The sequence below is a fragment of the Canis lupus genome, chromosome 21 (genome assembly GCF_003254725.2).
Source record: "Canis lupus dingo isolate Sandy chromosome 21, ASM325472v2, whole genome shotgun sequence".
NCBI classification, from domain to species: Eukaryota; Metazoa; Chordata; class Mammalia; order Carnivora; family Canidae; genus Canis; species Canis lupus.
In genome coordinates this window covers 28,768,158-28,838,548 of record NC_064263.1, presented here as the reverse complement: position 1 = coordinate 28,838,548, position 70,391 = coordinate 28,768,158, and the positions used below count along the sequence as shown (strand labels likewise).

The window sequence follows — 70,391 nt, the reverse complement described above, 5'->3', positions numbered from 1 at the left end:
AAATGCTCATATGTCTTCCTGTAACTTTTCTTATTATGGCATTGTCATTCTTAGTCCTGGCTTAAAATCTTCCACTGCTCTTTGATTATTTACTCACATTTCCATGTCCATTTAATTTTCAAGTTTCATAGCCTCTCTTTCTACAAACATTTCTGCCACTTCATATATATCATGTCTGCCTGAGTTTAGACTTTCACCATCTGAATTACCAAAGCAACTTCCTGATTTTTCCTGCACCAGCTCTGCCAGAATACATAAATTTCTTCCCTTGGCTGACAGGCTTATCATTCTAAAATCCAAATATTCTTGCATAAGTTCTTCAAAACATACACATTACCCTTTGTTTAAAAATTGGGAAATGACTCAGGCATGTATCATCCTTAGGAATTAGTCTTAATTCATCTCTACTACTTTTAACCATTGATTTTTGGCTGGAATACTCAATCTTCTTCCATTTCTTGGGCAGTACAAGTAGAAGAATGTGTGATACAGCCTTGAGTGAGTCACTATACCATGAGTTGCTCAAGGACATGCTTATTTGCCATATGATTCCTTTATGTCTTCTTTCTTCTTACTCATTCACTAATTGACAATGTTTTAGTAGTATCATACCATAAAACTGTGCTTCTACTGTCACCACTGACTTCAATATTACTAAATATGCTGGATTCTTACTTGAAATATTGGTATAGCAGGCTGTTCCTTATTTCTTGACTGTTTCTCTTTTCTTGAATTACTAAATCCCACACTTCCCTGGTCCTCTGCTTATCTCCACATTCATCTTTCTTCAGTTGCCTTTACAAATGTTTCTCCTGTTTTCTCTCCTAAATACTAGTATTCTCCTCAGCTCTTTCTAAAGTTTGATTCAATTTTAACTATATATTCTTACTGGATGATCTTGGAAAAAATCAGATTTAAAATCTACATGTTTAGTTATAATTACTTTACAAATAACAGTTAGATATCTATCATTGGCTGCTGCATAGAATTTGGAAGACAGCATATCCCAAATACTAATGTAAACTTGTTCTTGGTAGTTCCTATTTCTCAATAAATGACACAAGTTTTTTAAATGGTCAGTATTACTTAGGCTTCTCTGGAGAAACAGAATCAATAAGATAGATAGGTAATAGATGATAGATAGATAGATAGATAGATAGATAGATAGATAGATAGATGTTGAATTTATTATAAGGAAGTGACACATGTTCATGTAATTATGGAGATTGAAAAGTCCCATGATTTGTCATTTCCAAAATGGAAACCTAGGGAATTTGGTGGTGTAATGCTGTCTAAATCTTAAGGCCTGCAAACCAGAGCAGCTAATGGTATAGGTTCTAGTATAGATCTGAAGACTTGAGAATCAGGAGCACCAAGGACTGGAAAAGATGATGTCTCAATTGAAGCAATCAGACAGGAAGAGCCTAGGTCTTTCTTCCTCCAAATTTTTGCTTTTCAAGCCTTCATGGATTGGATGATGGTCACAGATGTTGGGATAGCAAATTGCTTTACTGAGTCCACCAAGCTATTTATATCCAGGAATACTCTTACAAACACAACAAAGATACTGTTTAGTCAACTATTCAGGCATCCTGGGAACCAGTCAAATAGACACATAAAATTAACTCTCATACTGACTAAACAAAACAAAACAAAACAAAACAAAAAAAACAGATGCCATTGCGCACATATTTTTCTCCTTAATTCCCTGCATTCATTTAAGTAGTCACTGAATCCTAAATATTCTGTATCCTGAATATTCTACATCCTGAACAAACTCCAAAGGTACAATGGATGTTTGAGACAATATCTAGTGAGGAAAATAGAGGAAATTAACACCAGATCAAGCAGAATGATTGCTGGATAAAGCTAAGGTTTGAGGCCAGGAATTTATATTGTGTTAATCTGTGGATATTTATTATTATTATTATTATTTTTTATTTATTTATGATAGTCACAGAGAGAGAGAGAGAGAGGCAGAGACACAGGCAGAGGGAGAAGCAGGCTCCATGCACCGGGAGCCTGACGTGGGATTCGATCCCGGGTCTCCAGGATCGCGCCCTGGGCCAAAGGCAGGCGCCAAACCGCTGCGCCACCCAGGGATCCCCTTATTTTTATCCATAGTATTTGCTATGGATTAATTGTATCCCATCCCCCCAAATTCATGTGTTGAAGCTCTAACCCCTAATATAACTGTATTTGAAGATAGCACTTTTAGAAGGTGATTAAAGTTAAATGAGGTCATAAAAGTATGGCTCTAGTCTGATAGGATTAGTGTCCTTTTAGGAGAGGCACCAGAGAATCACTTTGTCCCTGCTCATGCTCAGAGGGAAGAAAAGATAAAGTGAAGGCAGAGTGCTTTCTGCAAGCAAGTGTCTTTTTAAATTAATTTTTTAATTTAAATTAAATTTAATTAACATATACTGTATTTTTAGTTTCAGAGGTGGAATTTAGTGATTCATCAGTTGAATACAACACCAGGGCTCATTACATTAAATGCCCTCCTTAATGCCCATCACCCAGTTACCCCATCCCTCCACCCACCTCCCCTCCAGAAACCCTCAGTTTGTTTCCTATAATTAAGAGTCTCTTATGGTGCCTCCCTCTCTGTTTTCATTTTATTTTATCTTTCCTTCTTTTCCTCTATTTTCATCTGTTTTGTTTCTTAAATTCTACATATGAGTGAAATCATATGGGACTTATCTTTCTCTGACTGATTTGTTTCACTTAGCATAATACCCTCTAGTTCCATCCATATCATAATACCCTCTAGTTCCATCAGTATCATTGCAAATGGCAAGATTTCATTCTTTTTGATGCCTGAATAATATTCCACTGTGTGTATATGTGTGTGTGTGTGTGTGTGTATACATATCACATCTTCCTTACCCATTCACCTGTTGTTGAACATCAGAGAAATTTTCTTCAATGAGTAACTAAATCACCATATACTTGATTAAGGCTTGCTTTTACTGCTTATGCATATTGATTTTAAGAGCAATGCAGGGCTTTTGAGCTGAGTAGTTTGGCAGTGTTTGTATGTTCTAAATATAAAGATATTAAAAAACAGGACAGTAGGAGTCGTTTTGTCTTTTTCATCCTTGATCTAAAGTTAAAGAAGTGGGATGCCTGGGTGGCTCAGCAGTTGAGTGTCTGCCTTTGGCCCAGGGCATGATCTTGGAGTCCCGGGATCGAGTCCCATGTCGGGCTCCCTGCATGGGGCCTGCTTCTCCCTCTGCCTGTGTCTCTGCCTCTCTCTCTATCTCTCATGAATAAATAAATAAAAACTTTTTAAAAAATAAAATAAAATAAATTTTAAAAAGTGAAACCCTTAGCAGAGAGTTACATGAAAGAAAATTAAAGAAAGATTCAAACAGTAAATATTGCTTTTTTCATATGTTTAACTTCAAGGAATTTTTGCAACTGTAATTAAATATCTATCATTAGATTATGTTGTTAACTAGAAAGAAAAATCTCCCCAAATAGGTGAATTATTGCATTTAGTAATTATAAGTATAACTGACATACTTAATGAACTATATTTTTCAAAATTCACTAGATGATTTTTTAAGGTGAAAACATTATGTCATGTGTATGTGTGGCTGTAGAGAAGATGTGTGTTAGAAAAGTTAAGTATTGTTCATTTAAAACTATTTTTATCAAATTATATAAATATTTTTGAGTTACATTCAATCTTAAAGTTATTTAATCCTATGAAATGTTTCCTGTTGTTTTAGTGATGTACGTTTTTCTTACACTTAATGTTAATTTAAAAATTATTGTAAGGTATAAAAAAATGAATGGAATTATACCTGATCTTTACATATGATTTATATTTCCTCAGTCCCCAGATATAACACAGGTTATATCACATGCATGCACACATATGAATTATAGGATACTGTGTTAATTGCTATGCTATTGCCTCTCAGCTTCAAACCTTTCTGATCTCTTGCTTGGGGATGCCTAGGATGGGACATTTGTCCTTCACCTGCTGGCTGGTCCTAAGACTCAACCAGTAGAGGGCAGTAGAGGTCAATTAGACCCTGGGACAGGGTCAGAGGATTTGTTTATCCTATGCGCATTCTGTTCTGTGTCACCCAAGCATCTGTTATTTTCATTGACAACAGCAGTTGATTCTAATAGAGACAGTAGGTTCCAAGTGGCATTTTAATATTGCCCCTTATTTTGAACCAACCTCATCATGTCCTTCAGATATGCCACTACCATTTGGCTGGAATCCCTCTTCAGAGATCTGAGTCCAGACTATGAGGCCACTGTCCTTTGCCAGAACCTCCTCTCTTAGGACCATTACTGATTAAGGCAATTACTCTCAATTACGGCTTGACTGCCACAATGCAGAAACAAAACTCCATCCACCCCCAACTGAAGTACTTATATAAACAAAGGTTCTCAGAGCTTACCTTTATAAAGCTAAAATTAAGAATAATTAAGTATGAATCACACTTCATTGAATAAATATTGACTTGTTAATATATGGGGTAGTTTGGAAGAAGATAAAAGCTCTATCAACCTCACTAAGGATAATATTTCCAAAACAAATTTGGCCTATACTTATAATTTATAAAACTTAAATATTTTCATATTGCTCTTGTGAATGTATGATTATAATTGTTTTAATAAAACATTGTAACACTTGAAGGTTATTGTTATAATTTCTTGTATTATTACTGGCATGTAAGAGTTATCATAATGAGATATACAAACAAAAAATATACATGTGAGAAAATAGACCAACTTCAAAGAGACAAAGCAATAATTTCAAATTTCTAATAGTTAAGAAAAACTCGTTCATATACTTTTAAAAGGGGAGTGGTGAGTTAGAAATTCTAGGGCACAGAGTTTCCAAAGGATATATTAAAAATTGTTATATAGGACTTTTATTTTTAAATATCAAAATTTATAATGTACTGGAAATTACATTTTTTTCTACTCTTTAAACTTCTAATGACAATTCTCAGAGTCAATGTAAAGGGGAATATAGTGTTTTGAAAATTATTTTATGAAATAGCCAGTAAGATTTTTTTTTAATTTATTTATTTATGATAGTCACAGAGAGAGAGAGAGGCAGAGACACAGGCAGAGGGAAAAGCAGGCTCCATGCACCGGGAGCCCGATGTGGGACTCGATCCCGGGTCTCCAGGATCACACCCTGGGCCAAAGGCAGGCATCAAACCACTGTGCCACCCAGGGATCCCCGCCAGTAAGATTTTTGAAGACCACTAGATTGAATTAGTTTGAGAGGAGAGAGGTATGTTAAAAGGGAAGAAAGAAGAGTACTCTAAAGTCATTGAAGAATGATCAGTTAATCCTTGAAGTGCTAGCTCAGGGACCTGGTGGATGAAGTTAAAAATCAGAGGGAATCTACCTAGAGTATGGATGTCACTTCATACCAGTCCAGCTTCATGGCAAATGAATGGACACTTGCATAGTGCTCATTCTCAGAATGGCCTTGTGCATTCCCTAGCATTCTGTTATCATCATGAAATTCTTGGTAGTTTTACCTTTGAACTTGTGTTTTGTAAGTGAAGCCTAGGTTATAATGATGTATGAATGCACATGCTCACCATCATCGTTTGCTGCCTATCACCACAGAACTCTGGTGGATTCACAGAGAGATGGAGTTCAAAAAAAACAGATAGAATAAAAATAAGGAAAGAAAATGAGGAGACAGGAAGGAAAAAAAATTAAGAGGTGAGAAGGGAGAATAAAGCATAAAATATACCAGATGTTTCATTTCCACTTTTTCTGGATAAGTCAAGGAAGATTCTCCTAATTCTTCCTCATGTTATCAATCCTCCTCATTCTCTCAAATGTGCATCACAGGCCAAATCCCTGGAGGAGGCCAATTTGATTTATACTCCTGAGCATCATAGGCAGAGTCAATAAATAAACTTGCTTATCAAGCTCATTGACCAGAGGAGGCTGGGACACAGAGCCGAGTTAAAGACATTCGCTGAGCCCAGGAAACAGAGAACAAAGAAAAGATCAGACATTTCAACCCAGATTACACATTCAGACCCCTCTGCTTCTTCCTACCACACCCACATGAACCTGCACTGAAACGCAGGTTTAACCTCCTTAAATAACACTGAGTAATCAGATACCCATCTCCTGCACAAGCTTTCTCTCCATCACCCTGTGTGCCTACACAGCCTCACACTCAGTATACCCACTCACAGAGCTCCAGCCTCAGTGGACTCCACTTGCAAGTTCATGTCTACCATACAGGTATGTTCTTCTTATCAGGCTACCCAACAACTGGGTTAAATGAAATAGCACAGAGTTAAATCATTGAAGTCTAGGTCAGAGAGGGGGACCTCAATGACAAGACCCTGAAACAATTTGGAAAGCATGCCCCCATTGTGGACCAGAGTGGCATTTCCTCAATATCCATATCCCATCGTTTCCTGAGGGGGGAAAATCCAACTCTGCTTTTACATTAGATTTTCTGCTTCTCACATCCCAGAAGGTCACAGAGTACTACTATTTTATAATTCAACTTGAAATCACCCTTAAAGGTCAAGAATAGGCTGATAAGAGAAGGGAAGGGAAGATGGTAGTGATATCAGCTCTCTGCCATCCACCATCCAAGCTTCTCTCCCCAGGTGTCAAGGCATGCATCAAGACCAAGCTTAAGACCAATTGATGTCATCAGTGAAAGTCTCTATGTAAATATGAGGGACTCCCTAATTTTCTTCACATTTAGAATTCAGATAACAAATAAAGGAACCTTATGAATTGATATTAGACAAAATGCCTTGCTTGAAAGAGATAGGAATTAGATATTGGTAATATCATGGATGTTTGGGTGTGGTAAAACTTGAAACTTGAATCAGGCCCCTTAATTTAAACTCTGCAATGAACATGCTTTGTTATCTGGATGACATCAGTTCACTTCTCTGGACACTGTCTTCCCACTGATTAGGGGTGCAAATGATTATCACACCCTATTTAAAAAAAATTTTATATATATATATATATATTAAGATGTTGTTTATTTATTCATGAGACACAGAGAGAGAGAGGCAGAGACACAGGCAGAGGGAGAAGCAAGCTCCACTATCACACCCTATCACACCCTATTTTTAAAATTTTTTTTGTATATATATATTTTTTTAAGATTTTGTTTATTTATTCATGAGAAACACAGAGAGAGAGAGAGGCAGAGACACAGGCCGAGGGAGAAGCAGGCTCCACTCAGGGAGCCCGATGTGGAACTCGATCCCAGGTCTCCAAAATCACGCCCTGAGCCAAAGGCAGGAGCTAAACCGCCGAACCACCCAGGCTGCCCTGTATATTTTTTTTATTGTAGTTCGATTTGCCAACATATAGCATAACACCCAGTGTTCATCCCGTCAAGTGCTCCCCTCAGTGCCCATCACGCAGTTACTCCATCCCCTCGCCCACCTCCCTTTCCACCCCCCCTTGTTCATTTCCCAGAGTTAGGAGTCTTTCATGTTCTGTCACCCTCTCTGGTTTTTCCCACTCATTTTCCCTCCTTTCCCCTTTACTCCCTTTCACTATTATTTATATTCCCCAAATGAATGAGACCATATAATGTTTGTCCTTCTCCGATTGACTTACTTCACTCAGCATAATACCCTCCAGGTCCATCCACGTTGAAGCAAATGGTAGGTATCACACTCTATTTTCTCTGGAAAGTTGTTGGCGATAAAGAGCTTGAAAAAAGGGAGCAATTATTTGGGATATCGGAACTTTTTTTCATGAATATTATTTTTTTCTCAACCATAAGCTTTAGAAAGTGATAAACCATGTGATGCCATTTCCAATTTGGAGATGAAAAAAAAAAAAGGCCCAAAGAGGTTATGGGATTATTCCAATGCCACATAAGGAACAGATGGAAAAGAGAGAATGAATATAGAGTCATTGATTTTTCCAAATTAAGACAGGCCAAAGAAATGGAAGATTTGTTCAAAGTCACACATCAATTTTGTTAGAGAATCAGGACTAATTTCGAGTTTCTCAGAATCCCACACAGGTTTCTTTTAAGTAGAAAATGTGTTTACTAAAGGGAAATGTTTTTAAGTACTAGCTAGCCTTCCAGAGCAAAAACAGATTCTCTTTCCAGAATATCTTTACAGTAAGCAACCCCAGGACACTCTGTTTCTTCCCTTGAGCTGTCTCGGTCAGCACCTGGCATTCTCATCTAGCCTCAATATCCAGCCATCACACTGATGGACATGCAGCACCACTAGCTGGCTTTGCCAGAGTAGAGATTGCTGTCTCTCAATAGAATGATATATCTTTTTCTTTCTTCTATTGTACCCTGATGAGAACTCAAATAACTGTGGATACTCACTCATGTGCTATGTGAGCATATTGAGATGACTTAACTACTTTCTAGGCATTCCAGTTGAGGTACAAAATGAAGTTATGTAGTGTATATATATATATGAAGATGCATTAGAAACACAGAAAATAAAGTGATTGCATTATTATATTATAAAGTCCAAAAGTGAATGTTACATTCCATTGACTAGTAAACATTGAGTCTTAAGTGAACATTGATCAAAATGTCTAGGTCCAGCCAAAGGCATGGTTGGTGTGGAAGTTGCAATTGCATAAAGGCATAGTCTCAGATAATGGGATTGTGTAAAGTAGTAGAACAATGAAAAAAATAAAAGACCATTATGGACCAGAAAAAAGGGGAAGCTTCTGGGAGAAAGGAAAACATTCACTGAAGCTTTGAAAACAGAGAAGGGGAAAATAAAGCCAGAAGACACCCTAGGCATGGAAAGAGGCAAGGAACACCCCTCCGAGTGAGTTGACTAAATGTTGGGCAGGATGTATAGCTGGTAAGTTATGAAGGATCAGATTGGAAAGATGCTTCAATGGTTAGTTTGGTGCTCAGAATATAGAACTCAAAACATGATTGATGAGTACATGAATGAGCAGAATGAAAAAAAAAAAAGGAGCAGACTATATTGAGAGAGTTTTTAAGATTCTTGAGCAAGTTAGTGACAAATGTTTTTCTTGGTTTAAAAAAAATTGTTTCACAGAAAGGTCATTTTATATTAATGAACCAAGGACCTGATGTTACAGGGCAGTCATACTATGATTCCATCACCTCTTGGATAGAACCTTTTACTTACCAAGCAGAATGTCAACCTCCAACCTCAGTGATGACAGTCTTCCAGCCATCATGTTCCTGACAGGAATCCCAGGGCTGGAGTGGGCTCATGCCTGGATTGCCATCCCCTTCTGTGCCATGTATCTGGTAGCACTGGCTGGGAATGCTGCCCTCATCCTGGTCATTGTGACAGACAGTGCTCTTCATGCACCCATGTACCTCTTCCTGTGTCTTCTCTCATTCACTGACCTGGCTCTCAGCTCAACCACCGTGCCCAAAATGCTAGCCATTTTGTGGCTCCATGCTGGAGAAATTTCCTTTGGTGGATGCCTGGCCCAGATGTTTTGTGTCCATTCTATCTATGCTCTGGAGTCCTCAGTTCTTCTGGCCATGGCCTTTGATCGCTATGTAGCTATCTGCAACCCACTGAGATACACAACCATTCTTAACCATACTGTAATAGGCAAAATTGGCCTTGTTGGCCTCCTCCGCAGCGTGGCCATTGTCTCCCCATTTATCTTCCTGCTGAGGCGACTGCCTTACTGTGATCACCATGTCATGGCACATACATACTGTGAGCACATGGGCATCGCTCGCCTGGCCTGTGGCAACATCACTGTCAATATTGTCTATGGGCTGACTGTGGCCCTGCTGGCCATGGGTCTGGATTCCATCCTCATTGCCATTTCCTATGGCTTTATCCTCCACGCTGTCTTCCGCCTTCCATCTCAAGATGCCAGGCACAAGGCTCTGAGTACCTGTGGCTCCCACCTCGGGGTCATCCTGGTCTTCTACATTCCTGCCTTCTTCTCCTTCCTCACCCATCGTTTTGGCCAGCACCGAGTTCCCAAGAATGTGCACATCTTTCTGGCGAACCTCTATGTGCTGGTGCCTCCTGTGCTCAATCCAATCATCTATGGAGCTAGGACCAAGGAGATTCAGAGTCGACTGCTGAGATTCCTTCACTTGGGGAAAATTTTAATGTGAAACTTGAGCATAGATTGATAATAAGGAAAATGAATGGGTATGGTCGCTGTCATGATGCATTGACAGGAATGGAGACCTCTGATATTACAGAAATGTGTTTACAGGCAAGGAAGCACTTGAAGGAAAGTGAAGATCAGATGAATCAGAGGTATCAAAAATCACACTGAACATACCATATTCCTGAGGCTCCTGGAGTAACTCTGAAGAGCCCAGAGAGATGATAATATTTTTACTCTTGGGAATATTTTGCCATTAGGAGTAAGCAGGTGTTGGAGAAAATCTGAGTAGGTATGATAGTGCCAGTGTAGAATGCGCTTAATGTTTTTTTCTTTCATTGCAAATATTTCTATGACTTACTAAAGATCAAGTCAATTCCACATATGAAATGAGTCTGGGCTTCATAGTGAGAATATTCTCTGCTAGTCCAAGTTAAAAAAAAATAGGTAAATTTAATCTAATTTCCAATTCTTTGGATAGTGATGAAGAACACAAAGTCTAAAGTTAGAGTACCTGGGTTTGAATGCTGGTTCCTCTGCTTGTTAGTTTTATAGCCTTGATCATGGTACTCAATCTTCCTATGTCTTGGTTTGTCTAATTATCAAATGGATAATATTAATCTCTCTCTCTCTCTCTGTGTCTCTCTGTCTCTTTCTCTCTCTTTAAATATCTAATTCTTAATACTGTGGCAATGAATAAATAAGTTAATGAATGTAGAGAACTTAAGGTAGTAGCTAACATGCAAAATGATCAACAAATATGAGAATGTCAGGTGCCTGGATGGCTCAGTTTGTTAAACGTCAACCTTCGGCTCAGGTCATGATCCCAGAGTCCTGGGATCGGGTTCCACATCAGGCTTGCTGCTCTGAGGGGAGCATGCTTCTCCCTCTCCCTCTCCTCTGTCACTCCCCCTGCTTGTACTTGTGCTCTTTTTGTCAAATAAATAAATAAAATCTTAAAAAAACAAAAATATGAAAATGAAAATGTTATATAAACTCTGAAAATTATTATCCAACTCATAACTTTTAGAACTGTTTTTCCTGGTATCATTTCACAGGGTTGTTATGAAAACTATATAATATGGCATCTCTAAAATATTTAGATAGTGCTTGGGATATGAATGGTGCTTGTTGAAACTATGTTTTCTCCTCTTTCTCCTCTGGTCTTCAATTTTGAAATCCCTTTCCTTTTAGCCATAAAATTACCCCTCATTAAGGATTCAGGGAGGCCTGTTCAAAATCCAAATGCATTTTTAAATAATCCTCCTTTCCCCTTGTAACCTCAGCTCTAAAATACACAAATAAGTCCCCAGTTGCTGCTCCCAATGATTCAAAATGTAGCTATAATCTCTATTTTAAATTAAGAGCCTGTAACTCAGATAGACTAATAGTCTTAAGGTTATGCAACTATATAGAACATATCTCATGAATTATCCAGTATGAGATATGTGTGAGGATGCCCAACCTGCACAAACAAACAGCAACAAAAGTGAAGTCCCTTTGTCTGTTGAGGTCATAAATGGTAAAGAGACTCAGTAGTGTAATGATTTCAGGAACATAGAAAAATATATAAAAAGAGCTGAGGGTGAGAATGGGTAAGGGAACTGCTGTTCTGCTCCTGAAATGCAGCAAAATTCTTTGTGGGCCTTATGCTTACTCCCCTAAGATGCTGGTTGAATTTGATCAAAAGGTCCCCCTCACAGGACAACTGCTTACCATTCACACTACTAATTACCTGCCATGAACCTCACATCTTTCCTGAAATAAAGTGTGGGTCAGTAACCTAGGAAGTAGGTATCAAGGGCAGGGCCAGGATTTAGGACTCTGGACTCCCACGGTAATATTTAAAATGCACCCAGGGGCACCTGGGTGGCTCAGTTGGTTGGGTGGCTTGTTTCTGCCCATGTCATGATTCTAGGCTCCTGAACTGAGCCCCACGTCAGGCTCCCTGCTCTGTGGGGAGTCTGCTTCTCCCTCTGCCCCTCCTCCTGTTCATGCGTGCCCACCCACTCTCTCTCTGTCTCTCTCAAGTAAATAAATAAAATCTTTAAAAAAAATAAAAAATAATGCACCCAGCTGTGGACTAGATTTGCAGGACCATACAGTGCTAAGGGATTTGATGTACTGGTAAGGAAATTCAGGTGCATGAGTGGGCAAATGATGTACCCGATATTAGGCCACAAGTCCAGTGGTTTGCAGCCTAGTGCTCCCTCATCTCAGGCACAAAGTCATCAATCATCCATCATAACTCTTGGGCTAAGGCCCCTGGGTGGCTCAGCAGTTAAGTATTTGCCGTTGGGTCAGGGCATGATCCCAGAGTCCCACATTGGGCTCCGTGCATGGAGCCTGGCTCTCCCTCTGCCTATGTCTCTGCCTCTGTGTGTGTGTCTCTCATGAATAAATAAATAAAATCTTTAAAAAATAACTCTTGGGCTATCCTTCTCTTCTAGATATATGTGTGGCCTGAGAAGAGCTCTGAGGAGAAAGGTCAAAGGGGGTAGATTGGAGACTAGAAGAGGAGGAGGGGTGCAGGATCGCACAGCTGCTAACACCTTGGTGCAGGAGTCTTGCTGCCACCTATGCTCTGGATTGATACTCTGTGGATACAGCACAGGGTGGTTCCACCCCATGGCTTCCCTTTACTGACCAAATCCAAGTTTCACATACCATAGATAACAGATGAAGGATTCTGCATCTCTGGCAGCAAGCTCCACTCCCTAAAGTTCTGGTTTTGGCTCTTTTTATCATCCTGACACTAAAATGCAATAGTTCCTAGAAGGAGAGGGTGATTTGTAGAAGTCAGTAAGGCTTCTAGAAGACTGGAGGTAGCAAGGTTCAGTCCCCAGGAAGACTATTAACATTATTGCCAAGATTTCCCACCTCACTCAGGTGTCTGGCTACTGGAGCCCACATGATAGAGGAAGCATACTTCTAGGAGCCTGGGATACTGCTCTGCCCGTCATGCCCACTTCACCCCCAGACTCTCATTCTTCCCTGGGACCCAATGTGCATCACTGATCTCAGAAATTCAGACCAAAATCCTGGTACCATGGGGAAATGAAGAGTAAACTGTGTATCAGGATCATTGTTGGGACATGTAGTCCCAAAGATATTTTATCCATAGTCCCTGACTGCCATAACCTTCATTTCTAGGTTCATGCAGTGTCACAAAACAACTGAGTCACGGTGTATAGCTCAGAGATGTTATCCTCCCCAGCCACCAGAAGCATGAGATTTATTTGTTTTTCAAGCTAGGGTCAGTTGACCCCTGGATCTGGCTCTGAATCTGCACTCCTTGATTTCCCCCAAAATAACACTTCCAATATGGTCTGTGCCTCTCTTTCATCAGGTGGTATCCTGTTGCATGGTTTCATACAGCCCCTGGTGCTCTGGGTCACACTTCATGTGCCTACACTGTGAATCACCTCTATGATAGGAGAGTTTACAGAAGAGAATGGGTGGATTAGGAAAGTATTGGGGACTTTCATGAAGACACAGGGACTCCAGAACTTAGAGTAGGAATGGGGCCCAGGAAAGATGCTGAGCCAGAATTTCCTCTGTGACACCCAAGAAAAGGCTGGTAGGCTATGGAAAGTACAAACAGACTTAGAGATGAAGGAACCATGAACACAGAAGTAAGACCCACAGCCATGGACATGATCAAACTCTCTGAAAGATGAATAAAGAATCCATGTAGCACACTCTCAGGAAATATCACTCTATAAAAAATGGATGAGAAAATAGATTCAATAAAGCAGCTTATAGAAAGACGGGTCAGTAGATCATCTGTACAAAAGAAAAAAATGGGAAGATGAGTAATGAGAGAATTTTGAGAAACTTCCATACCATCCTTGGAGTGACTGCAGAGGATGGGGAGATGTAGCCAACTTTGGAGGAATTCAGAGAAAATTCTTTTCTCTTTGGAGAAAAGAGAGAGAAGTTGGATGGCTGGTGGTACAGTAGAGTCAACCATTTTACAATGTAATGGCAAGAAGTCTACCCAGGAGGAGAGGATGGGGCTTCAGAAGTGGTCGGAGTTCACTTTACAAAGCAATATCCTGTCAGGCCGGTAGGAGAGATAGAGCCTGAGATGAGAGGGAAGTTGGACAGGCTTTCCATAATATGGAGAGACTGGACCTGAAGATGGAGACATTTGGTGAAAGAGAGAGTGGCTTCCTGGGGGAAAAAGCCAGAATTCCTTCAGAGTAATTCTGAAGTTGGAGCAGAGGTGGCTTGTGATGATAAGGGCAATGTTGGTGGGAACCTAGGTTGCTGAAAACACTCAGGACTACCCCAAACTCATGTTCAAATTTGGAAAACACTGAGATTAAGGGTATGAGAATAGGTGCAGCCTGGATCCAAGACCCTATAACATTATAAATATCTCCCCCAAACAACATTCTTTTTGCCCACATACCCCCAAATTGGACATCACACGTGAGATCCAAGCAATCTTTTTAATGAGGAACAGGCTTGGGCAGTGAGTGAGGAGGGCTGTTCAAGTGTGCACATGATCTGAGTAAGAGGAGTTCAAAATACGCTATTTCCCCTCCCCTCCCCTTCCCCTTTCCCTTCCTTTCCCTCCCTCTCCATGAGGTGGTACACTGTAGGCATCAGTTGGTGGCACCTGGGCCTCTGGTAGCCCTAGTAGCTTCTCAATGGCAACCTGAATGTCTCCTCCCGCTGCCATGAGGGTCTGTAGATTGGCATCATGGTTAGCAAAACCCATGGCCTTCAGATGCTCCAGTTCTTGCTGGAAGCAGCCTTCAGGGAGGGAGAATGAGGATAGTGAGGATTGTGTGGACTGAGAACAGGCTTTGGCTAGTGCATAGAGAAGCTGAAGAACAGCCCAGGTGGGCTGCACAGAGCCTGCTCTCTGACCCTGCCCTCCATCCCTAGTCTCAGAGGGTTCTCTAGTTTCCCTACCTGGGTCCCACAAACAACGTCCCAGCCCAGGCACCTCCTTGGACAGTATCTGCAGGCCCTTTTCTATCTGTATCAAGGCCTGCAGCGCTCGAGGGTTGGTCAGGATGGGAAGTAGTGGCAGATGGTGTTGTAGGGGGCTTCCACTTGCCAACTGGTGTAGCAGAGCTGGATTCTGCTGTAGGACATGCAAGGCTTTACACAAGGCAGAGGGCGAGGGTCTCAGCTGACTGGTTAAAGTGGCTTTCCCTATGGGCTGCTGGCTCTCCTGGGAGAGAAGATTGTGGCCTGAGTTTATATCTGGCATTCTAAGCCCACATCCTGAATGGGTCTGATTTGAGGCCACGCTCCTGGCCTGGGTAGCTTGTCCTGCCCTGACCTTCTGGGTCAATGGCCTGGCAGGTGCTGAGGCTGTGGGGATGGTGATGGTAGTGTCAGTATTGCTGTGAGCATTGGCCTCCTCTTTGCAAAGCTCTGAAGCTGGGTTTTGGCCTTTGGAGGCAACCAGGGGGGCCAGAGTGAAGAGCATGAACTGCTGGATATCAGAGCAGACTGGACGCATAGCATTGTCACCACCTGGCACTGCCGTCAATGCCTCTAGATCCTGTTTATTTGCCTGCAGGAGCTCTTGTTGCCGGGCTGGGTTCTGCAAGGTTTCCAGAGCCTTAAGAGTTGGCTCAGGTTTCTGAGGATTCTGCCTTGAGGATTCAGGAGCTTGTCTGGCCTTGGCTGGTTTCTCATTGACCAGGCCTTGAATCACAGGGTTTTCCAAGAACTGCACCACTGACTCGGGTGCAGCCGTTAGGAGTTGAGCCAGCTGGCCAAGAAAGTCAGTCAGCTCAGGTGAGCTCTGGGCCAGCCGGCCCAGCCTGGCCAGCATCCCAGCGCTCTCCGAGGTAGAGGGTTCAGAGTGATGCGTGCAGTGGTCAGTAGGGCCTGGAAGAGTTCCAGGACCAGGCAGAGTTCCTTTCAGACGGGTTCTCACCACTAAGTTGACCGTAGTGCCATCAAAGATGCCGCGCTGGCTCAGTATGTCTTGGTCTCGGAGGATCTTTCCAGTGAAGATGAGCACCAATCGGTCAGTGTCATAGTGAAGGCGTTTGGAGATCTGTTTCTTAAAGTGGTGGACACTGCTATTTTCTGCCAGCATAAATTCTTGGCAGTCCTGTGGGGTCTTGACTGACACTCTGATGATGCGTGATGTCGGCTCCCTACCAGACACCAGCTGGCTGTCCCTTGCTTCTTCCCTAGCCCGAGCCATATTATCTCAAGAGCAGGATGCAGGAGCCCCTGAAGACCTGTAGAAGCCCAGGTATGGCACTAAGCACACCTGGGTGCAGGGACCAGTAGGTGTTTAGGGATGTCCACTCACCCACGGCCTCTGGACACCTCTTCCTAATGTAGCCTTGAGGTCACCTGGCTCCCATAGGGGTGTCAGCTATCCTTCACCAGGGCCAGCCTTAGGGGTTATGTCAGTGATGTCAGTGATGAGGTCACAGTTGAGAAGGAGACTTGAATGGGGGAAGGGCAGAGGTCTCTTCTACCTGTCTGAGGTTGGCTCTCTTTACAATTTGACTTAAATAGCAATAGAAAAAAAAAATTAAATGTTTCTGTCTAGAAAGCCTGTTTTGCATCAGGCTATTTCACTGTTGAAAATCATACCACCTGAGATTGGCAAGCAAATATAGCTAAGAAAAGGTAAGAACTGGCTTAGGAAGTGCTGATTCTAGTCACCTATTTTTCACTTAATTACTGTATATGGATCATGGCCCAGTCAAGGCCACAAGTTCCCTTGTTTCTACATGAACAGAATGAAGATACATATAATTAGTCCATTCACCCTCAGCAGGGCTTGAGGGCAGCTTGCATCTCTGAGGCCCACCAGGCTGACTAACTTATTGACATGGTTCTAAGAAAAATAGCATCATGTTCCCCAAGAACTTGTGAACTCAGTTGTACTCAGACATAAACCATCATCTCAACCCTCCAGGGTTAGAGCTGAGACAAAAGAAATGATAAGAAAGTAATAAGTTTACTCTAGGTCTTTATGACTTAACAATGATTAATTTTTAAAAGATCTTATTTATTTGACAGAGAGAGGCAGAGAGAGAGCACGAACACAAGCAGGGGGAGCTGCAGAGGGAGCGCTGCAGAGAGAGAGCCCACTGAGCAGGGAGCCTGATGTGGGACTGGATCCTAGGACTCATGACCTGAACCTAAGGCAGATACTTAACTGACTAAGCCACCCAGGCGTCCCAACAATGATTAGATTTAATACAATTTGAAGAGGAAAATTGTTACTTGGGAGCTGACATATTTCAGCTGCAAAAGGAGAAAATGATGATCCTCTGAGCTATTTTTTTTAAGATTTTATTTGTTTATTTAAGAGAAAGAGAGAGAGAGAGAGAGAGACAGAGAGAGAGAAGCAGAGACACAGGCAGAGGGAGAAGCAGGCTCCATGCAGGGAGCCCGATGTGGGATTTGATCCTGGGTCTCCCGGACCGCGCCCTGGGCCAAAGGCAGGCGCTAAACTGCTGAGCCACCCAGGGATCGTTTTGATTGTTTTGATTACTCCAAGCAGGTGGGACCCCAGGTAAAGTCTGTCAAATCTGCAACAATTGTGTTTTTTACTGTGAAGATGGATACAATAGGCTGCTAGGCCTTGCTATTATATAATTGACCCTTTTTCCGATTCTGGAATTTCCAAGGACTAAAACATGAGCACTTGGCTGCCTATAATACCACCTTCAAAAGGTTCTGCTGGATTTGGTAAACATGAACATCTAGAACCGTCTACAACTACGATGTTTATGGGATATCGATAGATGTTCTTAAACTAGAACTAGTTTGAATGAGTATCTCCTGTATCCCACCAATATCAAGACTCTAACAAGTTGTAATTCCTGAGTTTAAAAGACCTTCTCAGTCTGAGGCAACCTCATAAAGCAAGCCTTGTGGCTGGCTGGCAGCAAGCAGACTGAGCAGTCTGGCATCAAGCAAGTACTTTTCTTGGGAATGCCCAGACCTCAGAACAACTCCTACCACACAAATATTATTAGCAAAATCAATTCCTTTGCAGAATTTTTTTGGATTTCACCTAGCATAACTGGATCTTCAAACTAACATTCCTGGATTTTCATTAGCTAATAATATGTAACAGGTGTTGAACATTCTGGATGACATTGTCTAGAATTGCTTTCTCATATTTCATGCTCCCAGGGATTTCCTCTTTTCTATGCATGGCCTGTGGGGTGAAGCATCCCTTCTCTCCTCTCTTTCAGGCCCTATTATCAGGACCCAGAATGTCTCCTTCCCAAGCACCCACTGATGGCCCTGACAGTCCATTTACACACTCTGTCTCAGTGAGGGAGCCTTGCCCACACTGTCCACTGAGTTCTTCAACACAGGAATCGCCCTTCATCCTTCCTGAGAAGCTGACATTATTGGGATATCTTATATTGTAACTATATTTCTTTTATAATTAGAAAATTAAAGTATCAACTTTTTATTTAATCAATTTAAAACTTAAATTGAACATAGAACTCTCTAGAGGAAAATAACCCTGGTTTAAATCCCACTCCTACCACTTAATAATCTTCAACAAGTCATTCACTCTTTTAAAGCCTGGCTTTCATAATCTATAAAATGGTATTTTTTCACAGATTTGTTTTGAAGATTTGAGGAGATAATTCACATAAAGTACAATCCAAAGTATCTGACACAGAGCAGATACTTGTCAAATACTGAGTATGAAGTCAATACTACAGTCACTATCGATCTTCAGCATATCCTGTGGTCACATCCGTTAACTAGATTCGAGACAGGGAGAACAGATCTACCTGTCAGGGCTGACCAAATGCCCAGAGATATGTTCAGCTGCAGATGGTGAAGACAGCTCCAAGCAGACTGACTGGTGAGGAAAGTGTGGTATCTTCTGTTAGACCCAGGACTCTAATCCTGGACTGAAATGCTGACTTTATGCACCTGATTTAAGGTTTATTATATTAAGATGTAATTTCCAGAAAACATATTTCATTCCCATATTCTTCACAGAGATTGGCTAAGGTTATCCTATTCTGCTAAGAGTTTTATTAGATCAAACTATATAAAAATCTCAGTATTTTTTAATATTTATTTATTTGACAGAGAGAGAGAGTGTGTGTGTACAAAAGGCAGAGCAGCAGAGATAGAATGAGAGGGAGAAGGAGACTCTCCATGGAGTATTGAGCCAGACATGGGACTCAATCTCCGGACCCTAAAATTATGACTGAAGGCAGACTCTTGACTTACTGAGCCACCTAGGTGGCCATAAAAGCTCAGTATTTTATGCAGTTTTAGTGTTCCTTGTCAGTAATTTGTTTCAGAAATATCTAATGAGAGTTTAATTCTTTTTAACCAAAACTATCACCTGGGAGAAGATGGCTCCTGGTGGCCAGGCTAACTGAACATGAAGTGCTCTAAGTAGTCCCATTAAAAGAGAAATGCCTCATTCTGTCCTACTAGTGAGCTTCCTGTAACCCACTGAGTAGGTTTGAGCCAAGTCTGGTTTATGATAATCTTATAAATTTGTTGAATTAAACCTAAAAAGATCCTCTAATGGAAGTAGCAAAGACTACCTCCATATTACTTTGGCAATAAAATCCAAACTCCTTGTCTAGCCACAAAGCCTCTCCTGCATGGACTCCTGCTCATCTCAACTACCTGATGATGATTTCCTCCTTTTCTATAAAACTTGGCCACATTTGCCTCCCTTTTATATCTGAAACAAGCCAAGTGCCTTCCCATACTTAGAGCCACTGTAATTGCTAATCCCTAAAGCTTTAATGCTTATCCACTTAATTTTTACAAGGCTTGTCCTTCTTACCTTTCAAATCATCTCTTCACCAAGCCTTTCCCAACCATTCCAAATCTTATCAGTAGATTTTAATTATTTGTATAAAATGCATTATGTCATCATTTCCTCTTTTCTATTCATTTATATTTCCATCTCCCTTCACTAGAATTAAGCTCCATGAGAACCGGGACTTTTTTTTTTTTAATGTTTTTTTTTTAATTTTTATTTATTTATGGTAGTCACACACAGAGAGAGAGAGAGGCAGAGACACAGGCAGAGGGAGAAGCAGGCTCCATGCACCGGGAGCCCGACGTGGGACTCGATCCCGGGTCTCCAGGATCGCCCCCTGGGCCAAAGGCAGGCGCCAAACCGCTGAGCCACCCAGGGATCCCGAGAACCGGGACTTTATCTTATTTGCCTCTGTAACCCCATTGCCAGCAAATACTAAATAAAATACATATAGGAAGGAAGAAAGGGGGCAGCCCGGGTGGCTCAGCGGTTTAGCGCCGCCTTCCGCTCAGGGCCTGATCCTGGAGACCTGGGATCCAGACCCATGTCGGGCTCCTTGCATGGAGCCTGCTTCTCCCTCTGCCTGTATCTCTGCCTCTCTCTCTCTCTGTCTCTCGTGAATAAATAAATAAAATCTTAAAAAAAAAGGAAGGAAGAAAGAAAGTAACGGTAGGAGGGAGGCTGGTAAGGAAGGAGAAAGGGAGATTGAATTACATGCAGATACAGACAGTGATTTACCAACATAGCAATTTGTGATGTTTTGCTCACCTAAATAAGAGGTAAAGGATCTATACTCTAAAAACTACAGAATACTTCTGAAAGAAATTGAGGAAGACACAAAGAGATGGAAAAATATTCCATGCTCATGAATTGGCAGAATTAATATTGTGAAAATGTCAATGCTACCCAGGGCAATTTACACATTTAATGCAATCCCTATCAAAATGCCATGGACTTTCTTCAGAGGGTTGGAACAAATCATCCTAAGATTTGTGTGGAATCAGAAAAGACCCTGAATAGCCAGGGGAATTTTAAAAAAAGAAAACCATAGCTGGGGGCATCACAATGCCAGATTCCAGGTTGTACCAGAAAGCTGTGGTCATCCAGACAGTGTGATACTGGCACAAAAACAGACACATAGATCAATGGAATAGAATAGAGAAAGAATCCAGAAGTGAACCCTCAACTTCATGGTCAACTAATATTTGACAAAGCAGGAAAGACCATCCACTGGAAAAAAGACAGTCTCTTCAATAAATGGTGCTGGGAAAATTGGACATCCACATGCAGAAGAATGAAACTAGACCACTCTCTTTCACCATACACAAAGATAAACTCAAAATGGATGAAAGATCTAAACGTGAGACAAGAGTCCATCAAAATCCTAGAGGAGAACACAGGCAACACCCTTTTTGAACTCAGCCACAGTAACTTCTTGCAAGATACATCCACGAAGGCAAAAGAAACAAAAGCAAAAATGAACTATTGGGACTTCATCAAGATAAGAAGCTTCTTCACAGCAAAAGAAACAGTCAACAAAACTAAAGACAACCTACAGAATGGGAGAAGATATTTGCAAATGACCTATCAGATAAAGGGCTAGTTTCCAAGATCTATAAAGAACTTATTAAACTCAACAGCAAAGAAACCAACAATCCAATCATGTAATGGGCAAAAGACATGAACAGAAATCTCAGAGGAAGACAAAGACATGGCCAACACGCACATGAGAAAATGCTTTGCATCACTTAACATCAGGGAAATACAAATCAAAACCACATGAGATACCAACTCACACCAGGGAGAATGGGGAAAATTAACAAAACAGGAAACAATAAATGTTGGAGAGGATGTGGAGAAAGGGGAACCCTCTTGCACTGTTGGTGGGAATGTGAACTGGTGCAGCCACTCTGGAAAACTGTGTGGAGGTTCCTCAAAGAGTTAAAAATAGACCTGCCCTACGACCCAGCAATTCCACTGATTTACCCCAAAGATACAGATGCAGTGAAACGCCGGGACAGCTGCACCCCAATGTTTCTAGCAGCAATGTCCACAATAGCCAAACTGTGGAGGAGCCTCGGTGTTCATCGAAAGAATTTTATTTTAAAGATTTTATTTGACAGAGAGACAGAGACAGACACAGAGACAGAGACAGAGACACAGAAAATGAGAGACAGAGCACAAGCAGGAGGAGCTGCAGAGGGAGAGAGGCAGGCTCCCCGCTCAGCAGGGAACCTGATTCAGCTCCATCCCAAGGCCCTGGGATCATGAGCTGAGCCAAAGGCAGACACTTAATCAACTGAGCCACCCGGACACCCCTAAAATAAGAATTTATAATGTATTTGGTCATAGCACAGTTTCATCACAACGATATCCATCCTGAAAATATAATGGAAAAAAAATCTCAAAAGAACCAGAAAAATGTAACATTTAAATAAACCCACATGTGTAGGACTAATATAAAGAAACTGCAGTCCTTTTGTTGTTGTTGTTGTATAATCAACATACAATACCCTGTTAGTTTCAGTTGTGCATTGTAGTGCTTTGATATTTTATACATTATGTCACCAAACGTTATTACAACATGACCAACTATATTCCCTATGCTGTATATGACATCCCCATGATTTAGCTATTCTATGACTGGAAGTTTACACCTGTTAATCCCCCTCATCTATTTCATCTACTCCCAACCCCACCTCTTCTATTCACCAGCAATTGGGAGAAGCTACGCTTCTTTATAGAGAAACAGGAAATATGAATGAAAACATTCCTTATTCTAAAAGGAAAAATTGTCATTTGTAAAGTTCTCAATTTTGGGAGAGCCTGGGTGGCTCAGTGGGCTAAGTATCTGCCTTTGGCTCTGGCCATGATCCCAGGGTCCTGGGATCCAGCCCCACGTCAAGCACCTTGCTCTGTGGAGAGCCTGCTCCTTCCTCTCCCTCTGCTTCTTCCCCCACTCATGCTCTCTCTCTCACTCACTTAATCTCAAAAAAATAAAAATCTTTAAAAAAATTAAAAAACTAAAATTCTCAATTCTCTCTAATTTATAAATGTAGTAGAAAGCCAATCAAGATGTCATTTGGCCTTTTCTGAAATTTGACATGTACATAAGTGTATGCAGAAAAATAGAAAAAATTAGACAATGGTATTTTGCAAATGAATAATGAGTCAACCATTGAACATTTTGTCACTATTTCAAAGTTAAAACAACTGAAGTGTGGCAGTAGTAAATTAAATTTAAAAAAAACACCATAAATACACATATATAAACATATGTAAGATACAGATCGGAGAATATTCCAGTTCATTGTAGGGTTTTTTTTTTATAAATTTATTTTTTATTGGTGTTCAATTTGCCAACATACAGAATAACACCCAGTGCTCATCCCGTCAAGTGCCCCCCTCAGTGCCCGTCACCCATTCACCCCCACCCCCCGCCCTCCTCCCCTTCCACCACCCCTAGTTCCTTTCCCAGAGTTAGGAGTCTTTATGTTCTGTCTCCCTTTCTGATATTTCCTACCCATTTCTTCTCCCTTCCCTTATATTCCCTTTCACTATTATTTATATTCCCCAAATGAATGAGACCATATAATGTTTGTCCTTCTCCGATTGACTCATTTCACTCAGCATAATACCCTCCAGTTCCATCCACGTCGAAGCAAATGGTGGGTATTTGTCGTTTCTAATGGCCGAGGAATATTCCATTGTATACATAGACCACAGCTTCTTTATCCATTCATCTTTCGATGGACACCGAGGCTCCTTCCACAGTTTGGCTATCGTGGCCATTGCTGCTAGAAACATCGGGGTGCAGGTGTCCCGGCGTTTCACTGCATCTATCTTTGGGGTAAATCCCCAGCAGTGGATGTGGAGAAAGGGGAACCCTCTTGCACTGTTGGTGGGAATGTGAACTGGTGTAGCCACTCTGGAAAACTGTGTGGAGGTTCCTCAAAGAGTTAAAAATAGATCTGCCCCACGACACTGTCTTGGTTGGGATGCTTTCCCTTCTCCTGTCCCATTTTTGGCTACTTCATTGTTACCACTTTTTAAGATTTCAGCTTGGAGCTGGCACTCAGGAAGCCCTCCCCGTCTCCCCAGGCAAGGTCAGGCCCATGTGCTACCCACATAGCTCCCGCTCTTTACAGCACCTATCACAGTTTGTATTCTGTATAATGAGTAGTCTTCAAATACAGTTTGAATGCTCTGTGCCCCCAGACCATCACCTTCTGAAGGTGTCTCTGACTCATTTGACTCTCTAATCGCTGACAAAATACTGAGCACAGGGTGAGTATTCCATTTCTGTGCTGGCAGTTGCCAGAAAGAGTACTTTGTAACCTTGGTGAGATTAGGGAATCTTAGAACTCAGCCTGAATTCTTGGGGCTCCCTATCTACCCAGGAATCAGCCTCAAATCCAGAAAGTGAGAGCCACCTATGGGATGGTCTTCAGGGGTGCTAGAAATGAGAAACAGTGCCCGCTTTGCAGGCAGGCTGGTGGTAGGAACGTGCCAAGGAACAGAGTACATGGAGGCAGCCCCTCCAGGACACAAGATCTGGGAGTCCTCTGGAAGGACCCCAGGGGAGCTGCAGGCCTCCCTTCCTCCTCCTTTGTTCTCCATGAATCTTTGAACCTCAAACCTCTGAGCTTATCCTCCAAGTCCTCCCATGCATGCAAACACAGCTCTTATTGCCAGCTTTTCTCCCATATGTCCCCTTCCCCACCAGCCCACAAAAAACCAGACTCAGGCAGCAGCAGACACTGGAGATTGGATGTAATTGCATCTCAAGATAGGCATAAGCAGAGCTCAGACTGGGGTCCCAAGATGGTACAGTGGCAGGGGTGGTTGGGTCACTCCCAGCACCCCCACCCTGTTTCTGGCTCTCATTCTTCCTCAATGACTCTGGAACAACATTGTCTCCACAGTAAAGGGCATCATAGTGGATTTGGTTCATAGTGCAGCTGCATTCAAGAACGGGGGAGTTAGGGTAGTGGGGTACAGGGGAAAGGCACAGAGGAAAAGATATGGTCTGACCACCTAGGGCTCCTATGCCTGCCTCAGCTTCTCCACAGCAGCATCCACATCACCCCCAGTGGCTATGAGGGCCTGGAGGTTGGCTTCGGGATTCAGAAAGCCCATTGCCCGCAGTTGCTCTAGCTGCACCCGGAAGTGAATCTCGGGCTGCAGCTGCTGCGGATTGGCACCAACAAGAGCTTGCAACATCTGGAGGAAGGGGGTAGAATGGAGACCTAGCTCCACAGAGCCCTGTGCTGGGGGAACCTCAGGAGCTGGGGCGAGAGGGGGATCCTCAGGCATAAGGGCACCCTCCCTAGGCTCTGTACTGCCTGCCATATTTCCCAGCCCTGCTAGGCAAGGCATGAACCAGAGGAGGAGGCGCGGGGCTTCAGTAGCCAGGACCTGCAGACCCTGCTCAATCTGTAGCAGGGCATGCATGGCACGAGGGTTAGCCATGGCTGCCTGAAGGTGCAGCAGCAGTGGCAGCTGCCGGCGCATCTCATCCTGCAACTGTGGGACCTGGCTCATGCTGGTAGGCCTCAGAGATCTTGGAAAAGCTGGTGGTGGCAGCCAGGCATGCTCGGGGCTGCCGAGGGTAGCCGCCACAGAGGAAAGTGGTGAAGGAACAAATGGTGCCCTGTTAGCAGAATGCCCAAGCCCTAAGACAAGATCAGGCATGTTGGTGCTGTGGCTAGTGGAGCCATTCCCTGCACCACTTTGGCTTCCATATTGGTCAGTATTGCTCTCTGGGGGGAATCTTAGGAATGATGGGCAAGAGGACTTTCCCTTGATGGTTGCTGACTCTTTGGGGAGAGGCTGGCCTGACTCACGTTCTTGGGAGGAGGAGGAAGTTGGGGGGATACGATTTCCTGGTGGTGGTGGTTCTTGGCTGGGATTGAGGGTGGATGCAATCCCTTGCAGATAGGTTCCCAGGGACTGGGGGGTCTCATGTAATTGCTGAAGATAGTCATAGAGCCCTATATTACCCAGAATGTTGGGAACCCTGTTTCTAGTTTCGGGTGCATCCTGGTCTCCAGGATGCCTGCCTCGCCTGCCCCCTGAGCTTCCATATGTGGAAGCCCAGGGGTTGGGGAGAGGGTCACAATTCTCTGTCCTCGAAGGTTGGTTGCTGCTGCTGGTGGCATTAACAGTAGTGGCAGTAGCAAAGGGATTGCCACCAAACTGCTCCTGTACTGCATTCAGCATTGGATCCATAATATCTGTGTACATGGTACGAAGCACATTGTAGCCACCAGGGATGCTCTCCAGGTTACTGAGCGCCCGGTCCTGGCTACGCATCATCTCTTGCATCATGGCCGGGTTGCGCAGGAACTCCAGTGTCTGCCGCATGATTTCAGGGTTGTTGAGAATATGCCCAATCTCGGGGTTGTGCTGGATCAGCTGCTGCATATGGGGGTTGTCGAGAACTAGCTGGCGCATCAGGCCTGTGTTGGATAGCAGACCCTGGATGAAAGGGTCATCGATGATCTGAGCCACAAACTCAGGCATAGACACATGCTGCCACATCAGTGAGCTTGGCTGGTCAGGGAAGCTACTGGAGGTCAGGCCTAGCCCATTGAGGCCTGTGAGAACACCTAAGCTAAAGGTGGGTGGCATATCAGCTGGGTAAATGGAGCTCGATTGAGGGAACGATCCAGGGCTGGAGGCTGGGGCAGGGACTGAAGCAGCTGGACACTCAGTGCCCATGGTGCGGCGTTGCATCTTGATGACCAGGTGGACAGTGAGGCCATCTCGGACTCCACACTGTGCCAGTGAGTCAGGGTCCTTGAGGATTTTGCCAGCAAAGATTAGGATCAGCTGATCAGGGTGGGCCTTAAAGCGCTGGGATATCTCTTCCTTCAGCTGCTGGATGGTGCAAGTGTCTGTAACTGAGAAATCCTCCTTGTCCTTGGGCGTCTTCACTGTCACCTTGATGAGGCGGGGGTCCTGGATCGGCGCTGGGTTGCCCTGTGGCAGGGCCTCTCCGCTTTTGGCCATGGTGGGCAGCAGGAGGCCCAGGTCTGTGGGGACACAGCTGGGGGATTGGGATGGGGGTACTGAATCATCCTTTTGGGCAGTGGCGAAAGAAGGAAAGGTGAGCGGGAAGAGGGCCTGGGGTCTCAGGGTAAGGGCACAGGGAGTCTGCATTTTCCCTCATAACACTTATTTGTAAGTTAGGTAGAATACAGTCTTATCCCCACGGAAGTAAACTGAGGTCCTATGATTGGATGCTTGTGGAGGATTATGGATCTGAGAGGTGTCAGGGTCAAAAGAGGGACACTGGATGCCCTGAGAAAGAGGTCTACGGTTGATGAGTGAAGGACAAAGGTAAGAAGAAGAGTTTGGGTCAGGGCATACATACCAATCAGCTGTGGCCCCGTCCTCCCTCTTATACCGGGCTCCAAACCGCCCTCATCTTGCTAACAGCCACCCCTGAAGCCTTCTGGGCCGGAACCCACTCCATCAGGTGACCTCTGTGACCTCAGCGCTGACATCACAGCCTCACACAATGGATTCTTGAGATTCCTCCAAGGTGCTCTGTATCCTCAGGAACTACCCCTCCCCCCCCCCCCCACCTTTACCTCTTTTATTACCTTTATCTTGATGCCTTCTTCACTGTGAGCGGTCCGGGCTGACCCTTCCGTTTCAGGCCAAGAGTCCTACTTCCACACATCTGTATGTGGTATGTGGAGACTCACCTCAGATTGCCCAATTAGGAAAGGCTCATCCTCCCTTGTCCCTGTAAAGACCCAAATTCAGCTGCACCTTGAATTGCTCCTCTTCCTGGCATTCTAGGTTTCTGCCTTCTCTTTGATTCAACATTAGCTATAAATTTTTAATATATTTTCAGAGCATTAACTTACTGATAGGCAAGATCTAGAGCATGAAAGAGGAGCCAAAAATGACATAAAGTTTTTATTTTGCTTTTTAAAAAGATTGTTGTTATTCCCCAAAAGAATGCAAAGAATGGATTGGCTATTTACTGAGATTTGACAAAAAAAAAAAAAAAAAAAGGCCGAGGAATAAAGTTGTTAAACAGAAAACCCAGAATTCAATGCTATGTACATTTGAGAAGTTTATTTTATACCCAAATGGACATGAAGGGAGGGAGTTCACTATTGTGAGTCTACAGTTCATCAGCCGTGGCAGGGTATTTAAAATCATAAGATTCGTGAGTAGCAGTAACATGATAGAGGTAAAAAGACGAAGGCATGAGCAACTACATATTTACAAGTCTGGAATATAAGATGTGTTCCACAAAGGAAATTGAGAAGAAATAAAATATATAGTCAGAAAAGAGAGAAAGGGGAAAAAAGCAAATGAAGAGTCTCAGAAAGAAGAGAGTAACCTATGGTATTGGATGATGCTGGTGGGTTAACTCTGGGAAACGAACTAGGGGTGGCAGAAGGGGAGGAGGGCGGGGGGTGGGAGTGAATGGGTGAAGGGCACTGGGTGTTATTCTGTATGTTAGTAAATTGAACACCAATAAAAAAAAAAAAAAAAAAAAAAATCACATTAAAAAAAATAAATAAATAAATAAAAAAAAAAAAAAAGGAAGATAGAGGCTGAAAACTATTAGATTTGGCAAGAGAATGGAGGACAATGATGAGCCTGAGTTTGGAAGAGTGGAGGGGGCAGAGATCTGGCTGAAGTAGATTTAAAAGCAAGTGAGGGGTTGCCTGGGTGGCTCAGCAGTTGGGCCTCTGCCTTCGGCTCAGGGCGTGATCCTGGATCTGAGATCAAGTCCTGCATCAGGCTCCTTGTGGGGAGCCTGCTTCTCCTTTGGCCTGTGTCTCTGCCTCTGTGTGTGTGGGTGTGTGTGATGAATAAATAAATCTTTTAAAAAAGCAAGTGAGTTGGAAATGAAGTGGATTAAATAAGAGTATTATACATAAGAGAAAGGGTACGATGTCTGTGTAGAAACATGGGGATAGAGATGTTTTTCTTAGACGGACAATATTATATCATGCTTTTATTCTGATGGGAACAACATAGAGGAAGGACAAATGATGCAGAAAGAAGAGAAAATAATTGCAAAAGTAAACTGTTGTGTAGATGAATTGGAGAGACTGAGATCAGTGCCCTAGTGGAGAGCTTGATTTAGGTCCAAAGAAATTTACTCATGATAAGAGGATGGAGGACAGAGCATACAGACTGTCAGTGGACAGTCAGATTTCAGTTATGGCACAAAGGTGGGGATCATTTAGAGGAAAAGTTAGATAGAGTAGGTTTTGCTGTTGCTAAATTATGAGTTCTAGATGGTGGGTGGAAAGGTTTGGAGAATTGATGACCAATGGAAAAATTGGGTCAGATGAGGGATTTTCAGAGCATATTGGGGTAAGAATCAGAAAAATGATGCAAAGAGCTTGGGCTTTCATGTAAACTGTGGTAAACAGGGTATAAAGTTCAATCATATTAATTGATTGGATAGCCTGAGTGGCTTACTCAGTTAAGCCTCCAACTCTTGGTTTTGGCTCAGCTTATGGTCTTAGGGTTTTGAGGTCGACTCCGATTTCAAGCAGGTAGTTAAGCCACACAATAGGCTCCATGCCTGGTGTGGAGTCTTCTTGGGATTCTATCTCCCTCCAGCTCTTCCCTCCCACTCGAGCTCTATACATACATACATACATATATACATAAATTTTTTTTAAAAGATTGATTGGATAGAAACATCTTAATGGGAAGGTGGAAAATCCATTTTAGATGTAATTCTTTCTTGAGACATATCTTTTTACTAATTTGAGGGGGTGGAGTGGGAGTCTGGCAATAGATCTATATGAGTTTTGTGGGTACTCCTTCAATCTTGCTGATTGCAGTGTCAGGGCTGGAAGAGGGGTGGTCTGTGAGAAGTACACAAATTTCTGTGGGTACCCTTTGCAGACCAGAATCTGAATACCAGTCACCACCTCCACTGCACCAGACACCACCATCTCCCACCTGCTCCATTGCAAAAGCTGCCTCACTAGTGCACCCACTTATAGTTCTACCTCTACTACAGTCTTTCCCCACTTTGCAGCCAGACCCACCCACCGAAACTCCTGCATTGTTCGCTTGAAATTAAGCATGGATTTTCTACTACATTCCTAGTAAAATTCAGTGTCCTCATCAGACCTACAAAGCTCTTCCTGATTTATCTGATGTTCTGTTTTTCCTCCCATTGTTTAGTTCACACTCCACTCCAGCTACAGCATCTCCTTGTTATTCTTCAAATACCTCAAGAATATTCATTCCTTCCTTATGCTTTTACCCCTAGGTAGCCTCCTATGCCTGGAATAGATTTCTCCCAAGGGAGTGCATGTTCAGTTCTCCCATTTCCTTTTGATTTCTGCTCAACTATTGCCTTACAGAGAGATCTCCTGGATTACCCCTGCTTGTAGAAGAGCTTATCCTGCTTCATTTTCCCTAATAACACTTATTTGTAAGTTAGGTAGAATACAGTCTTATCCCCACGAAAGTAAACTCCATAAATAAAGGAAATTTATTTGGTCACTGTTATTTCTTCAACGCCTAAAATAATATTTAGCTTATGTAATTGTTTACACACCAACTGGCTGGGATACTCCTCTGGAGGCAGGAAGAGGAAGAGATGGGGCCTTGGCTAACTACAGAGAACACAAGCTACGGATATTAATTATGCTGAAGGATGTATATTCTTGGAATCTGCCATGCCCCAGATGTCTGAGTTTTGGCGACGGAATATGCAGTCAGGGTCGGCAGCTCCATCTTTCTGGGCTCAAGAGTGAATAGTAACAGTCCAGGAAAGTCCTATGATTGTGACGATGGCAGTTAGTAAGAGATTCCTAAAGAGGACAAATACTTACCTTGACCTAACTGAAATGTGGACTTTTCCTACTCTGGTCCACCAGGCCATTCTTCCACTTTTAAACTTGAACAATTTGGACTTGGAAAGTTGAGGAAGTCTTTATGACTACATACCTGTGTCTATCTATAGCAATTTTCCCTTTCTGTATGGGTATGTATGACTATCTTCCTCTACACATGGATGAGTCTGTTTATGCATCTTTAGGCATCTGTATGCTTCTATGCATGTCCATAGCTGTGTGTGCAGTGTGCTGAATATCTGTGTCTATCAATGTGAATCTTTGACTGTATGACGTTGTGTATGTGTGCAACACTGTTTGAGGCTATGTATACATGTTTTTGGATATGTGAGCATGGTATCTGAGCTTATGGTTCTATGCATGCAACTATGATTCTCTATCTCTAAATTGACATATGCATGTGGTATGTGTATGTGCTCATGTATGTACCGTAGGTGAGACAGGGAAATCGTACACACAGATAGTTCCTTTTTTTTTTTTTTTTTGCAAAAGAAACAAAGCCAAACCTCAGATGGGGGTATGTGGGAGTAGCCATTTTATTGACAGATCTTCTACCCATGGCCAATGGTCTATTCTTCAGTGAAGAAAGCATTGTTTGGTTTCTCCTGTTCCAGGGCCTTTCCTGGTTGGAAGCAGCAGAAGAGGTAGAAGAGAGAGATGATGTGGTCAAATGGATCATCAGGCAGGTAACAAGCAAAAAAGTAGGCATGGTGGTTAGAATCCATGGGATCTCTTGAGCTTGCGAATAGCAGCGCTGGTGTCCCCCTCAGTAGCAATGAGTGCTTGCAGATTGGCATGGTGGTTCCCAAATCCCATGGCCTGAAGAGATTCCATTTGCTGGCTGAAACGAATCTCAGGGGCTTGCAGAAGATGAGAAGGGTCTCCAGCTAAGGACTGTAGACTCTGCAGGCCTGTTCCAGATTTGTGGCAGCATTCAGGACCTTTGGGTTCAGCAATATCTGGCACATCCCAGGCCCAGGGCACTGTATCAGGGTGGCTACAGCTGGGTGCAGGAAGCCAACCCAGGCCCCAAAGGTAGGGTGCAACCCAGGGTAGAAGAACAGGAGCTTCTGTGGCTAAGAGTTGCAGACCTTGTTCGATCTGTAATATTGCTTGTGATGCTTTAGGGTTGGCTAGGGCTATAAGCATGTCGGAAAGCTGTGTCTGCTGTAGGAATGTGGGCAGCTGCTGCCTATACTGTTCACTCAGCTGGGGCATACTTATGAACAACATCATCTGGGCTGCCAAGTACGGGTTGTTCAAAAGCAACTGCATCATACTTCCGGTGATTTGGGATTTGGTCTGCTCATCTGAAGGCTGGAGGTCATCCTCTAATTTCTGGTCAGAGCTATCTAGAGAGATGGTGGCATCTATGTCCTCTGTCTGGGGCTGCTGAGTGAGCTCTATGCTGGGTAAGGCTGGTACCCTAGCCGGCTGCTGAATGGGACAGGTAGGACTCGGGCCCTTGGTGGAGATAGTGGTGGTATGGGTACTGGGAGTATGGTTCACCTTGTTGGGGGTAACACTGGCCGAGGTGATGGAGGATAAACCATGAGAACTAGTATAGATGACTCGGGTTGTAGGGAGCTGTGGAAGCTGGTCCTGCCGTTCCTGGGGTGGTGGTGGAGATGGAGGCGAGGACTGAAGTTGTTGCAAAACTTGTCCTTCCAGGAGAGCTGGGAAAGGGTTGCCCCCAAAAAGATCTTGTGAACTGTTGAGCATTTGGTCATTGCAATCAACATAACTCTGACCCAAGGCATTATCCCCACCTGGCAATGTCTCTAAGCCCAGGTGTGACTGTGGGTTCAGTGGATGCTCAAGAATCTGCTCAGGTTGCTGGATCTGCATTATCTCTTGAATCATGGCAAGGTTTCTGGCCAGCTCCAGAGTCTGCCATAGAATGTCAGAATTGTCAAGGATGTAGGAGACTTCTGGGCTCTGCTGCATCAGTTGTTGCATGTCTGGGTGTTCTGAGATGAACTGTCTCACGAGGTCTGTGTTAGATAGAAGCTGCTGGATACTAGGATTCTGTAGCATCTGTGCTATGTACTCTGGACCACTCACTTCCAGATCCTGGGAATGCACTTTGGGAGCATCAGGCTCCACAAGGAGGGCTGATTCCAATGGGGTGTGACTCACACCCGCAGGTTGGTATACCCCATTGGTGTTTCCTTCAGTGTTTCTGACCTGGTGGCAGGGCTCTTTGGTCGACAGGTTCCGGGAGGAATGTGCTAGGGATCTGGAGCTGCGTTTGGACTTGATGACCAAGTGAATGGTGTGGCCATCTAGGATGCCCCTCTGGCTCAGTGTGTCATGGTCTTTGAGAAGGCGGCCCATGAAGACCAACACTAATTGGTCCATTTGGCACTTAAAGTGGGTGGATAGCTTCTCCTTGAACTGCCTCACCGAGGTGTCATCAGCTATCATAAAATCTTCCTGCTTGCCTGCTGTCTTCACTATCACTCGGGTGACACTCGAAGAAATGTTCTTGTCTGCAGGCATACCTGAAGAATGCCCACTCTGGGCCATCTTGGGTGTTCGAGAGATGACATGCGGCATGGACCTCAGTGGGAAGGCAGATGGTGAGCAGGTGGAAACCGGGGCAGAAGGGGTGAGGGCAGAGGAGTGTTTCTGCTGGCCCCCGTCTCAGTTGTTGTGTTCTCAAGCCAAAGGCTAGTTTCCTTGTTGCTGAGAAAGGGATGAGTGACCAGGCTGGGGCCAGGTATTTTATGATGTTATACCCCCCACCCCAGTTCTCCAGATGTGGCCTAGCTGAGGCCTGTCGTGGCTACTGATTCATAGTTGGTACTAGGTGGGCTAAGTAAAGATGACTCCACCCAGGGCTGCCCCTCCCTTCTGCCCCACCCACCAAAACCATAACTTCTTCAAAAAAGGGATATTGTGAAGTCAACTCTAGTCTCACAGTCTCTGTCAGGGAGTCATATTTGTGTATGTGTGGGGGTGGCGTCACCAGATCTTCATAATAAAATAAAACAAGGTCATTTTCCAGAAAATGGAGGTCAGGTTCTCAGGATGAAACTATTAAAAAAAAAAAAAAAAAAAAAAGACCAGATTGCTTATGTGAGATGTGTGCTTCTCTGTGGTGCTGTGTGGGTCCCTGTTGAGACGGCAGGCTTGTTATAATGATATATATATATCATTATATAACTATATATATATAGTTTGTTGAAACCATAGATAAAACTGCATACCTGGAAGAATGGAATCTCTCCTGTAAGAGGGATCTTACTACTTTTGTTAGAGATCTCAAAAAAGTAAGGCCTTACAAAGGAAAAGGGAACAAGAACAAAGTTCACAAGTGGAAGAGGAGGTCATGGTCCTCTCTGACTCTAGGTTTAGTGATTCTGGACTTAAGTGAGAGTGCTCTCATGTGGAGAAAGATTTCCTCTATCCTAAAAGCAGGAGCAAGGCTAGCTGGGGAGGCTTTCTGAGGAGCATTTCAAATTAAAGGTGAGTGAGCCCTTACTGGCAAAGTATTTTTTATTCACTTATCACTTGGTCTTTTCTACACATCATTTTAGCAGAACTTTTAGAAAAATTTGTTTCAATGTCTTAGCCCAGTCTTTAGTGCCCACCTTTGTGTCAAAGCATTAGAAAGAGAGAGGTCTATAAATCAAGAGGTGACGGTGGAAGAGATTCATAGTGAAATACCTAACAGGACAGGTTTAGGCAACTAAACCAGATTCTTAGTTCCATGCAGATTTGGAGGATAGTGCTTGATCTTATTTGCATAGTAGATGAATTTTCTGTTAGTCGATGTGTTAAAATGTGTACTTATGTCTATGTAGATGGAAATATCATACATATGAATAAGAACCCATATGTCTGATTGGATGTATATTTGTGAATGTTTGTATATGCAGAAGTGTAAACATAAGACAATGTGTATGAAGTAATCTGGTACCCTCTGGGTGACTGAAGACTTTGGGGTCTGAAATTTTGAACATTCCATCCAACTTCATGGAAGGGAGTTGAATCACACAGATAGGTAAGTAACAGATGTGGAATGTTTGGGTCTCTATGTTCTCAGTGTGTTGAAGATGAGCAAAGAAATTACAGACGGCTTGCCAGGGGACTTCCTGTGTCACACCAAAGGATTCTCTATTGAGAATATCTAGACCACCAGCTCAGTCCATGTCAGACCCTCCTCATCCTCAGCCATATAGCTGCTCACTTCCTAGAATGGGACTCAGACCTAAGTCCCTCACTGAATTTCACTCAAAGTGAGATGATTCAGGACAGTGAATCATTGATTTTCATACCAAGACACTGGCCTCTGTCTTCCCAGGTACCCTACAGGAAGCTGAGGATAATGACCATTCTAATGACCAGTTGCCCTAGGTCTCTGCACTGAGACCAGAGGCTCTCAACTTAAGACTTACTATGCTAAGCCTTGTTAATGGAATTTTATAGTTGTCAGAGCTGGATTCACAGTTTTCAAAACACAGAATAGATTTGTTTTAAAAATTAGAGTGTAGCTCCTACAATTCTGGGATTCTAGTAAAGAGGTGTTTGTTAGTTTTAGTGTTTGTTTCCCAATGAAATCCCAATCTAATTTACTGAGGCCTTTATTAAAAAGAACTTTAATGTGATGATTGAGTTATTAATTCTACAGAATTATCAACTATAAAGATATAATCGACATTTTCCAATCAGTAAACTGATGCCCTTTTTGGGGGGTGATTCATCTGAAGGGTGAGGAAGACATGCTTCTCCCAATACTCTGCCCCCCCCACCCCGGGTCTCAGGGCCTGGAAGTTTTGTTGGGAATGACAGGATTTGGTTCAGTAGAAAGCCAAGAGACCTTTCTAGCTGGCCTGTGCTTCAGTGTCCGGAAGCTGAGGTCATAATAGACCAGGTAACCATCATTATAGACATAAAGCTTATGATCCAAGGGAGAGTAATTGATGCCATGCAGAGTTTCCAGCATCTTATCCAGCAGGATGCTGAGATGGTGCTCCCGCCCTGTGGTGGTATCGAAAGCATAAAAGATCTCCTCTTGGCGGGTGCTCAGTGGGCGTATGGCATAGAGCACTCCACAGGCCATGAAGGCTCCTGACAAAGCTGGCTTAAACTGGCTGGTGTGCCAGGTTTTCTCCACTTCTAAGTTGCTGGTATTGAGACGACTCACAACCAGGTTGCCTTTGCTTTCCTCAGTGGCGTAAAGGACCCACAGCCCCTTCTCATCACCAGCAAAATCTATGTCTTTCCAGGACACACCAGCATAGGAGAAGCGGTTGTTGTGGGTGGCGCTGGGCAATGGGCGTTGTAGCACCAGGGTGTTGGAGGAAAGATTCACCTTGGCAATGTCATGTGTGCCATAGTAATTAAAGTACATGAAGTTTTCATACACAGTATTACCACTGCCATCACCATAGCCCATTGTCCACTCCTTATAGTTCTTCATCAGCACCAGGTCATCATAGGACTTGTACAGCCGGTAGGAGTCAAAGTACCTAGGCCAAGCACCACACCAGAATCATCAGGGTACACAATGCCAATAAAAATGAACAGACTAGTGTTCTAATTAATAGTGGGAGCTTTGGAATCAGACAGAACTGATTTGTAATCTTTCTTCTTTTACTTACAACATACTGTGACAAAAAATAACTGTAAGAAAATCAGTAACAGTAATAACAGTGACATCAAACTCAATAATGCCTCATGGACACTGTGCATGCATTATCTCATTTAATTATAGTGAAAACACCAGAAGGTAGTTTGTATTCCCACAGATTAGGAGACCGGGTCTCAAAAAGAGACCTAAATAATTTGCTAAATAATTTGTTGAAAGTCTCTCACCTCATAATTAAAATCCATAAAAAGAATACCAAAAGAGGGCAGCCTGGGTGGCTCAACGGTTTAGCGCCACCTTCGGCCCAGGGCTTGGTTCTGGAGACCTGGGATCGAGTCCCTGCATGGAGCCTGCTTCTCCCTCTGCCTGTGTCTCTGCCTCAATCTCTCTCTCTCTCTGTCTGTCTCTCATGAATAAATAAATAAAATCTTTAAAAAAAAAAAGAATACCAAAAGAATCTATCTCATTGATTGTTAGGACTGACCAAAATAATGTGAATAAAACAATTAGTAGAATATTCATCTCAAAGTAAGCAATCAAGGAATAGTTATTATTCTTTTCTTCTTTATGGAGACTTTCTGTACCCTTGACTCCACTGCTTTCCTCCTGCTCTTGAGACACCAGTGTCCTGTGACCAAACATAGTTTGAGAGCTGAAGTTGGGGAGATCTATACTCATGAGGCCACTTTGGAAAGTACTTTAAATTATCCCTGAATTATGAGTATTGTCACAGCTTAACATTGGACAACAAGTCCTGCCTTATAAAGAGATATTTTGAAAGGATTTAAAAAGCAAAGTCATGTAAATGTGCTTCATATGATACAAAGTACCTGTAGGAATTGGGATCAATATTATAAGTAACACTAATCTGTCTGAGATGAGCTTCCACTGAGACTCTTCAGGTTCAAGCCATGTTCATCCTTCCCTCCCATGATCTCCTGCTCAGCTGGATTTTTCTCATACTCCTACACGTCCTGACTTTAAAAACCCTGCCTGTGCACTGAGCCTAGCTACCTAGACAGGCTGCCAGTTTATTGAAGGGCTCATTTGTCTACTCATGGATTTAGTTAGCAATTCTTTCATCTAAAAAACATCTATCAGCACCTACTATGCTGTTCACACTTTGCTATGGAATCTCACATGATATTCTTACAATTTAACTATCCTTACTTTCTAGATGGCTAGAGTGGTTCTGAGACATGAATGCATTTCTCCAGACTCATTTAGCTTAAGTGCTGAGATTTAAACTCAGCTCCATTTGAGTCCATCTCTCAAGTATGGTCAAGCTCATCCTGTAAACATCTTTTAGGAAGAAGGTAGGATTCTGAAGCCAGGCGGGGAAGAATTTGCTCTTGAGATTAGATCAGGCTACAGATAGAACCAGTTTCGTTTATGATGGGATTAGAAATTTCAGACAGTGGGTTTTTGAGGTAGCTCAGGGCCATCTGGGCCATCCTTAATCCTGAAAGGAGGTCTAGGAAGTGACCTGTCTGGCCTAGGCCAAGGTTGTCCAGGGGCATACCTAAAATGGAGAGAGGAAGCTCGGCTGGGGCCATAAAGAACCCTGTTAGGGTAATGTGGAGAACATTTGGAATGAAACTGGTTGCAAAATGGAAACCATCTTGAACTCACCTATCATCTGAACTCAGAGGGGCCACCCAGTAGAGGGAAGAGTCTGGATTGGGTCCTGAGTCTCGACCCCAGACACCTGCCTTGTGGGAGGAGCCTCTCCAGTTGAGTTGCACCACAAAGGGTCTGCTGACTTTCTGCAGGCCTCTGTGGGCACAAGAACCTAGAGAAGAGAGCAGCCAAGGTAGAAACCGGAGTGAAACACACAACCTCCAGGGAGAGGATAATGAAAGTGTGATATCCATGCGTGCATTTCAGCATGTGTCCATCTACCTGAGGGCATGTACAGGTATATAAGCAGGCGTGACTTTGTGCGAATACAGGACAGTGCACATGTCTGATTATAAGTGTGTTTCTATCTATCTGTGTATACTAGCATGTCTGTATGTGAGAGTCTGCATCCCTTAGTGATGTACCATGCAAGGAAACAAAAGATTCATTCTATACCAAGACCTTTACTGTCCAACCCTGCATACCATAGCCAATCCTACATTCCCAAACTCTGTCTTTGGGGAGATGAGATCTTAAGAATTCAGTGATGCCTCACCAGGTGGCAGGGGTGGACCAGAGTCCTCTTGCCTCTTCGTCCTCTCACACTCACTTAGCCGGCCCTCAAGGACATCCACCTTCTGGCGGAAAGCACAGAGGCTACGTTGGTCAGAGTCAGCCAGAAGCTTGAGTGTGAGGCTGGCATTAGCCACCTATGGAAACGAGATGTCAAGGATATAAGTCACAAACTGTTCTTAAGACCTGAAGTGAGGCTCCCATATTACTCAGCTCAGTGTCGCTTTTCTCCAGAAGTAAGTGATTTTGGAAATCATCAAATTTATGAGATTAAATAAGAGAGGATGCCATGAAGGGAAGAGGGATTCTCTAATCTATCCACGTACTTGGCTCTGGAGTTGAGAGAGGAGGTTCTCAGCCTCACAAACTTCTCCTTTGGCCATAAGTTGGTCCACCAACTTCCGTGCTCCCTCCAGTTCGAGGTGTAGCAGGCTGTAGTTTGGGGTCTCCTAGGAGGAAGCAAAGGCAATGGGATTCCCGGCCTTCAGGGCATGGTTTATTTCCCGGACCTGGTTATCCTAACCTTCAATGGTGTGTGCCTACTCGCCAACCCGGGTGCGGGGCATGGACAGGCAGTTCCCTCAAACTTCAAGAGCTATAGCTCTTTTCTTCTATTCACAGTCTCCCAGTTCCAGTTCCACACAGCCAACAAAATACTCTCAGATCCATACATTCTTTTATTCCATTAATAACCTCAAGTAAGTATTAGTGTTATCTCCATCTCACAAATGAGGACATTCATGTCCCTCTGTTCACTGCAGGGAAAATAACTGTTTCCCGGGTATGCCTAGACTCTGTCTCCCCCTTCCTGGTTACAGCCACACCTCAGGGGTGTCTTGGTGAGTGAATGAATAGACAGACTCCTAGTTTCCAGGCCCTCTCCCATCAACCTTTCCCAGGGCTCCACGAGTGGCCATTCCAAAAAGCAACTGCTCACATCACATGCTGAATGTCATATTTCCATTCACTCAACCTTACAGTGTAAGCACAGCTCACCAGCTTGACCCACAAGTCTCTCCAGATATTGCCCCTATTTTAACTCAACTCCAGATCTTTTCTGTCTCCCTTATACTGGTCATCCCACTTCCTTCTTCTTTTCCTATGACGTATTCCCATCTCCCACTGCACCTATACCCATGAATTGGCCTGTTAGTGGAGGAAGCACATCCTACACAAGCTTCTCTGTACTGTGACTGCCACTGAGAATCCCAAGAATAGTACCTAATTTTTCCTTCATACTCAGGATTCATCTCAAAGATGAGGGCTATGCTTCACTCAGCAATTTCTCTTCCACCTTGGCTCATCCTCATGCTGCATCCAGGAGAGAATGTGCCTGTATAACTGCTGGCCCTGGCCCACAGCTCCAGTGCTCACCCTGGATAGCCCCTGATTGTACTTGTCCATGAGTTCCTGGGCTATACTCTGTAGCTGCTCCAGCTGCTTCAGTGGAATGAGATTGTTGGACAGGTGAACTATACAGTGGCACAGGCCATCTTCATCCTCAGAACCTGGCACACTTTTCACCAGCTGCAAAAGCAAGACCATCATACATTAAGCATAATCAAACATGCTGGGGCAACAATGTACTGTTTAGGAACATGAAGCAGAAGAGCTGACCCTCCTTTGGAGTGTCAGAGAAGAGCTCTCTTTGCACAGGAGATTGTTCATGACTGTCTGGGTTCCTTTCTGCCATGAGTTTGAGCGACTCTTCCCTTGACTTCCCAGAACCGAAGCAGAGCCCCCTTCCAGCTCCTAGCAGTAGGGCCTCCCTCACTCTACCTTATATTCTGGCTGGCTCTGGCCGCAGTTCACAGAGCTGGGAGTAAACTCTTCCTCAAGGCTCTGTGGAGAAGAAGAAAGCTGCTCTGAAAAGAAGTCCCTAGGGAACCAGTTTAGGGGCTACAGTACCTCTACTCTGGAGAATAGTATATTACCACAAGTTCACTTTGTCTCGAAACAGCAAGAACAGAGTTCCAAATTGTCAAAGAAAGGAGATGGATGTTAGTAGCACCATGAGGCACCAGACTGATATTTAGCATTCACAGGAATGTGACAACATATGACTTCAATTCTTCTTCTTCTTTTTTTTTTTTTTTTTTTAGGTGAAAAACTAGAGGTACTGAGAGTTTAAAAAAAGAATCAGCTGGGGTTCTTACAGATTCTTCAAGAATCAAGATATGTGACTCCTGTCCTTCTCTGAATAGTCCCACATGTAGCTTCTCTGGTCCTGGGAATTAATTTGGCTATGTCTTCAGTCTGCAACCCCAGCCCAGTGGTTTAGTTTCTGGGGATGATGAAGCAGAGGGCACATGCCTATAATAGCCCAGGCTGGCCTCCCTCAGCTCCAGCATCCTTCACACAGGAAAAGGGTGGCAGATTTCTGCAGAAAGTGAGGCCTCATAGAAGAGCAGGGTGGACAGCCCAGAAATCCTCCTCTCTAACCTTCATCCTTGTTTTCCCTCTCTCACTCAATGCTTACCCAAGCCCAGCAACAGTCAGAGTTGACTGGGTATCCCATCCTTGTTCCAGACATCCCTAGGCCTCTCCACCTTCACTCTCTCTCAGAACCTGGGGCCTCTTGATACAGACCAGAATGGTGAGGGAAGCCAGTCCAAAACCCAGAACCACCTCCCCACCTGATTGAGATCTCCCCACCCCCAGTCTGTACCTGAGGCTGTCCTGGGAGCACCAGGAGCAGCAGCAGTAAGGGTACTGTGAGGGCCAGGGCAGGCTGCATCTTGCTTCTGCTATAGAAGGGGAACAAGACCTTTGAGTCCTCCTAGCCTTTTATCTCCAGTCCAAGTGAATGGTCTCAGTAGGAGGGATACAGATTTCAACACCTGAAAGGACTGAGCGCATGAGAGGGGTGGGGAGGGGACGGGGTGGGGCGTGGGAGAAGAGGCTGTGACACTCTTGTGCTTCCAGAAATGAGGTGGAAGTGACTTTTTTACATGAACAGGATCTCTCTCATCTGTCCTCAAGCTGAGATATATCCTCATCCTGCTGGGTTCTCCTGTCCAAACAGAATAAGGCAAACCTGAGACAGGCTGTGGGGGCCTTGGGATGGGTCCCTTTCAGGAGGGTTTACGGTCTTTCTCTCAACATGAATACTCTAGAGTACTCCTCTGATATTTAGTAACTCCATCTGATCCATCTCTAGGACAAAAGCCATTTTGGTAACCAAGGGCCCTTGGAGGAAGACCAAGCTGTATACCTGGAGGGACTGTGCGGCCCTGTGCTGGCTTGTTCTGCCGCATGCCCTCCCCACACCTAGAAGTCTGTCTTTTTCACTGTTCTAAGCACTCCAAAGGTTTCCATCTCATCCCACTATTCAAATGTTTCTCCTAATCCCAGCTCCTGATGCCAACAGCCTCCACTGCCTGTCCTTCAAGAAGGCCCCCCTGGCCAGTATCTTCTTGTTAAGCCTCTGGTCCTCTGGGCTCTTGCCTAGGGTACCCCAAAGAAAAGGAAGAGCTGGTTCCTGGGTCATAGCTCAGTGTTCCTAGTGCCAGACACTCAAAACTGTTCTTTCTTCTTCCACTATGTCTCTTGAGTACTTCCCAGGCAGCAGTGAGTTTTAAACCCTCCAAATACCTAAGGACATGTCAGATTTCCTATGAAGACTGCATTTTCCCCATTTTTCCATTGAGCAATTTGTATCCTTTGGTATTTCCTACTTGTCATTGCTCCCCCAGTTCAGATATCATAGGCATTTAGCATAAAGGCCATTTGCTAATGCATCCCCTCCTTTAGAGCCCTTTGCCCAACACATGATACCCAGTAGAGAGAAGCATATGAAGTCTCTACTTCTCCTTTTAGGGAAGGGGTTGGAGAGCTTAAATGAACATATGACTCCAGGAAGACACACCTTGAGTTCCATTGGGCAATCTTTGATGAAAGATTATACCCTCATCTTGTTTTACAGATTTTCACCTTCTGACTCCTTGCTTGAGGCCTGGTATCCACTCTCCATCAACTCCTCTGGCCTAGCCTTGCCATAGCCATGGGTCCAGGGGAGCCACAGAGGTTAGGGAGGTATGAGAGTTGGGCACCCTAAGCTGCATGGAGCAAGAAGCATCTCCAGAATCACTGTCCACAGGTGGGTGTTACTAGAACTTTATGGAAGGAAGGATGGAGAGGAGAAAGCATGCAAGAACACAGAGCATGAAGCATGACAACTGGTGCTAGGGTCATCTTCCTGTTTTGCCAACTCAACCTGGTGATTGGAACTAGTTGGGAAAGCATAGAAAAGGTAGGCTTGTGAGCAGAGAGGGGAAATAGTTCAGGCAGGTAGCATGGGGCAGTCCACTGTCTTCCCTCCCAGAGCCAGCAGCTTTTCCAAGATTGAGGTATGAATCAGCCAGGTCAGAAGCTGTGTCAACATAACTCTGGGAAATGAACAAGGGGTAGTGGAAGGGGAAGTGGGTGGGCGGGGGGGTGGGGTGACTGGGTGATGGTCACTGAGGGGGGCACTTGGCAGGATGAGCCCTGGGTGTTATACTATATGTTGGCAAATTGAACTCCAATAAATTTTTTTAAATAATAAAAAAAGAAAAAAATACAAAAAAAAGTTGTGTCAAGTTTCCAGAGCTATGTTCTCTTTTATTCATATTGTACCATTTCCTCAGCCCCTTCTGTTTTCACCCCTTCAGCAAACATGGAGTTCCTGCTTAGTCTCTCTCTCTCTCTCTCTCACACACACACACACACACACACACACACACACACACACACCGAAGGCCCTACACAAAGCCATCTTTCACTTAATTTGGTGCTGGCTGGGCAGAGTGATGGAGAAAGATGAGATTTTGATCTCCAGGTTGTGTCCTGGGCCTCCCTGTTTGCCACAGTCCAGGTCCAACATGTTCTATGTGTGTGATACGTAACTGTGGGGATGAATACATAGTTAGAAAAACCAGAAAAACTCTAGCCACACTAGGCACAGGCCAGAAGAGGTGAGTTCAGTATGCCTTCTGTTCATTCAATGAAACAAGGTTGGGGTGACCAGAGCGCCACCTATTGGCAGATAATGAAGATACCTTCTTTAGCATTCTGGGCAGAGGAGCCTCACAGCACCATTTAGCCATCTGAGGGCACATCCTGCAGCAAACAGGTGCTCATTCACTGCCACGGGAGGCCCTCTCGGGGCCCACATCCCTTACTGCCCTTGCCCACCAGAGCCGAAGCAAGTACCGGAGCCTCTGAGCAATCTGCTGGGTACGTACTCCATAGACCACAGGATTAAGGGCAGGTGGCACCACCACATAGAGGTTAGCCAGGAGGATGTGGATATGACTGGGCACTGTGTGGCGGCCAAAACGGTGAGCCAGGAAAGAGAAGAGGGCAGGGGTGTAGAAAAGAGTGATGACGCTGGCATGCGCCCCACAGGTACCCAAGGCTTTGCAGCGGGCACCATGGGATGGCAGGCGACATACAGCACGGAGAATGAGGGCATAGGAAGCAGCAATGAGCCCTAAGTCCAGGGCTGGAGACAGCAATGTGGTGGCCAAGCCATACCAAACGTTGGGGCGTGTGTCGCCACATGCCAGCCGAGCCACACCCATGTGTTCGCAGTAGGTGTGGGGGAGCTCCCGCTGCCCACAGTAAGGCAGTCTCTGGAGCAAGGCCACTGGAGGTGCCATGACACAGGCACCACGGGTCACTGCGGCTACTGCCACTATGCCCACCACACGCTGGGTAAGCAGTGCCCCATAGCGCAGAGGCTGACAGATGGCCACATAGCGGTCTATGGCCATGGCCAGGAGCACTGAAGACTCAGCAATGAAGGTCACATGGGTTACAAAGAGCTGGGCTAGGCAGGCTGCGAAGGAGATCTCCCCTGACAGGCCCCAGAGCACAGCCAGAGCTTTGGGCACTGTGGATGTGGCCAGAACCAAGTCCGCGGCTGCCAGAAGCCCCAGCAGCTGGTACATGGGTGTCTGAAGTGTCTTGTCAGTGGCTACCAGCCCCAAGAGAAGGGCATTCCCTGCCAAAGCAGCCATGTACAGCAGACACACAGGCACTGAAAGCCAGGCATGCAAGGTCTGCAGTCCTGGCACCCCCAACAGGACAAAAGGCCCAGGCCCAGAGGTGAGCACAGTCTGGTTGAGAACAGGCAGTGCAGGATCCAGTTCCATCTCCTCGTTCACCCTGGTTCTGTCCCTGCAGGGTATGAATGAGGCCTGTGAGAAGCAATCACCAGTTCCCCAGAGATTTTAGGTAGGTGGTGATGAGGGTCAGGACTTTGGGTGCTACAGCATTTGCTGAGAGCCATATGCTGACCTGTGGATTCCCTAGCTACCTGTGGATTTGCTAATGTTCCCATAAAATGAATGAAGGAATTTGGTTTCTTACAGGTCAACAGGCTTACTACAGGTCACACATTTAGTAAATAAAACTAGGATTTGAATCAAAACTCATCTGACTAAAAAACTACAGTCTTCTGACAGTCTTCTCTGGGTGGAATGTCTCCTAATCAGCCCAGGCACAGAAGAGCATTGGAATATGCTTTTCCTGATAGCCTGTGCAGGAAGTTACTCATGTCACCCAAGCCTAATCTCACCAATATTCTCCATGTTTCATCCACCCCAATGAAGCTGTAAGTAGGAAGGTTGGAGATGTGGAAGGGCTATTTTTCCTTTCATTCACTGACAGATGCTCAGACAAAACTTGTCTTCCAAAGTCCTTCTCCAGAATCCACTTTATTAGCTCATCTACTCTCCCAAACAGTCTTTTCCTTCCAATTTATCTGGTATCTTGTCCCAGCTGCCCATGGCTTTGACATTCCTCCCTCCAGCTCTATTCATCATACTTCAAAGTAACTGGGTCATGAAAATTCATTCATTCCTTCTTTGACCAGTGTAAACGCTCATCCCCTGACTCAGCTTTGTTGCTCTTTTTCCTTCTGTTCTTTGTCCATTGACAGACCCATTGGGTTCTGAAGAATTCAGTCTGGAAGAGCTCTGATTACCCAGAGAACAAGGCAGAGCATGGAGGCTGGGCTGCAATGGAAGGGAATGGGATCAGATGCCACTATGGCAGTGCAGGTAAAAATCATGGACTTGGATAGCTTTACTTCTCAGCTTTAGGTGAATAAGGAACAGCCTACAGAAAAAGGTTTAAGCTATACTGTGCTTTCCACAGTCTACCTGAAGACCACAGCTATGTCCACGAACTCATGACATATTGTATTTAGTATTTTGAGCTATTCCAGAGAGTGAGGAACCCAGGGCAGGTGAGCAGAGAATAGGGTGGCACCAGGGAAAGCTATCAATCATCCCACAGTCTGTGTCTGCTCCAGGCTTCTCTGCAGCACTTCCTCCTGGGCCTTCTCTCACACCCCCATGTTTTGACTCCTGCAGAGAAGAATCAGTAATAAATGAGGATAGACTTTCCCAAATAAAAATCTGATTGGTTTAGAAACCAGATCTTCCTTCTGAAGAATAAGGCTATGCCAACTATTGGGTTCTGGTATTGCCTCTCTTACAATAGGGCCAGGCCCTCTGGGCTCCTCTGAACACTGAGAACACCCTTTCAGGATTAACAAGATAGGCCCAGCCTTTCCAAGGAAAGAAAGATGAAAACTCCCTTAGGCCTGAGAACGTCACTCCCAAGACCACAGAGCAAATATAACCTATAGAAGGCAGGGGCCCCATAAGAAAGTCCTGTACTCAGGTGTGGGCCCTGCCAGCATACTTCAGAATAGCAAAATTCCAGGGAAATTGCTCCATATGGCCCATGTCCACAGTTCACACCTCTGCTCCTTCTACTTCCTCTCATAGTCTAAGTGAAGGGGAAGAGGACGAGGCTGAGAACCTTCCTCCCAACCTCAAGCTTCAAGCTCTGCTGTGTCTGGCTGTAGACAGAGGAGCGGCTTCTCATCTTCCCCTGCCTGCTCTGCTCTCTGCCAGGTCTCTCACCTCATCTCCAGGCCTCCACACCTCAGTGTCCTCTCAGGGTCAGGGGTTCACAAGGGACATGCTGACGGAGGTGGCAGTGGGATTGCCATTCCCCCTGACTCCTGGGCAGGAGACTGTGTCTCTGAGCCACAGCCTGGAGCCCTGGAGCTGCTCCTACCTGCCGATGCACGCAGCCATCACCGTCCATGCCCCTTTCTGTGATCAGGAAACCAATGCACAGTGAGGCTTGGGTCACACACAGCTGGGACAAGGAATAAGGTCTCCTGGATCCTAGTCCAGGACCCTTTCCTGCCTGGGAAGTCTTTGCCTTGTTCCCAGCAGACAGCACTTTTCCTCTTGGCAGGAGAAGCTACTCTGCCACTCACACAGATTCAGCAGCTCATCTGACCTGGGTTCCCCCCTCCCCACCCTCCCACTCTGAGGAGGTCCTTGTTCTGACTCCATTCACACAGGCAAAGCATGCTTGCCAGCATGAGTCACTGGGGGCACTGGGACACACACACCTGCATGAACCAGACACAGACTCAGACTCACCTTGATCCATCTGTGGCCTCGCCCCCGTGGGTTCCAAGCCAGAGCCCGTGATCCTCCCTCTTCCTGTGCTGATGATCCTTCTCACGCTGCCTGCTTCTCCTCAGAGTGGCTCACAGACTGTGTCCTGCCCAAGGGGCTGGGGGCACAAGTGTTCTGTCCAGGGAGGAGCAGAACAAGGAATGTATTAAATGCAGCTGGAAGCAGTCACACAGAAAGAAGGCAGAGGGGAAGAGTTCGGGAACTGAACTCTGGCAGCATGTGTTCAGTCCCAGCTTTGTCATATGATTTGGAGTGAACGGATTAAGCACTTTGGCCGTTGGTTTAATCAGAATTCATGATCCTCATGCTCTCTGTGGAGGTAGGAGTGAGAGGGAAGCCAGGCACAACGATCCACTTGTTGCCATGTACTCCCCCTTTAGCATAGTGGTTAAGATTTGGAGTGAGCTCCATGGCCACAGTATATGGTTCAGACCCTAGTCTGCCACCTACCAGCTGTGGGACTTTGCACAAGATATTCAACCTCTCTATGCCTTTATTTCCTTTACATATATTGAGGTAAGAATAAATGCACCTGCTTTACAGGAATCATGGAGCCAAGAAAAGTAGATTAAATACAAAATTCCCAAATAAAATAGAGAATATCTTTTAATCTCTCTTCCTTGGTTCCCAACCTGTACCTTCCACATATTTCTGACCCAGAAACAGTGACAAGCAAGTATGACACTTCACTCCAGTTTTCAAACTTAACAGCCACAACTGGCCTCCACCCATGCTCTCCCTGGCACCCCAGAGCTGTTCTCTGAAAATGAGTCTAAACACCACATTTCTATCAGGACAAAGTATTTCTGAAGGATTCACAGGAGGGCTGGCACTGCTATCAGGACTTTCAGTACTTGGCTCACTATGAGATGAATCCAGGTAGGGCAAGGAAGATGAGCTTTTCAAGAGCCCTCAGACCCTGTGTACATGACACTGATCTTGGCTGAGGAATTCCTACTGCTGATGGGTCAGGAGTTCTCACCTCTCTGCTGGGGAGATGGGATTAATGATGAAGAGACGTCCAGCCTCCATCTATGCAGTGCTGCTCCAGTCCCTGCTGCTCCAGCCTGTCCATTCAGTAGTTAGGGCATCAGTGATCTGAGGACTCTGAAGGTACTCTCAGGCAAGCCTTGGGGAGAGCAGGTGTGGGCAGGAAGAATTTATGGGTCTCTTCTCAGGGCATCAGGTGGGGCATGGACCTTGTGTCCCTGGTGGGATTGAGAACCTGTGAGTCTCAGCTGTGCACTATTAATGAGGGATCTGCAACAGTCTGCAGTCATCTCTGCTGACTCTCTTAGTCCCCCCAGGTTTCCATGCCTCATGGACTCAGAGCCCTGGAAAGGAAGAGACCAAGCAGGGAGGTCTCTGTAGAGCCCTGGGTGGGGCACAGCAGACTCAGATGGAGACATGCTTCCTGCTGCACAATAACAACCCCAGCTGCCACCTAGACATGGACAGTCCTCATTACTTAGCACTGTTTCTGCCCCCTAGCCCGATATACAGACAAAGCAGTGTGGGGGAAGAGCCTGGGCTGTTGAATCAGGCAAACATGGGATAGATTCCACTGTTAAACAGACTAGAGCAAGTGTCTTATTCTTTGAGCTATTTTTTTTTCTTTTATACAATGACAATTCATGGACCTTCCCCAAGAGGTGGTGTGAAGAGTAGAGCAGCAAACCGGAGCACCAGCAGGGTGTTTGAGCCTGGGAGAGCTGACACATTACTCAGCTTACAGTGTCAGCTTACAGTGTGTGGCTTACAGTGTCAGCTTAAGGACAAACTCTGGCTATCTGAGATGCCTGCGGGACCCACATGGGGTAGCTACTGGACCCTCATAGTAGACAGTATTTCACAAATCTTCCCTCTCTCAAAAATGCCCTGCCTTCCATTTATCAGGGCAGAAGAGGATGTGATAACACCAGATATTTCAAAATATGTCCCCCACAGTTTATATTTGTTTTTAGACCTAGTTTGAATGACTTGTTCCGTATTTACACTGTCACAGAACAAACCTACTGGTTTCCAAAAAACAACAAAAACATCCTTATTACTATAGTAATCATGTGTTTCAATATTCTAGAACAGTCCAATAAACTCTTCTCATGACTGGCCTTTCCCTTGCAGAGAGTGTGTGGATACACTGGGCAGGAGCATGTGAGAGCAGTGGCTGAGATATGGTCCAGAGACAGAAACAGCAAGTCCACTTTGCAAACATGACAATTGATTCCTAGGAGTTCCAAGTGAGGAATCCATCCTGTACTGTGGTTTGTCAGAGTATGTGCCTAAGCAGGCTGCCCATTTTACAATGACCACATAACATCACATGTTTAGGGACTTGTTAGTGATACAGAAGCCAACTCACAAAACAAATAAAGCTGGAAAAGTATATTTCATTTGCTCTTGAAGAATGCACAGATATTGGGGAAGCCTGAGTGGCTCAGTGGTTGAGCGTCTGCCTTTGGCTCAGGGGATGATCCCAGTCCCACATCAGGCTCCTTGTAGGGAACCTATTTCTCCCTCTGCCTATGTCTCTGCCTCTCTCTGTGTCTCTCATGAATAAATAAATAAAATCTTAAAAAAATAGACCTTTTAGAGACACATTTGCCTACTGCTAAGGGTAGAAATGCAGAACCTAAGCAAACAATACGCCAAAAAATGGTTTAGTCATAAATTATTGCTTACAAGTAGCATTGACATCAAGCCAAGTTATGTTAGGTAAATTAAGAAGAAAGATAAAAGTTCATTTGATGCATTAAAACTTTAAATATGATATGCATGGCATGACATTGCTTTAAAGGATATAATGGATTTTACTGTGAGGCTTTCACTCTTCCACTCATAGCTTTTTGTTTAACTATAATTGCAGAATGACAAAATTACACAATGTAATACAAATTTTCGGTAAATACCACAATACACACTTTCAAGAAACAGTATGTACATTTCTGCAAATCTTTCTTTTGTTTCCTCTGTTTATTCTAATAATACTTACATATTATGCCTTTGGATACAATAATAGAAATGAGATTGTGTATTCTATGATTATTTAAAAATGTATTTTTCTAGAAATTTATTTTACAAAAACCTTAATCTACAGTTTTGGGACATTAAAAAAAAGTGGTCCTTCCTCATTGATATTTTGAGAAGAATTTTTCTAGAGGCCTCTCTCTATATGTTCCCATGGAAGTATATCCACCTTCATGATTCAGTCGTTTTCTTCAGCAGAGGAATGAGCTAGGGTAGATCAGTAGATCTTGACTTACTCTAGGTTGTGTCTCCCCAAGTTTATACTTGGAAATAAAATAGTAGGAAGTTAACCTGAATACACACTCATATCACATTCACAATTTTATTTTTATTTTTTTAATAATAAATTTATTTTTTATTGGTCTTCAATTTGCCAACATACAGAATAACACCCAGTGCTCATCCACAAATATGACACTAACAGAAATAAGGCACATATTCATATATCCATTTGTTTGACTTCTATAACTATCTCTTAATTAGTTTAAAAGAGAAAGCAAAGAATGTGTGAACAGTTATTAACGTTCAAATGTCAAAGAGTATCAAGCTATGGGATAGTTTACAAATCTCATCTACTGATATTCCAATCAGCTTCCTAGATTCACTGAAGATTAGTTTATGAGTTCCCCTATTTCTCACTGCTGAACTCCTACAACTCCCCTGAGCAATGCCATCATCACTATGGATGCTTTCTTCAGCAACCTAGACAAACAGATTTTTGATACACATGGTTTCTCACCTTAGGTTCAGGTGATCCCCTCTGGCTGGCAGGTCCTGTTCGCCTTATTCTTGTGGCTCAACTGTTTTGTGCTCTTTCTTTTTTTTAAACAAAATTCACATTTTATTTAGGTTGAAATAAACTATACAAAATTGATTTTCTTCACCAAAAATAACAGCAATATTTTCTGTATTATTCCTAGATAACCACAAAACACTTATCTTTGTAGGTTTTCCAGGTTTTGTTTATTTTTATTTTTTTATTTTTATTTTTTCAGGTTTTGGTTATAAATCAAGATGAGGCAGTAGATAATAGTCATGGGAAAAGACAGAGGAAAACAGACAAATCAGTTGTCAGTATCCATGGCCTCTGATCCTGTCTTGACCATGAACAGAGGTGTTCAACATACACCTGCTAAAAAGCTTACGAAGACATAGGTGTTCAACATATACTTGTTAAACAGCTCATGAGGATGTAGGCTCAACAAAGGAATGTAAACAGCAACAACCCAATGTGGAACAATGGCAGGTTCTCTCATTCAAACTTTAAGTATAACTTGTTCCTTTAAGTTCGTTTAATAAAGACAAAATCTTTATCAAACACTGCAATCTTTGCTTGGCAAGCTCACTTTTCTCTCTGTCTGGTAACTCCCTTAACTCCATTATAAATTTTTAACATACTAACACCCCTACTATTCAAAGGTCACTCGTGAGCTTCCTTGTAACATTTTACAAAATGTACTCCTTCTGCCCACACCTCTTCAAAATCTATTTTCTCCTAAGAACTGATAGCTCAATACCCGACAATTGGATCCAGTGATAATAAATGTTATGTCTAAAATGACTTAACTAAAACAATTCCCAAGTGCTAGTAGCAGAGATCCCGTAGAAGTGTAATGTGGCACTTTCAACGCTATCTTCTGGAAGAACAGTTATGTCTCCAAAGCACAGGAGTTCAATCAGGGGCCGTTTTAAATAGGCAGATTATCAATGGCTAATGTACTTAATGAGAGGTCAATAAGTCAAGATATTCGGTGATTAAGTGGCCTACATACACCCGACAGCTTTTCTTTCTGTAAGATGTTTCAAATTTCTTACAGAGTTTTCCAAATATCAAACATAAGAGAAAGCCTACTTTAAAAGTCTCTTAGGTATTTTCGATGGTTTCTGAGTTATCTGTAGGAAGTTCTGACTTAGTTGTATAGAGTTTGATATATGTGTCTAGCATTAAATCCATATCATGTTTTATATCAAAATTTATGTTAAGCAGAGCCAAGTTACTTGACCTTTGGTCTGCCAAAGTGTTCCTCAGGTATGCTTTGAGACACTTTCACCCATTTTCATAGCGTTCATTCCCAACCTTCATCACAGGAAGAATACATAGGACTTTGAGCAATGCATAAACATTAAGAAAAAACTTGATGTCTGGTAGATGTAGGGCTTCATAAATGGTGGATGGAAGCTCTATATCTTTCCCTCTGTGTTTCCACTTGATTCTCCAGCAATGCAGCTCAGCTGAGAGTGTGTCAGGATTGGGCAGGTCACTTCTGTACATGTCAGCATGGTGCTCCTCCGATGTACTAAATTTGAGCTGTCCCATGACAGAGGGCACAAGAGATAAGCATTTAAGAGCTTTGATGTGCTGTTCTGAGAATATATCTTTCAGTTCCTGAATAATGTGTTCCACTGTTGGAACACTTAGAGTTTCTTTATAGTGACTTTCAGAGGTGAGCTGAGATTCCAGGTTATCTTGCTGTGCTCTGCGGAATTTTCTAGGGAGTTTCATCTGAATATCAAGTTTAGTTGCCAAATTTGTGGCTTCTTCGAACCAAAATTCATGATAAAGTTCAATATTTTCCATCACTTCATTTAGAAAATGCAGCACCGCAGTCAAGCTACTGGCTGCAAAGAAGACATCAGAGGTTTGCCCCTGGAGATTTTTCCCAAAGGCTCTTGTAAAAGATAGAACATTCTTAAGAGCAACAATGGTAAGGATGAAATCAAAATCTGTTACTGCACTACAGAGTACAAAAGCTCAACCAGCTATATAATTATTCCATCTAATATTTGTATCACTATTTATACCATCTAAACATAGAACAAGTGCTTGTAGAAGATCCACTAAAATTTCAAAAGCATCATGCCTGCCTGTCCACTGAGAATGGCATATTTACTTCAGTTCTTTACCCTTTTGCTCATTATTCTGAAAGAGGACAGAAATTACATTGTTAAGCTCCAAAAGCAGTTGTGGAGATGGATGGAAGAGCGAACAAACTTCCTCAATTGTTCTTAATGCAACAGATACTCCCACAACAGGCACTGATTTTGCCAACCACATGTTTAAGGCACAGGAAGAACAAAGTGTGTAAACAGCTTGGGGATATTTTTCTAAAAGTCTAGAAGCAACAATTTTCATTTTGGTATTATGCTGAGTGAAATAAGTCAATCGGGGAAGGACAAAAATTATATGGTCTCATTCATTTGGGGAATATAAAAAATAGTGAAAGGGAATAAAGGGGAAAGGAGAAAAAATAAGTGGGAAATATCAGAAAGGGAGCCAGAACATGAAAGACTCCTAACTCTGGGAAACGAACTAGGGGTGGTGGAAGGGGCGGTGGGTGGGCGGTGGTGGTGACTGGGTGACAGGCACTGAGGTGGGTGCTTGATGGGATGAGCCCTGGGTGTTATTCTATATGTTGACAAATTGAACACCAATAAAAAATAAATTTATTAAAAAAACAATTTTCATTTTGGAAGAAAATCCACTAGATACAATGTAAGCTTGACCACGATAATATTCCATATTTAACCCCCACTTCTCAGTTATTTTAGTGTGAAATTTCACAGCCAAAATTTCCACATCGGCTTCGTAAGGCAAGAAGCCCAAAAATTCCTCTCTCAGGTTATGAGATTCATCAACAAACCTCACCAACACAGGCAAGTGTTCTTCCCCTACTATGTCCACTATATCATCAGTGATGATGGAAAAGAAGTGAGAGTCTCTCACTTCCCTGAGGGTTTCCTCCCGGATGCAGCTCTCACAGATTTCTAGCATCTGTTTCTGCTGTGTTTTTGAGCAGAACAATGTGTTAACTGCTGTTGTCTCAAAACGCTTTCTTAGAACCTCTTCACCAGAATTTATCCGGCACTCCAGCAGTGCTTGAAAGTTATCAGGAGTAAAGAGACCCTCTGAGATTTCATCAGTTTCATGCCCATCCAGAGGTATGTTTTGTTGTCCCATAAGAATCAAAATTTCAAAGAAAGATTTTAGGTACTTTGTTTTCTTTCTGTTCAAGAGTCAAAGGTAAAATGTCTTCATCCTGTTCTTCACCCCCTTCTTCTGCACTGGGGTTCTGAGCATTGCTGTTGTTTATTTCTTTATGTTTGGGTTCCTGTTCAGAAGTTTCATCAACTTTTTTTCTGTTTCAGTGTCCGGATTTCATCTTCACTCAATTCTTTTATTCGTTTTCTGTGTCTCCTGTGTGGATTGCTCAAATGACTGGTAAGATCAAATATTGTTGGTATTGCATATCACGAAGAACTGTCCTATAAGGACTCTCCCAATGACTTCACAAGTATCTGCTTCAGTTAATTTTGAGAAATAAAATAACCCAATCCTTCTTTAGTTTTCTGATGCCTCTGCAAAATGTATAGCTCTACAGATCATAGAGGTCTCAAAGTGTTTGGCACATAATCGATAATGTTTATTTAGTCCATCAGGTGTTTTATCTTCTAAATATGCTCTCCTACAATTCTCCACCCACTTCTGGCATCTGGCCGGATCCCGCGGGAACCTGAAGAAGGCCAGGCCCGACTGCGAGCTCTTCCTCGTGCAGGTGGGGGCAGCGCAGAAGTCGATGTGCTCGACTTTCGACTTTCGCCGGGCGCTTTGTGCTCTTCTAAGCAGTCACAGAAATGAACTTTGCGGGAAAGCTTTCTTTGCCTCTGAGGAATGGTTGAGTATGCTCCTTTGTGCTCCCTTAACATCATCTGCCATTCATTGCAATGCATAAGATTAGCTGAGCAAAGTATCTATACAGGTAATACGTTCTTTTTACCAACCCATAAGCTTTCTGATTGTAAGCAATGTGGGTAGTACTTACTATCTCTATTTACTGCCAGTCTGTATGCATTTATTTCCTATAGCAGATACTTCATGAATGTCACCGGACTGAAATTAGATAAATCATTGTGTATTTATTTTAAAAAAGTTTCAAAATGGCAGATGGACAGCATAAAAACTTTGAACTTCCTCCTTACTTCTGAGACCTTGTAAATCCATTCCATTACTCATTTGTAATAAGCCCTACATACTTTTTGTGTTTTAAAAAATATATATCTTATTTATTTAGGGGCACCTGGGTGGCTTAGATGGTTAAGTGTTTTTGTTTGTTTGTTTGTTTTTATGATAGGCACACAGTGAGAGAGAGAGAGAGAGAGGCAGAGACATAGGCAGAGGGAGAAGCAAGCTCCATGCACCTGGAGCCTGACGTGGGATTCGATCCCGGGTCTCCAGGATCACGCCCTGGGCCAAAGGCAGGCGCCAAACCGCTGCGCCACCCAGGGATCCCTGGTTAAGTGTTTGACTAGGTTATGGTTATGATTACAAGGTCTTGATATGGAGCCCCATGTCAGGCTCCCTGCTCAGCAGGAAGTTGGCCTCTCCCTCTCCCTCTGCTCCTCCTCTCCTACCACACCCCTGCTCATGCTTTCTATTTCACTCATACTCTATCTCTCAAATGCATAAATAAAATCTTTAAAAAAGATTTCAGCTATGTATTTGAGAGAGATATTAGAATGAGTGGGGGAGAAGCAGAGGGACACGGAGAAGGAGATGGAAAAGAAGACTCCCCACTGAGCATGGAGTCTGATGCTAGGCTGGATCCCAGGACCCAGATACCATGGCCTGAGCCAGTGTCAGATGTTTAACAGGTTGAGTCACCCAAGTGCCCCCCTACATTATTCTTCTAAGCACAATAACTACATTTTGACGTCATTGCCTTATAATTTAAACTATATGTGCACTCTCTGGTCTAGGTACACTATGTAACTGTCTGGTTAAGGTGTTGGCCAATGGAATGGTGGAATGAGTAGGGCTCAGATTTAAGAGGTGCCAAAAATGTAAACACAGACATCTAAAGAATGCTGACATCTGGTAACTCCGGAAGAGATGATTTAGAGACACATCCATGGACCCCTAATATTTGTAGGACACAGCTCTAAATTCTGAAAATGGGAAGGTAAAACCTTCCAATTCTCCAAATGGTATGGTTTTAATTTCATATCTAACATAAGGATAAGGAATTTGGAAAAAGAAAAAAGATATAGGATAAGTCAATTTGTGTGTGAGAAAGTTACCTGCTGATATTTGTATAAGTATTCTTTATTAAATCCAAGCAGAACATGTAATGTCATTCATGGCCTGACACTGCAACAGAATGTTTGCTGCCAGTCTCACCACAAAAAGCCATTGGCACATGGGGCAGTAGATTTGACCTTGAGGGAAAAGAAACACCAGGCTTAACCTGTTTTCTACTCCTGTAAATAGTAAAGTGGAAGGAGGTTTTTAAATGATAAGGATGACTTCAGAACAAAACATGATGATGAAATTCTCTTTCCAGATGACAAAGACAAAGGCAGTGGTAAGTAGTAGAATACTAACCTAACAGCTAACATTAGATTAATATTTTACAATCTGCAAGCCACATGATCCACATTATTTGTTTAAAGCTAATACTGGCCCTATTAGGTGGGAAAAAGACACAGATTTATCAAGAAGATCATATATGAACACTAGGATATAGACTTACCAACACAGAGATAATATGTCATGAAAATAAATGAACGAATCCTCCAGGGAAGAGGGGTAGAAATATAATAAAAATAACTGGTCCAAAGACAGAGGGTGGGAGAAGGTAAGGAACACAGTGCAGAAGACCCTTGCTGTGCTGCTTTTGTCTGGGTCATTAAGCTTTCATGGGAGCCATTCCTGTGTGTTGGTGAACAACCATGGCTTTGAGTTACTAACAGGATGAAATAGGTATGTATGTTTAAATTAGCTCAGGATCTGTTTATTTAGATTTCCTCAGTAAACTTTAAAAAATATCAGCTCTTAGCTAATCCATGTTCTTAGAGAATTAGAGGTCATCTCCTGATATTTGTGAGCACATTTAGCAAGCTAGTACTTAGAGCAGAATCCTCAGTTAGTAGGATGGGGCATAATAAAAACACAGACTTCACCAAAATTAGAGAAATGGGCCTTGATATCCCTACTTATTTTTTCTTCCCTCTGGCATTGTTTTCTCAGGAGTGAGGTTATGTGCAGTGGGAAAATCTCTGAACTGGGGGTTTGACACCCAGTTGACACCCTATTCAAGCTCTGCATTTATAAGTGCCTTGCTGTGTGCCTTAGAGAAGTCATGTTCACTCTGCAGGCTTCAGTTTCCTCCTCCTAGAACGAAGTTTGGATGATTCCAGTCCCACAGGACCTGACCATGTTCCTCTTCCTCCTTCCTCTGGACACCCCCCGCCCCCACCTCACTGTGCTCCAGCCACACATGCCTCTCCTCTGTCCACAGTCATGTCACACTGTTTCCAGTCCCAGGACCTTTTCATGTGCTGTCCTCTTTGCCACTGTCCTCCTTGCCCACTTGTAGTGCATCACTGCATTCACTTCATTTTTCTCTCAGTTACATTACTCTTTGAAGGTAGGGAATTTATTTGTTTTCATGTTTCTTGTGAATCTCTCTCCTAATAATATGAGCTCCATAGAGCAGGGAAGAGTCTCTTTGTATTACTAACCTTTATATCGCGACTGCTTAGAGGCTCATTGCAATACAGTGAGTACTCAACAGATAATTCTAAAGCAGTGGATAATTTTTAAAAAATGAAAGATTTATCATAAGAACTCTAGATCATTCTTCGAGTATGACACATGGTGTTGTGTGCCATGTGATCCTTGTGTAATTAGATGCACCTTCTCATGCATGCGCTACTTCCCTGTAGAGTTCCTCTGTTTATCTCTTCTGTACCACACTTATGTGTCTGATATTTGATTCTCTCTCACCTTCCAGGAAACACACTCTGTAAACAAGGGCTCCACAGGCTCCAGGCCAGTGGGTTTAAATATCTACTTTACTGTCCCAGCGAACTGGCATGAGATCTCCTGACCCAATCTCTGCAGTTCCCTTCTTCAATGTGTCTTGGAACCTAGAAGCTACTGTCCTCTGCCAGCACTGGGGTGATAAACATTGGTGTTGAAAAGTATATGCTCTCTCCTCTTCATTGCATCACTGCTGGTAGATTATTCTGCTCACAGTGCTTGTACTGAAATATTTCATGTGTTGGGGGCACCGAAAGAGAACTGCCAATGCACATCATGAATAATAATGAGTATTGAATATTATTGTAAATATTCTCAATCCACCTACAGATCCCCTAAATAAAGAATTATTCATTGATATTTTCACTTTTTGTCTTACTTCTTCATCATCTCTGGCATAATTAACATTTTTCTCTTTCCACAGCTGAAAATATCAATTTGCACAGTTGTATTGCATTGTCCTTTTAGTAAGTCAGCTCTCTGTTTTTACCTCTTCTTCCTACTTATATCCTATACAATTTCATATTCCACAAGCAAACAGATCATCAAGGAAATGTTTATACATAGACCAACTTCCTTCGTATATAACATGCCATTTTCCTGGTACACAAAAGCAGTTACAAACAATTCACTTTAAATAGATTAACTTTTTCTTATTTGTGCTACATGAATATCCCCTATAAAAACATATTACCTTTTCAAAGCATATTTACACATCATTCTGAACCCTTGGTAGAAAACAAAAGGATGACCTTATGTCGGATCTGTGTGGTCTTTACTCCATAGACAATGGGGTTGAGTGCAGGTGGAATAACAATATAGAGGTTGGCAAAGAGGATGTGAAAAGTACGAGGGACATTATGGCCAAAGCGATGGGCAAGAATGGAGAAGAATGCTGGTATATAGAACATGAGGATGACACAGACATGGGAACCACAGGTGCCAAGGGCCTTCTGGCGGGCATCTCGGGAGGGCAGGCGGAAGACCGCACAGAGGATGAGGGTGTAAGAAACGGCAATGAGAATCACATCTGAGATGACTGTCATGATGGGAACACAAAAGCCATACCAGATGTTGATGGAGATGTCAGCACAGGCGAGCCGGGCCACACCTATGTGCTCACAGTATGTGTGTGGTATGATGCGTGTCCTGCAGAATGGCAAACGTGTAAGCAAGAATACATCAGACAGGATGATGCAGAAGCTTCGAAAGGAGATGCCCACTGCAATCTTGGTGATGGTCCTGGGGGTCAGAATAGTGGTATATCTCAGGGGGGAGCAGATGGCCACATAGCGATCAAATGCCATGGCCATCAAGATGGCTGAATCTAGGACAAAGCTACAGTGGTGGAAGAACATTTGTGTAAGACACCCTGGGAATGTGATTTCTCGAGCCCCAAGCCAAAAGATACTGAGTGATTTGGGAACACCAGCTGTGGACAGGATGAGATCAGTCATGGCCAGCATGGAGAGAAAGAAAAACATGGGTTCATGAAGGCTACGTTCCACTGTGATGAGGTAGAGAAGGGTACAGTTTCCCACGAGGGCCACAACATAGATGATACAGAAGGGAATCCCAATCCACACATATCAATGCTCCAGGCCGGGGATTCCCACCAGAATGAAGGGTCCTGGGTTGTAATTGCTCAGGTTGAAAATGATCATGGCAGACATGATGACCTAAATACAGGTCCTGGGGACAGACAGAGGGCAGTAGAGGAGAGTTAGGGTCACTTGAGTCACTCTCATTTCCAACTATTCATCATTTTTGACCCTAAATACGACAAGACCATATCAGTTAAGTAGAATACTTTTGAAATAAATAAAGTTTTGTGTTGAAACAACAGCAGGTAGTTTGCATAAACTAGGATTGTCTCAGATATGTTGAGACCTATAGTCATTCTACCTCAAGAGAAGATGTTCCTTCTTCTAGCCATCTCGGCTACTTTACACGACTCTTCCAGGCAGCCTTCCAGACTGGCTGCAATTCCTCTCTCATGATATAATATACCTCTGATGTAAGTTAAAAATTATAGTGTGTAGTTTTTTTTATGGTGGAAATGATTTCTTTTTTTAAGATTTATTTATTTATTAATGAGAGACACAGATTGAGAGGAGAGGCAGAGACATAGGCAGAGGGAGAAGCAGGCTCCTCCTAGGGAGCCCGATGCGGGACTCGATCCCGGATCCAGGGATCACAACCTGAGCCAAAGGCAGGCGCCCAACTGCTGAGCCACCCAGGAGTCCCTGAAAATAATTTCTAGGTCTTTATAGACATTATTGGTTGCTTAGTCTAGACATGATCTTGACAAGATTTGCTTGTCCTGTCATGTGGAATATCAAAATTTGCCTCACCATAAATACTTGCTTTTTAATGCTCCTGGATGGCTAAGGCTCTTACATATGTGTGCTAACCATTCTTTTGGAGGAGGTAAAAATCCAAAAATTTAGTCAACTCAACAACAGTGGCCGAGTTCTTAGCCTATGCTGAACAATATGTAGAACTTAAATAAAATTTAGAAAAGTTCCATAGAGATGAGGTTCTTGAGTCTTTGCTCTACCCCCCTGCCTAAAAATAATTTTCAAGACCCTCTACACTAAACAGCTGCATAACATTCTATTATGTTGACTTAGTAACACACTTTGTCAAAGTTTATTTCCAAAAGAAGGATTGTTTCCTTGCAAATCCATATTCTATTGGATAAATACACAGATGTTACAACAGTTATTCTCTCAGACAATCTCAAACATTCTCTGATCTATCTTTACAATCTAATATGCATTTTACCACAATAGATTCACCAACCCATACTCCTGCAAAACACACCCCCAGCACCCTGTATGTATCACAGATACATCTTATACATGTGTGCACCACACACACATACACACCACACACATGCCATACATGTACATGTACACCCTACACACATTGCACACATCATACAAACACATGCGTACATACCTGAAAATATAAAAATCCTATTTCACAATTGGATTTTGAAACTGCTATTTCTTGGGTAAATTCCCAGAACTTTTACTTGGAGAATTGCTTTTTTAAAGACTAGGTTCCTATACCTCCTTTCATCTCCAGCAATGTGTTTGCATGAAACATTATTCATGTTCTACACATAACCCACCATACAGCCAGCCACTCACTACCAGGAGCAGCAATGCCAGGAAGCTTCTGCTATTCATGCACCTCTGAGTCCTGACAGAAAAAGCTCACATTCAGCCTCCTGCCAAGCCCCACATTTCATTCATTCTTAGGCCCAGCTTACCAGACCAACATCTGCCAGACCAACACTTCCGGTCTCCACCAGTCTGCTTTTGGTAAAACAGAAGCAGGATGATCTCTTCTTTCCTCTCTGACCTTCCCTTATCTATACAGAAAAACGCTTTCCTGGAAGCCTCAGAAACCCTCTTCTAAAGTGTCTGTTATTTTAGGTTCTAGACTCAGGAGCACACCCCAAGTTCACGCAGTGGCCACAGTCCAACCCCCATCTGCTCCGTATGCCTGCTCTCTGGCTGAGTGAGCTTCATCTCCTTCTTATGTATTCAGGGGGGCCTAAGACTCTCCCTTCGCCAATAGTAGAGATATGATTTGGTTGTTCAGCTTTCATGTGAAAACCCACCCATCTGTGTGCTGCTCACAGCCTGAAACAGCACCCAGCATCAGGACCCTAAACCCAGCGCTGTCAATCCCAGCTCTTCAGCTTGTCTGCAGGCATCCTTGATTCATAAAAATGTGAGGGGGGGTCTTGTCTACTTTTTATGTGTCATATACTCAGACATAACAGATGTTCACACAATCACCCAAAGCCTTTACAACACACACACATGGGCACACATGGTCAATGTCATCTCTGAGGCTTGTCGTTTGTGCCAGACAAATCTAGAAGTCAGGGAAATCTATGAAACAGCCTGGTCTTCCCAATAAGTCAATGCTATTAACAGAGTGGAAGGTGATTAGATGGGGAAAATACTTTTCTAGACTAAAGAAATTTAAGAGAATGAACCACCAAAGCAATTCTTATGAATTGTTTACAAAAATAAAAAGGATTGGGAGCTGATGCGTAATTGTGGGAATTTAAATATGAATAGGTATTGGATGATATAAAGTGTTAGTATTCATTTTATTAAATGTGTCTATGGTATTATGGTGAAACACACACACATGACACAGAAGCTCATAGTAACTCAAGGAAATATTGGCACATGGGTATGCTGTGGAGCCAATCAGTTCGCTGAGCACTTAAATTCCAGCTCCACGATTTACCAAATGTAAATGAGCATAGATGAGATTATTTGAACCGTATAATTCATTGGTTCCCACGTGTTTAAAAGGGTCTAAAAGCTCTAATTCTTAGTTATTATTAGGACAGAAAAGACATGCCCCCAAACCACTCCCTGCTGCAGTCTAGCCCATAGCAAGCATGGACTGTTGTATGTCTCCCTATAGACCGCATTTGATATAATCTGTACCATCCTTCACTGTCAGACCACTCGGTGAAGAAGAGAACAGAGCATACATGCATCCAAACCAAAGGAAGCTTCTCAGGCATACGTGCATATACATATACATATACACACACACAAACACACACACCTGCAGACTTAACCCCATTCTTTAGATCAGAGTGGTGGGTCCTCCTCACACGTCTGACCCAGAATTTTGCAGACAACATTAGCTTGGCCATGCTCAAACTAGGTGTATAGTTATGGATCTGTCTGGATCTTTGTCATTCATTTGATGGAGCATCTGTGCAATTCTGGTAACCATGACTAGCGATTCTATGTGGGAAGCACCCCACAAAGGAAATGACAGTCTCAGTGCATAGCTCCTGAAAACTGAGCCCTAAGTGCCCACCCACCTCTGCGTTCTGTTCAATTCCTACTTCAGGCCACACCCCTCAAACAACTAACACTCACTTAAATGGTGAGTTTTGGGCCACACAACAAGAAGAAAAGTTGTATCAACAGCCAGCTAGAAACTCTGCAAGAAGAGCAAGAAGCAAACAAAGAAATAAGTGAAGGAGAAAGCAAGGGATGGTTGAAAGATGGATTCCCTGCTCATTTATTATTTCTGGCCAATATTCAATTTGGGGAAGAAGTAAATAGATAGGGCCTGAGGGATCCTGGCATCCTCTTACTCTCAAGGGGAAAGTGTGAAGAAGTTATGTTAACCATGCCCAAGCCTGGGAGTTGATACTGCCTCTGGATATTTATTATTTTGCATTGCACATGAGCCTGCATGCCTGTGGGAATATGGCCCTGCACTTGTCCACTTGTCACATCATCTAGCTTCAAACTCTTGCCCCCTGACCCCACTCCTTGGATAAAAGCTCTGACAAAACACTTAGTATCTGTAAGAAGGTGATAATATAGTACCTACCTCTTGCAATTATAAAAGGGTTGACAAACTAGGTAGACGAGTGGTTGTGAAAATGTCTAACACAATAGAGACTCACCAGACATTTCTTAGAATGATCACATGGCCCATGTCAAGATGTTCTATTGCTTTTCAGAGTGGGGCCTTCATGGCTCTACAATGGATATTCGTACCTCCCTGCCTCCCTGTCCTGGGACAGTAGTAGGTATGTGGCTGTGAGCATTAATACTAGAAAACAAGATAGTTGGGTGTCACCATCTCTATAATTGGGCAGGAGTGAAGCAGATCCTGGACGCTCTTTCCTTTCATGGCCTAAGTCAGTATGTTCTCATTGGTAAATCCAGTGGTTACCATTCTGTAATATCTTTTTCTGAGCCTCCCTTTTTTACTTGAAACCCATCAATCTCCAAAATGCATCCACTACCCACCCCTGTGCCCATTCTCAATGTTCCTAGGCTCAGCAAATGTCACCTCACTACTCAGGAGGAATTCAGGGTCTTTTTATAAAAATGTATTGCTGTTCCCTCTGAATATCTCCTCAAATTCTCTCATTGTCTAGCTACCTTCATGTCTTAACTACATCACACATGGCTCCTACCTACATCACTTCTTATCTACATCACTCTATGGCTTCCTAAAGGATCAGCTTATTTCTCTTGTGCCCCTCCCCCACAGTGTCCCCTCTACACACTGCTCTTCCTACCATGTATATCTGGTCACACCCAGAATGCTATATCCCATTTTGTTCTCATCTCTGAGTCCTGGCTCCTGCTGCCTTTTGGTAGCTTAACTAATCTTCATTGGCAACTTTTTCATGTTTTCCTTAATGGATTCAACCCAAATGAAACACTAATACCACTTTTACTGATAAAACAAATATGAATAATAAAGTATCTTCCTGCGGGAGGTCTGTTAGATTTGCTCACTGACAATGATAGGAGCTTGGAGGACAGGTCTCAGTTTGTACCTAAGAAGCTCTTATCCTCCCGCTTAGCAGCCACCTTGATGTGGTTTGAAGTGGTGTTGAGTTCCGGAGCTGAGGGCGAAGAAAGAAGGAGATCTTGAGATGTCTTCTGTGCAGAAATGTGGTTTTCTTAAAGCATAGGGACAGAACCTGTGGGCAAAAAGAGCTGCTGCCCTGGGATGGTGAGGAGTTACTGATTGTATAGTTCTCGGGAGAGTGAGTGATATTTTCAGTGTTATTTATTTTTTGATATTTTCACTTTTAGTCTCTCTCTTCATGTTTCTGACTTACTTAACACATTTTTCTCTCTATAGTTGCAAATCTCTATTTCAGAATTTACGTGTTTTCCTTTTAAAGTAAGTCAGTTCTCTGTTTTGACCTCTTCTTCCTATTCATATTCAGTGAACTCATATTCCACAAGTAAACAGATCATCAGGGAATTTTTTATACATAGAATAATCTCCTTCATAAAAATCACACCATTTCCCAGGTATGTAAAAGCACCTGTATATAGTTCTCACTTTGAATATTATTAGCTTACTTTTTCTTTCTTCTTACATTAATATCCTCTATAAAAGGTTTAGCTTTCCCATAGCATATTTAAACATCATTCTGAACTCTTGGTAGAAAATAAAAGGATGACCCTTTCTCTTATTTGCTTGGTTTTCACTCCATAGACAATGGGGTTGAGTGCAGGTGGGATAACTACATAGAGGTTGGCAAAGAGGATGTGAAATGTACGAGGGACATTATGCCCAAAACGATGGGCAAGGATGGAGAAGAATGCTGGTATATAGAACATGAGGATGACACAGACATGGGAACCACAGGTGCCAAGGGCCTTCTGGCGGGCATCTCGGGAGGGCAGGCGGAAGACCGCACAGAGGATGAGGGTGTAAGAAACGGCAATGAGAATCACATCTGAGATGACTGTCATGATGGGAACACAAAAGCCATACCAGATGTTGATGGAGATGTCAGCACAGGCGAGCCGGGCCACACCGATGTGCTCACAGTATGTGTGTGGTATGATGCGTGTCCTGCAGAAAGGCAAACGTGTAAGCAAAAATACAACTGGCAGAATGATGCAGAAGCTTCGACAGGAGATGCCCACTGCAATCTTGGTGATGGTCCTGGGGGTCAGAATAGTGGCATATCTCAGGGGGGAGCAGATGGCCACATAGCGATCAAATGCCATGGCCATCAAGATGGCTGAATCTAGGACAAAGCTACAGTGGTGGAAGAACATTTGTGTAAGACACCCTGGGAATGTGATTTCTCGAGCCCCAAGCCAAAAGATACTGAGTGATTTGGGAACACCAGCTGTGGACAGGATGAGATCAGTCATGGCCAGCATGGAGAGAAAGAAAAACATGGGTTCATGAAGGCTACGTTCCACTGTGATGAGGTAGAGAAGGGTACAGTTTCCCACGAGGGCCACAACATAGATGATACAGAAGGGAATCCCAATCCACACATGGCAATGCTCCAGGCCGGGGATTCCCACCAGAATGAAGGGTCCTGGGTTGTAATTGCTCAGGTTGAAAATGATCATGGCAGACATGATGACCTAAATACAGGTCCTGGGGACAGACAGAGGGCAGTAGAGGAGAGTTAGGGTCACTTGAGTCACTCTCATTTCCAACCATTCATCATTTTTGACCCTAAATACGACAAGACCATATCAGTTAAGTAGAATACTTTTGAAATAAATAAAGTTTTGTGTTGAAACAACAGCAGGTAGTTTGCATAACTTAGCATTGCCTAAGATATACTGAGACTTACAGTCCTTCTACCTCAAGAGAAGATGTTCCTTCTTCTAGCCATCTCGGCTACTTTACACGACTCTTCCAGGCAGCCTTCCAGACTGGCTGCAATTCCTCTCTCATGATATAACATACCTCTGATAAAAGTTAAAAATTATAGTGTATACTTTTTTATGGTGGAAATAATTTCTGTGTCTTTTGTAGACACTATTGGATGGTTAGTCTTGACAAGATCTTGACATGATTTGCTTGTCCCGTCATGTGGAATACCAAAATTTGCCTCACCATAAATATTTGCTCTTTTAAATCTGCTGGATGGCTATGGCTCTTACATATGTGTGATCAACATTCTTTTGGATGAGGTAAAAATCCAAAAATTTAGTTAATTCAAAAAACAGAGGCCGAGTTCTTAGCCTATGCTGAACCACATGTAGAACTTAAATAAAATTTAGAAAAGTTCCATAGAGATGAGGTTCATGAGTCTCTGCTCTACCCCCCCCACCCAAAAAATAATTTTCAAGACCCTCTACACTAAACAGCTGCATAACATTCTATTATGTTGACTTAGTAATACACTTTGTCAATGTTTCTTTCCAAAAGAAGGATTGTTTCCTTGCAAATCCATATTCTATTGGATAGATGCACAGATGTTACAACAGTTATTCTCTCAGACACACAATCTCAAACATTCTCTGGTCTATATTTACAATCTATTATGCAATTTACCACAGTAGATTCACCAACCCATACTCCTGCAAAACACACCCCCCAGCACCCTTTATGTATCACAGATACATCTTACACGCATGTTTGCACCACACACACACACCATACCTGCACATGTTCACCCTACACACATTGCACGCATCATACAAACATGCACACATACCAATGAAAATACAAACAACCTATTTCACAATTGGATTTTGGAACCGCTATTTCTTGAGTGAATTCCCAGAACGTTTAGTTGGAGAATTGGTCTTTTAAATACTAGCTTCCTGTACCTCCTTTCATCTCCAGCAATGTCTTGCATGAAACATTATTTATATTCTACACATAACCCACCATACATCCTGCCACTCAACCAGGAGCAGCAGTGCCAGGAAGCTCGTGCTGTTCCTCCATCTCTGAGTCCTGATGGACAAAGCTCACATTCAGCCTCCTGCCAAGCCCCCATTTTCATTCATTCTTAGGCCCAGCTCACCAGACCAGCATCTGTCAAACCAACACTTCTGGTCTCCACCCATCTGTTTTTGGTAAAACAGAAGTAGAATGATCTCTTCTTTCCTCTCTGATTGTCCCTTATCTATACAGAAAAACACTTTTCTGGAAGCCTCAGAAACCCTCTTCTAAAGTGTCTCTGTTATTTTAGGTTCTAGACTCGGGAGCACACCCCAAGTTCACACAGTGGCCACAGTCCAACCCCCATCTGCTCAGTATGCCTGTTCTCTGGCTGAGTGACCTTCATCTCCTTCTTATGCATTCAGGGGGGCCTAAGACTCACCCTTCGCCAATAGTAGAGATATGATTTGGTTGTTCAGCTTTCATGTGAAAACCCACCCATCTATGTGCTGCTCACAGCCTGAAACAGCACCCAGCATCAGGACCCTAAACCCAGTGCTGTCAGTCCCAGCTCTTCAGCTTGTCTGCAGGCATCCTTCATTCATACCCATGTGAGGAGGGGTCTTGTCTACTTTTTATGTGTCATGCACTCAGACACAATAGATGTTCACAGTCACCCAAAGCCTTTACGACACACACATGGGCACACATAGTCTGTGTCATCTCTGAGGTTTGTCGTTTATGCCAGGCAAATCTAGAAGTCAGGGCAATCTATGAAACAGTCTGGTCTGCTCAATAAGTCAATGCTATTAACAGAGTGGAAGGTGCTTAGATGAGAAAAATACTCCTCTAGACTAAAGAAATTTAAGAGAATGAACCAACAAAGCAATTCTTTATCGAATTGCTTACAAAAATAACAAGGAATGCGAGATAATGCATAATTGTGGGAATTTAAATATGAATAGGTATTGGATGATATAAATTATTAGTATTCACTTTATTAAATGCGTGAATATTTATGTGGATATTATGGTGAAACACACACACGACACAGATGCACATAGTAACACAAGGAAATATTGGCACATGGGTATGCTGTGGAGCCAGATTAGTTTGCTGAGCATTTAAATTCCAGCTCCTCGATTTACGAAATGTGTGAACATAGGTGAGATTATTTGAACTGTATAATTCCTTGGTTCCCACATTTTTGAAAAGGGTCTAATAGCTCTAATTCTTAGTTATTATTAGGACATAAAAGGCATGCCCCCAAACCACTCCCTAGTGCAGTGTCTAGCCCATAGCAAGCACGGACTGTTGTACGTCTCTCTATAGACCGCATTTGCTATCATCTGTATCATCCTTCACTGTCAGATCACTCGGTGAAGAAGAGAACAGAGCAGATAGATGCATCCAAACCTACAGAAGCCTCTGATGCATGCATGTATGTGCATATACACACGCACACACACACACACACAACTGCAGACTTAGTCCCATCCTTTAGGTCAGAGTGGTGGGTCTTTGTCACACGTCTGACCCAGAATTTTGGAGACAAGAGTTAGCTTGGCCATGCTCAAATCAGGTGTATAGCTGTCGATCTGTCTGGATCTTTGTCATCCATTTGACGGAGCATCTGTGCAATTCTGGTAACCATGACCTGGGATTCTATGTGGGAATCACCCCAGAAAGGAAGAGACTGTCTCAGTGCATGGCTCCTGGAAACTGAGCCCTAAGTGCTCACCCACCTTTTTTTTTCTGTCCAATACCTGGTTCAGGCCACACCCCTCAAACAGCTAACACTCACCTAAATCGTGAGATTTGGGCCACACGGGAAGAAGAAAAGTAGTGCCGACAGCCAGCTAGAAACTCTGCAAGAAGGGCAGGCAGCAAGCAAAGAAATAAGTGAAGGAGAAAGCAAGGGATGGTCGAAAGATGGATTCCCTGCTCATTTATTATTTCTGGCCAATATTCAATTTGGGGAAGAAGTAAATAGATAGGGCCTGAGGGACCCTGGCATCCTCTTACTCTCAAGGGGAAAGTGTGAAGAAGTTATGTTAACCATGCCCAAGCCTGGGAGTTGATACTGCCTCTGGATATTTATTATTTTGCATTGCACATGAGCCCGCAAGCCTGTGGGAATATGGCCCTGCAGTTGTCCACTTGTCACATCATCTAGCTTCAAGCTCTTGCCCCCTGACCCCACTCCTTGGATAAAGGGCTCAGACAAAGCACTAGTATCTGTAAGAAGGTGATAATATAGTACCTACCTCTTGCGATTATAGAAGGGTTGACAAACTAGGTTGACGAGTGCTATTGAAAATGTCTAACACAATAGAGACTCACCAGACGTTTCTTAGAATGATCACATGGCCCATGTCAAGATGTTCTATTGCTCTTCAAAGTGGGGCCTTCGTAGGCTCTGCAATGGATATTCATACCTCCCTGCCTCCCTGTCCTGGGAGAGTGGTAGGTATGTGGCTGTGAGCATTAATACTAGAAAACAGGATAGTTGATTGTCACCATCTCTATAATTGGGTAGGAGTGAAGCAGACCCTGGACGCTCTTTCCTTTGATGCCTTAGTCAGTATGTTCTCATTGGAAAATCCAGTGGTTACCATTCTGTAATAGCTTTGTCTGAGCCTCCTTTTTTTACTTGAAATCCGTCAGTCTCCAAAATGCATCCACTACCCACCCCTGTGCCCATTCTCAATGTTCCTAGGCTCAGCAAATGTCACCTCACTACTCAGGAGGAATTCAGGGTCTTTTTATAAAAATGTATTGCTGTTCCCTCTGAATATCTCCTCAAATTCTCTCATTGTCTAGCTACCTTCATGTCTTAACTACATCACACATGGCTCCTACCTACATCACTTCTTATCTACATCACTCTATGGCTTCCTAAAGGATCAGCTTATTTCTCTTGTGCCCCTCCCCCACAGTGTCCCCTCTACACACTGCTCTTCCTACCATGTATATCTGGTCACACCCAGAATGCTATATCCCATTTTGTTCTCATCTCTGAGTCCTGGCTCCTGCTGCCTTTTGGTAGCTTAACTAATCTTCATTGGCAACTTTTTCATGTTTTCCTTAATGGACTCAACCCAAATGAAACACTAATACCACTTTTACTGATAAAACAAATATGAATAATAAAGTATCTTCCTGCGGGAGGTCTGTTAAATGTGCCCACTGACAATGTTAGGAGCTTGGAGGACAGGTCTCAGTTTGTACCTAAGAAGCTCTTATCCTCCTGCTTAGCAGCCACCTTGATGTGGTTTGAAGTGGTGTTGAGTTCCGGAGCTGAGGGTGAAGAAAGAAGGAGATCTTGAGATGTCTTCTGTGCAGAAATGTGGTTTTC

At 43.4% G+C, this 70,391-nt stretch overlaps 7 protein-coding genes, 1 long non-coding RNA gene and 2 pseudogenes across 9 annotated transcripts; 2 read left to right on the top strand and 8 right to left on the bottom strand.

The window, feature by feature from the left end:
• Positions 1-9,136: 9,136 nt before the first annotated feature.
• On the top strand, positions 9,137-11,135 carry LOC112667515 (olfactory receptor 52D1). Its single transcript, XM_025459241.2, has one exon. It carries the CDS (start codon positions 9,146-9,148, stop codon positions 10,100-10,102), a length of 957 nt encoding a protein of 318 aa, XP_025315026.1. The 5' UTR covers positions 9,137-9,145; the 3' UTR covers positions 10,103-11,135.
• Positions 11,136-14,623: 3,488 nt separating this feature from the next.
• LOC112667509 (ubiquilin-2-like) lies at positions 14,624-16,499 on the bottom strand. 2 transcript variants are annotated; one of them, XM_025459234.3, is made up of 2 exons: positions 15,025-16,499; positions 14,624-14,862 (listed from the first exon to the last, which is right to left on the bottom strand). In XM_025459234.3, exons 1-2 carry the CDS (start codon positions 16,280-16,282, stop codon positions 14,639-14,641), a joined length of 1,482 nt encoding a protein of 493 aa, XP_025315019.1. In that variant the 5' UTR covers positions 16,283-16,499; the 3' UTR covers positions 14,624-14,638. The 2 variants fall into 2 exon arrangements, with proteins under 2 accessions (XP_025315019.1, XP_025315018.1); XM_025459233.3 differs by having other exon boundaries at positions 14,624-16,499.
• A 34-nt stretch (positions 16,500-16,533) lies between these two features.
• LOC125753251 (uncharacterized) lies at positions 16,534-18,534 on the top strand. The gene is made up of 2 exons (XR_007404610.1): positions 16,534-16,719; positions 18,303-18,534. It is a non-coding gene; the product is annotated as an uncharacterized LOC125753251 (long non-coding RNA).
• A 6,086-nt stretch (positions 18,535-24,620) lies between these two features.
• Positions 24,621-27,397, bottom strand: UBQLN3 (ubiquilin 3). Its single transcript, XM_025459231.1, has 2 exons — positions 27,243-27,397; positions 24,621-26,915 (listed from the first exon to the last, which is right to left on the bottom strand). Exon 2 carries the CDS (start codon positions 26,876-26,878, stop codon positions 24,911-24,913), a length of 1,968 nt encoding a protein of 655 aa, XP_025315016.1. The 5' UTR covers positions 26,879-26,915; positions 27,243-27,397; the 3' UTR covers positions 24,621-24,910.
• A 3,844-nt stretch (positions 27,398-31,241) lies between these two features.
• Positions 31,242-33,567, bottom strand: UBQLNL (ubiquilin like). Its single transcript, XM_025459232.3, has one exon. The coding sequence runs from the start codon at positions 33,280-33,282 to the stop codon at positions 31,438-31,440; it is 1,845 nt and encodes a 614-aa protein (XP_025315017.1). The 5' UTR covers positions 33,283-33,567; the 3' UTR covers positions 31,242-31,437.
• Positions 33,568-35,488: 1,921 nt separating this feature from the next.
• Positions 35,489-41,249, bottom strand: LOC118351793 (olfactomedin-4-like). The gene is made up of 7 exons (XM_035703888.1): positions 41,181-41,249; positions 40,292-40,354; positions 39,887-40,039; positions 38,839-38,961; positions 38,496-38,649; positions 37,952-38,111; positions 35,489-36,200 (listed from the first exon to the last, which is right to left on the bottom strand). Exons 1-7 carry the CDS (start codon positions 41,247-41,249, stop codon positions 35,489-35,491), a joined length of 1,434 nt encoding a protein of 477 aa, XP_035559781.1.
• A 2,380-nt stretch (positions 41,250-43,629) lies between these two features.
• LOC112667505 (olfactory receptor 52D1-like) lies at positions 43,630-44,649 on the bottom strand. Its single transcript, XM_025459229.2, has one exon. It carries the CDS (start codon positions 44,647-44,649, stop codon positions 43,630-43,632), a length of 1,020 nt encoding a protein of 339 aa, XP_025315014.1.
• A 6,407-nt stretch (positions 44,650-51,056) lies between these two features.
• LOC112667360 (52 kDa repressor of the inhibitor of the protein kinase-like) lies at positions 51,057-57,330 on the bottom strand (annotated as a pseudogene).
• Positions 57,331-58,566: 1,236 nt separating this feature from the next.
• On the bottom strand, positions 58,567-59,523 carry LOC112667504 (olfactory receptor 52H1-like; annotated as a pseudogene).
• Positions 59,524-64,747: 5,224 nt separating this feature from the next.
• Positions 64,748-65,780, bottom strand: LOC112667906 (olfactory receptor 52H1-like). Its single transcript, XM_025459964.3, has one exon. It carries the CDS (start codon positions 65,767-65,769, stop codon positions 64,813-64,815), a length of 957 nt encoding a protein of 318 aa, XP_025315749.1. The 5' UTR covers positions 65,770-65,780; the 3' UTR covers positions 64,748-64,812.
• Positions 65,781-70,391: the final 4,611 nt, after the last annotated feature.

Excerpts from the sequence above, each read along its gene's own strand:
- LOC112667906 (XM_025459964.3), bottom strand. The coding sequence starts at position 65,769 with ATGTCTGCCATGATCATTTTCAACCTGAGCAATTACAACCCAGGACCC.
- UBQLNL (XM_025459232.3), bottom strand. The coding sequence starts at position 33,282 with ATGCCGCATGTCATCTCTCGAACACCCAAGATGGCCCAGAGTGGGCAT.
- LOC112667515 (XM_025459241.2), top strand. The coding sequence starts at position 9,146 with ATGTCAACCTCCAACCTCAGTGATGACAGTCTTCCAGCCATCATGTTC.
- LOC112667509 (XM_025459233.3), bottom strand. The coding sequence starts at position 16,282 with ATGGCTCGGGCTAGGGAAGAAGCAAGGGACAGCCAGCTGGTGTCTGGT.
- UBQLN3 (XM_025459231.1), bottom strand. The coding sequence starts at position 26,878 with ATGGCCAAAAGCGGAGAGGCCCTGCCACAGGGCAACCCAGCGCCGATC.
- LOC118351793 (XM_035703888.1), bottom strand. The coding sequence starts at position 41,249 with ATGCAGCCTGCCCTGGCCCTCACAGTACCCTTACTGCTGCTGCTCCTG. Across the intron at positions 40,355-41,180 it reads TGCTCCCAGGACAGCCTCAG|AGCCTTGAGGAAGAGTTTAC; the intron begins GTACAGACTGGG and ends TCTTCTCCACAG. Across the intron at positions 38,112-38,495 it reads TGGTCCACCCCTGCCACCTG|GTTCTTGTGCCCACAGAGGC; the intron begins GTGAGGCATCAC and ends TCTCTTCTCTAG.
- LOC112667505 (XM_025459229.2), bottom strand. The coding sequence starts at position 44,649 with ATGGAACTGGATCCTGCACTGCCTGTTCTCAACCAGACTGTGCTCACC.